Source organism: Chelonoidis abingdonii, chromosome 21 (assembly GCF_003597395.2).
Source record: "Chelonoidis abingdonii isolate Lonesome George chromosome 21, CheloAbing_2.0, whole genome shotgun sequence".
NCBI lineage: Eukaryota > Metazoa > Chordata > Testudines > Testudinidae > Chelonoidis > Chelonoidis abingdonii.
In genome coordinates this window covers 4,367,380-4,437,990 of record NC_133789.1, presented here as the reverse complement: position 1 = coordinate 4,437,990, position 70,611 = coordinate 4,367,380, and the positions used below count along the sequence as shown (strand labels likewise).

Here is a 70,611-nt window from a genome sequence, read left to right as displayed (position 1 = left end):
TCAACGCAGATCAAAACAAATCTTGCTTTTTCTTATTTACAAATCGAATCCCCCCCTCCCCCGGGTGCCAGCCGTACGAACCCAAACGGCAGCGGCTTTCTGAGACCGCATCTCTGTTATCTTGACCCAATTTGCGGAATAATTCCATGCCTCAGTTTCCCCTCTCAGCCTACTTCCCCGTCTCAAAGGAAGCGCTGTGAGGCTTAGCCAATTAATCCTTACCAGGAGCTTTGAGGATGAAAAGTGTCATATTAGTGTTGAGAATGAGTAGGTATTTTTTAAAATATTTATTCATTTTTCTGTTCTGAGCTCCAGTTTGCAGAGGGTCACAACAAGTAATTCTGGATTTAGTAGAAGTCTACAACCCAGAACCACAATTTTTTTTTTGTACACAGTATGGAGAAAACTAGTAGAGTATCTGACAGGTTTCAGACTGGTTTGCTCCCTCTTTCACAACGGAATTTGGTGGCCCATTACATCGTAATTTGCCATTGATTTTATTTAAAGGGCTGTAGCCTGCAGGACAGAGTCCAGAGTCCTATTTTTTCAAGTTCTCATCACCCACCGTTGAGGGGTCAGATTTTCAAAGCAGCTCAACTCTTACTTAGGGCCTGATTCTCAACAGCCTTCAGGCCGCAATGAACTGAGCTCTTCAAAAACGGGTGCTTAAACAACAACTGAGCTCTTCTGAAAATCAGGTCCCATGGAATTAGCTCTTTTTACTTACAAAACATCAGTGAGCTCTGTTTCAAGGACGCTTCTCTCCTGAAGCGCCTGCTTTGATGTGCTCACTAATATTTTAACACCGAGGACAAGCCAAGATCCCAAATCATCCTGCCTCAAGCTTCTTTGGAGAACATCTACCTAGAGCTTTTATAAAAGGGTTAGTGCACGCCCCTTTCCTCCTGCAACGCTGGACTATTTGTAAAGCAACCTAATTACAATCGATTGATTGATTTTAACCCAGAAGGCAATCGTAAAGGCATTGGTTGGCTGCCTGCTTCCTCAGTTTGCCCATACTCCTGTGCTCTACTGTATGCAACAGCCTGCGGGTTTGGACTGGACCGGAGAAAGCTGGGTAGGATATTGTAGGGGCCCATCCTGTGTTAAACGATCTTATCGACTGTCTCCACATGGGTTTTTATCAAGCCCCCTCTTTTTAAGCAGAGCTCCTTCTCTGACTTCAGTGGGGAGTTCTTTCCTGTTAATCAGTGACACGACACAGTGGCGTGATTCTGGGCTTTGCTAATGCCTGCCGAGGTAACACAGACAAACTGCAATCGAGGGTTCTGTCCGAAACCAACATTGTCACTCAGCTCGAGTCGTGAAAGGGCAGAATCCCAGCCAAAGGCTGAGCTCTCTTCCAGGAAAGTGACGAGAGAGATTTCTGGGGTATCAATGAGAGGGTGTTTAGCAAGACCTTTCGGAGATGCCCAGGCCAGCAGCATATGCCACTGAAACGCTGCCTCAATCTCGGTAGGAATCTGTCTCGTAAAACATCTACCCTGTGTTTTGTTTCTTTCCCCCTGGAACAGTGCAGCCATGGAAGGGGCGACAGCACCCTGACAATGACCATGTGACGGGAAGGGTGACAGCTGCACCCATGAAAACTGCCGAATACTTCTGCTAAAAATCTCTCCTCCCCCTGCCAATCTTTCAGGGCGGAGAATGACACCCCTGCTGGAAATGTGCAGGGGGACACACAGCACACCCACGCCCTGTCGGGGACAGGAGCCTTGCTCCCAACACACGTTTCTCGAGATTCAGGAGAATCTTCCCTACCCTCGGCTGCTAAATCCTAGTCTCCCTTGCGTCTAAGGAGCAGAAGGAAACTGGCTTATTAGATGCCTAGGCAAGGTCACAAGGGGCAAGCCACCTGGGGCGCTGCACATTCCTGCTCGCCCCTTCTCCCGGGCTGCACCGTCTGCGCATCGGGAGTCCAGCTGATCAAGGCTATTTCCCGACCCCCCCGGTTCTGCTTGGTTTTGCTCGCCCGCCTTCTTTGCTTAGCTTTGCAAGCAGCTGGTGTCCCTCGCGCACCTCTCCTGGCTCCCTCCTGCCCCCAGTGGCCAGCGGCAGAGTTGTTATGACTTGACTCTACTGGCCGCCAAACTCGCTGCCGTCCCGGTCTCTGTGGCGCAATCGGTTAGCGCGTTCGGCTGTTAACCGAAAGGTTGGTGGTTCGAGCCCACCCAGGGACGCGGGGAGGAAGTTGCTATTTTACAGTCTTAGCTCCCATTTGGGGGTTGATTTTATTTGCGTTGCATTGAAAGGACGCGGAGTAAGGACCCGCGTTTGCGAACCGGACTTGTCCTGCAATCAGATACACAGCCAGAGAGAGTAGGGAGTGTGGGGAGGTGAGTGAGTTCAAGGTATCCCTTGTGTAATAGGTTGGGGACAGAATGTCCCAGTCATTCAGATCCGGATTCTCCAAGGCATTTGGGCGGAAATCAATGGGAAGGTAGGGGGCTAGAGATCTGAGCCCCAAAAGCTCTAAGGAGGAGAATGAATGCAAGCCTCAGAGGAAGCTGGTGTGTGCAGAGAGTTTCTCCATGGCATTGGGTGGCCACAGCTGGTTTTCTTTTAGCTGCCCCCCATACTCCTAGGAAAAGAGGGGAGCTGGAGAGTTCTGGCCAGCAATTAGCCCCAGGTGACTCTGGTTGGTATTAATAGCGCTTCCTGTGAGTATCAATGCCTCACATGGGTGCTCCTTTCTTAAGAGAGAAGGGAAGGAAAGGCTGCCACAGAGATTAGCCTTGCTCTTCAGGTTCCTTTTACCCCATCCAACCATCCTGAATTTATGATTCCCCCCTCCCCCACCAGGAAATAACAAAATTGGGGGTGGGGACTTCACCAAAAAATCTGACTGCAATTGCTTTCAGGCCTGCCTAGGAGGGAAGGGTAGGACCAGCTAGGAGAGAGGGGTTAGGGCTCAGATCCACAAAGCTATTTAGGCTCTTAACTTTGAAATCAGTGGAAGAGAGGTGCCTAAAGACTTTTTTGAATCTGGGCCTAAATTTGCCAAAATCCAGTCAGGGGCAGATGTTCTAATGAGCTCAGCTCCCATTTAGAGCCAATCCCACCAGCTTTTACACCTGTGCTTTGCTATAATGTCAGCAGGTCTGCGGCTGGGATTAAAGCGGAGCGTGTGCACCACATTGGGCCTGGGGAAGGCCCACAGCAGTGAATAGGATTGTGCAGGTGGGTAGTGTTACACACATCCTGAAGTGTTTGCAGCACTGAGAGCTGAGCTCTTTGGAAAATCTGACCCTGGTTGCAGGCATTGAGTGCTTGGAAATCTGGCCTCTGGAGACCATTTAGCATGTAATACAAACATGTGGTTCCCTCAAAATAAGCATCTCCATCTGCAAAGAAGAAAATATGAGTGGCAGGATATTAAAAAAAATGATCAGAGACCTGAAAGCAAAAACTATTTTTAATAAAAGAACAAGGAGCAGAGGGTACAGAACTTCCAACCTTCAGTGTCCTATTTTGAAAACATCTTTTTTCCCCCCTAAAGCCTGCTTAAAACAAACCAACCTCTGCTTCACCTGATTTGTTTTTTTACTATTGAAACTAATAGGGCAAGATTTGTGTTTTAATTAAGGCCCTGACATACAGCAATGTCCTTTCAGGGGGAATCTCTGTTGTTTTGGAAGAAGGAAGAGAGAAATCTATTCAAAATCCAAAACTAATATTTCAAAGTAAGAAGGCATAATTCATTCTATTGTCAGAATTAGTGAGTGAAATTCTGTGTTACTCAAGATGTCAGACTAGATTATCAGAATGGTCCCTTCTGACTTCAGGTTCTATGAAATATTGTTCACAAAGCAAAGAGAAAAGCAACTCCCCAGGAAGAGAATCACAATTTCTGTTTATTTCTTCAGTTTACAGCATGGAATATTTCCCTACAGAGAGGCCCAGTAATATGCAAAAGGAAGGAACAATGGGCCTGCTTAAATCTGGCTTTACAAAATATTTCCATCTAGCTGCTTCTGTGTTTAATGCTTTTCCTCTTCTCAGTGAACTGCATTAAGGTATGGGATTTCCTCCCAGTCCCAGATACACTGTGGCCTTTAGATTATAGTCTGGGAGCTACACTTTAAAGTGGGAAACACTTTATATACCTGCTTTGAAAAGAAAAGAAAAGAAAAGAAAAGATGTGGGGGGGCCTGTCCCTTTAAGAGAGTTGTCCCTTTCAGCAGTGTGAACATAAACAGGCCTGAAGTTTTCATTTAAATCAAGCTGCCTAATCTGTTGTGCATTTTGAGGTAGTTTTATACATATGGATCCTTTTCCGTTTGGCACAACATCACTCCTCTATATTAAACATTTAATCCTGTCCCCTACAGAACACTGGAGAACTGGGGGGAGGGGGGAGGATAAAGAAACCCAATACCCTTTAGAGAAGCAAATTTCTCTTTAACTTGTGCATTAAAAGAAATCCCGCAGCATCATTTACAAGGATTTTTTTTATCCCCTCTGTGGGCTGTGGCTCATTGTTTTAAAATGCTTATTATTGTGCATTTGTTTTCCAAGCAGTTTTTTCTTTTATTTTTTTTTAAGATAACTGTTTTCCCATGGCAGAGGCCTTCAGGCTTTCACATGGAAGGGGATTTTAACGCTTGGTTTTGAATGTGAGGGTTCCCATCCTGCAAATACTTGTCTGCCAGGATTACCCATGAAAGCTTATACCCAAATAAATCTGTTAGTCTTTAAGATGCCACCGGACTCCTTGTCGTTTTTGTGGATTCAGACTAACACGGCTGCCCCCTGACACTTGCCAGGATTCAGGAGCTTCCTTGTAGTAAATTTCAAAGCACATGCAGGGTTGTTTGCAGGATGGGGACCTAAGGTGACATTTGGAGTAATCACATACAAACAGAGAGAAGTCAAGGAAAGACAGAGAGAGAAAAGGAAAGAAATGGAAAAGAAAAGAGGAAGAAAATATGTAGAAAGGAAAGAAACAGAGGGGAGCAAGAGAAAAAAGAAAGGTGGATGTCCTGGAGAAGATCTTCATAGCCCCTAGGGACACAGTAATACACACATTCTGCCCATAGGTGATCTTGGTATAATCCCCAGCCCCCTGCATACCCTATGGGATAGATACCTTGTTGGCTCTATAGGGCTCTGTTGGAACAGAGATCATCTGAATTTCCGCTTTGTCCTCCCTGTTCTTGACCATCTCTCCCCCTGCCCCCCCCCCCCCACTGTTTCCATCATCCTTCCAGCCTCCTGTCTGCCCCTCAAGTCTCCCTTTCCCCTATCTACAGCTACTCAGCCTGCCAGTCCTTGCTCAGGCAAAACTCCCATTGAAATCCCCGGTGAGGGCAGGCGGCAGGATCGGGCCCTTAGACTTAGCTGCTATTTCTTAGGCTGTCCTTCTCATTGTCCACTCTGCGGCCTTCCCTGCCCCCACCCCACTTCGTCCGTGTAGGGATCCGTGTGTGTCTGGCGCAAGTCACACCCTTATGCAAACACACACAGACATGGCATATATAGGGGCATCCAGTTGGCCCGATCTGGAGCTCTCCCAATGAGAGTCGTGTCCAGGTTCTGGACCATTTTGAACCGGTTTCCCTGCTCGGGGCTAGATCAGTCCTGTTTTTACAGGGTGGGTTTATCAATGTAGAATTAAATAATCTGGGATTTCTTCCCCCGGGGACTTTACTTTTTTCTGTTATCCAGCTTCCTTTGATCTGTCCTCCCCTCCCTCCTATAGATACGTTTCTTTGTTTGCGCTCTCTCTACCTCTGCCAATTTGTTACTAAGGGCTTAATCTCAAAGTCATTGAAGTCGAGGGGAATCTTGCCACTGATTTCACTAGGCTTCGGATCAGGCCCCATGAGTGGTCTGGCTGTACCTACCCATCCATCTCTTCATTTGTCTCCGAGTCTCTTTCAGGTTTCTAGATTTCTCTTGCTGGGTTTCCTTTCTTTCGCTGTGCATTTGCTGTTTCCCAATCCTTTAACTCTGTCTCTCCCCATCCACCTCATCTATCTATCCCCATACACTTCCCAGTAGCTAGCTGGCTAGCTATGTCCCTTTGAGTCACAGTACATTTCTGATATAATGACACTGACATTATCCAGTTCTCCTCCTTTAAAATGAAGACTATTTTTAGCTTGACACTCTTTTTTCCCCCCTCCTGGAAATGTGTTTTCTGCCTTCCTCTCTCAGCCGAACTTTCTGGGGGCTTTGAGCGCAAACTCCCCTTTTCTCAGCTGCTTTGTAAACCCCAAAACAAACAAACAAACAAAACCACTGTTGGTTCATTTAATTCAATGCCCCCCCCCGGAAAGGACAGGATAGAATTAAATGTATCAAATTATAGATTATATCATTGCATTTCCGCCCCCTCTCGCCTCAGGCCCCCTCCCAAGCAGAAGGAGCTCAGAGGACATTTGCGATCATTATTTTTACCGTCTGGCGAGAATCAGAACCTGGAACTGGGGTTGTTCATTATGATTATTTTAAGGAAAGGACGCGGCCCGGATACTCGGTATGGTCCCGCTCCTACGCGCCTGCGTGAAGTTTGCTTGCTGCACAATCCCAGTCAAACCTTGAACCTGAGCTCCAGCCAGTCCTGCCGCTCCGCTTTCAGCCTCATTCCCGGCCTTCGCACCCCGCTGCCAGCGAAGGCACAAAAGATCAGAGACGCGAGTTCTCCTCTTGGGTTCAAGCCACGCAGCTCCGGGCCCAGGGGATAATTACAAACCACATTTCTTCCCTGCCAGCTGGAGCACCCTTGAGAACCTAAACCACCGATTGACACAATCGAGAGATGCAAAGGAAGTGGAGTGAAATCAATGATGAAACCGTCTCAGCGAGCCCCGTCCCTGGGAATCTGGATTCAGTGCTAAGAATCACATCCCCTAAAACCATTACAGGAATTTCTCCTGTCCATCGATAAATCCTAGATCAAGCCCCAAAATCTACCCCAGTGCCGACTGCAGCATCCGTCCTGGTTTTAGCCTAGATATTTAGCGAGGTCAATATTGACTGCATAACTATCGGCACGGAAAATAATATTATGCTAATTTCACAACCCATTGGGGCGAGGGAAAGCCCTGGAGATCAAAAATGTACGACCTAGGTACATTGTCGAGCGATTTGATCAAATAGTTTAACAAAACGGACTTCTCATATACCTAGCCCGATTCTCCCCCAAAATATTGACCCAAAAAGTCAGATCTCGTAAAACAAGAGGCTCTTTAACTAGATAGATAGATAGGTAGAGTGTGTTTGGGAAAAGATAGATATATTAGATGAGTGAGTGGGGATAGATAGATTAGATGAATGTGTGGGGATAGATAGATACTGAGGTGTATATGTAGATAGATTAGATATTGGGTTGTGTATGGGGATATAGATAGATATGGGGTATGTATGAGGATAGATAGATAGATATTGGGGTGTGTATGTAGATAGATTAGATATTGGATTGTGTATGGGGATATAGATAGATAGATAGATATGGGGTGTGTATGAGGATAGATAGATACTGGGGTGTGTATGGGGATAGATAGATATTGGGCTGTGTACGTAGATAGATTAGATATTGGGTTGTGTATGGGGATATAGATAGATATGGGGTGTGTATGAGGATAGATAGATAGATATTGGGGTGTGTATGTAGATAGATTAGATGTTGAATTGTGTATGGGGATATGGATAGATAGATACTGGGGTGTGTATGGGGATAGATAGATATTGGGCTGTGTATGTAGATAGATTAGATATTGGGATGCGTATGGAGATATAAATAGATTAGATGAATGTGTGAGGATAGATAGATTAGATAGTGTGTGTATGCGGATCGATAAATAGATTAGATTAATGATTTTATACAAAATCGCTGGACAATGGTCCCAGATCTTACATCCATCGTTTCTGGTATATAAAGAAAAGTTAGATTTATCCCATGATTGTAGTTTTGCACTTTTCAAACAAAAGTCTTCGTTTAGGGGAAAAATTGCTGTCGTTTTTGTCTCATTGAGACGTTAGCGTAGTTGAGTAGGAAACTTCTTCCCCAAGACGGTGCATACATTTATTTGTTCAGGCTTTAAACGAAACACAAACACTTGTACACTTCAGTGCCTACCTCGGGTAATATTAAGTAGCAGCCTGAAAGAGACCAAACGCAGCGGTTGTGCAGGATCTTGCAGAGGCGGCAATGTGTTTACACGTAAGGATGAAAAAGGAATAATGATCCCTGAGGGGGGAGCTGCGTTAAATCGAGGTGAAAGACAGATCCGTGGGGACTGGGAAAGGACCCTCCCGCTTTTCAGCTCAGCCAGGTCTCTCCATCCTCAAGAGAGCTCTGCGCTCTGGCCCCAGTCCAGCAAAACTTGCCTGCGAGATGAGCCTAAAATTAAGCTTGTGCTTCGCTGGAGGGGGGGTGAAGTGCTCAGAGCCTTGCAGGAGCCAGCCCCTCTCCGGTATCATTTCACAGCAGAGCAGGTATTTTCTATTATGCAAAGGAAAGTGAAGGTCCCTTTCCCCTCCCCTGGTGGCATGTTTGTTTTGCAAGGTTGCCTGCTCCCTTTACTGCTCCAGCCCACGCCTTGGTTAACCTCCAGCCTTTATTACCGCCTCGTGTCTGCGAGCTGATCAATACATCTCGCCTTTGGCGTGGGGTGGGGGGCAGTCAGAGTGAACATATGTCATCTGGACAAGAAGAGTCTTGATACAAACAAAACCCTGTTCCATCATCCGATAGGCAAAACGCCATGGCAACAGCCAACCCCTAAGCCCCCAGCAGTGTCGCTTGAGCTTGGGAGAAAGGGCTGCTGCTGCTGCCTCCCGGTGGTGGAAAGACGAATATTCAACGTACATAACCAAGAGCTCAGGGCTAAGGTTCAGAAGGAGGGAGCCCCCAAGAATCCTTCACCTAAGCCCATGGGTGTAGCTACATAAAGCATCCCATGCCTTATAGGGTCAGTCTGGCGCAGGATCCCATGATGGGGAGGGTGGGTGAGTGGGTCTTTTGGGGCCTCTGGATATTGCTCTTTGAAAAATCAAATAACCTTCCAGGAGCTAGTTATCGCCCCCTCTGGAAAAAATCTTGGATTTTGAAGAGTTTTTACAAAGGATAAGTTGGCTCCTGCATCAGTATTTTGCTGTCAAGTATCAGAGGGGTGTAGCCATGTTAGTCTGGCTTTGTACAAAGCGACAAAGAGTCCCGAGGCACCTTATAGACTAACAGATGTATTGGAGCATGAGTTTTCGTGGGTGAATACCCGCTTCGTCAGAGGCATGCATCACAGTGTTTTGCTGTGAGTTATCATTTATATAAAGGATGACGCCTCGCCAATCTGCTGCTATTTCACTGCATAATATTGAGTAACTTTGTACATACTTTGGCCTTTCTGACAATAATTTGTAGGTCCTTGAAGATTGGTTGGAGGGGCCAAGTGTTCTGTTTGCCCCCCACGTCCCATAGCACTGGGCTGTCATGGCATGTTAGAATCCAAATCAATACAGTCTTGACGACTCTTCAGACACAACTGGAAGCAGTAGGGTGTACAGAGATTATCCTGGGCATTAAACCTCAATAATGAGCATCACTGGTTGTGGGCTGAGGAAGGATCCTGAAGGAATGTTCATATTTAGCAACTTTCCAGCTTTACTGTGGTTGATTAACACTCACAACTCCATGTGAGATGGGTTGTTATGATTATCCCTGTTTTACAGATCCTTCCACAAAGTCTGCACCTTGACATGGTGGGAAGGTTTGTTTGGTCCAATGTCCCCAAGAGTGATGCCAATGGATTTTTTAACTGCTGAGAGGGCTATCAAAGCTGGACAGAAGCAGACAAAAAACAGTGCATTATTAGCCCTCCAAGTTGGGGGTTGTGCGACAGATCAATAACCTGGCCTCCTAAACCAGTTACATTATAGGGACACAACAAGGTAGCCATTCTGGCAAGAAGCATGATGGACAGGCATGGCAAAGCCTAGTTTGTGCCCTTAACTTACATCTGATGTGCAGGGAAGATTTGGGTTTCACACATGGGAGAAGCGAGAAGGACCAAGGGACGGCTTTTTGCACATGTGCGGATCCTGTTCAGGCACCTAGATGAAACAGCTGCATATGCACTCATGTTCAGCACGTGGTACCTCTCCCTGTTCTCACTGGGAGCTGCAGAGCACTGAGCATTTGTGCAAATCCAGCCACTTTAGTTAGGTGCCTAAATAGGACCTGAGCACTTATGAAAATCTGACCATTTATCTGGGTGTCTAAAGCTACATCTACCTCTGAGCTGTGAGGTGCAGTGCCCAGCTCACAGAGATGTACTCACAGTAGCTCAAGCAGAGCTGCTGCCTAAAAATAGCAGAGTGGTCACAGCGGCACAGGTGACCACTCGGGCAAGCTGCCCCCAGTACAATCTTGCCCAACGCCTTGGGTACGTACTTGGAGCAGCTAGGCCGAACTGCCACCCATACTGCAATGGGTACCAGGGCCAGCTCCAGCTTTTTGCTGTCCCAAGCAGCGAAGGAAAAAAAGAAAAGAAAAACCCAGTTGAGCTGCTGCCAAAGTGCCACAGAAGAGGAAGAGATGGAGCGAAGGGCTTGCTGTCGAATTGCTGCCGAAGACTAAAGCGGGGCACTTAAGCTGCTGCCGAAGTGCTGCCGAAGACCTGGACATGCCGCCCCAATAACACTGGTGTCTGGAGCCAGCCCTGATGGGTACAATGCTATTTTTAGGTGCTAGCTGGAGCAGAACTAGTGCAGGTACATCTATATGAGCTGGAAATCACACCTCCCAGCTCAAATGGAGACATATCCTTCAGGGGAGCTAAGTGTGCCCCCGAGTTCTTTGTGGAAAGCCACAGAGAGTTAGTGTTGGAATAGCAGGAATTCAACCCAATAGCTCTGCTGCTTGCAACATTGAAAGGAAATGCCAGAGGCAAGAGAGAGAGGGGGGAAATTCTACATGAGAAATGTCTTAAAACCCACACATTTTGCCTGCAGTTTAATAGATGCTGACATGAAAAGGAAAACAATGCAGTCATAGGATGAGAAATAGTATTTTCTGTTTAGTCTCCAACAAAGCAGCTCTCTGTATCTCCATGCCACACTTCAATATTAACAAGATTCTTTTTTTTTTTTAAACAAAAGCTCCAACCCAAATGTTTCCAAGTGTTCGCACAGCAGCAGGCTCACAAGATGATGTGAAGCAGCATAGGTACATGAAATACGAGGTGCAGGAGCAGCTGGAGAAGTTATCACTAATAAGTTTTCAAAGATTTTGTGAAGTTGTGGTTTAGGGCCCTCATGAGAAAATCCGGATCTGAGAGCAGTATGAAAGCTCTGGCTCAATGTTACCCCATTTAATTCACTGTATTTCAAGGTCACTAAATAAACTGTATTCCAAACCACTTCTGAATCCAAACAGCCTTTGAAGTAAATGATACACAGATTGAGGTTAAAGGCCCAGATCCTCAAAGCAATTTGGGTGCTTAATGCTCATCATGTTGAAGGCAATAGGAGTTAGGCACTGCCCTAAATATCTTGAGGATCTGGGCCAATATCTTTTTAGGAGGATCTTAGGGACTCCTTCTCTGGAATCCGCTTTCTTTCTTTCTTTCTTACTTTGTTTCTTTCTTTCTTTTAAAAAAATACTTACTGTTTAAAATAATCTGGTGCATTCCAAAGGCAGCTACTTTGCTTGTCAGAAGAAGGAAGAGGGAAAAGACACATTGGAAAGGGTAAATTTAGCGGAATCCAAAAATGTGGAGACAGGGCTGCCCGGAGGTGGGGCAAGTGGGTTTGCCCCAGGCCCCACAGGGGCCCCCAAGAGAATATAGTATTCTATAGTATTGCAACTTTTTTTATGGAAGGGTCCCCCGAAATTGCTTTGCCCCAGGCCCCCTGAATCCCCTGGGCAGCCCTGTGTGGAGAAGGGTATAAACTGCATCAGAGACAGAGAAGCCTTCCCTATCGCCCCTTCAGTTTGAATGCTGTTAACAAAATCACATAGTTGAAAGATAAGAATGTACCATCAAGGGTTGAATATATGCCCAGTCTTCAAGGGGAATATTGACTGAGAAAGGTCTCCAGGATCAAGTCCAAGTGAAGAAACATATGCTTATGTGTCATGTAAATAATAAATAGCCCTAGAAAGGTACCTGTATTTAATCCAAAGACTTATTTTCTCTTGCTTCTGCATTTATATTAAATGTTTATTTTAGTAGCTAATTGAATTTGTTTGTATAACCCAATGGAACCCATATAACTGTGGCTATCTGGCTGTAAAGGTTTGGGTGTTGTTTATCTGTCTCACTTCTTACAGTTATCACAATGTAATGCTTTGGGTCCTGGCCTTTCATTTCAGCAGACTATGTGAAATGTCTCTCAGATATTTCTGGATTCTTTATGCAACCTCCAGAAATAAGAGTACCTGACCTCTATCCTGCCAATCATACAGTAATATATGAAGCAGTCATCAACAAACAATGTGCATAGCCAGCTGCATAGCCAGCTATACTACATCATAGAGGTAGTGAGGCATAACTGCAGTGTTTGTAACTTGCTCAATGGTGTGAGTAGTGGCCTCCTAAACCCAGGGTTGTAAGCTCAATCCTTGAGGGGGCCAGTTAGGGGTCTGGGGCTTGATCCTGCTTTGAGCAGGGGGTTAGACTAGATACCTCCTGAGGTCCCTGATATTCTATGATTTTATTAAAAAAACGAAGAGGACTTGTAGCATCTTACAGACTAACAATTTTATTTGATCATAAGCTTTTGTGGGCTAAAACCCTCTTCATCAGATGCATGGAGTGGAAAATACAGTAGAAATATATATATATACACAGAGAACATGAAAAATGGGTGTTGCTGCTACAGGCTTACACGGCTACCACTCTGAAGCATGATTTTATTGTGAGTCTCATTATTTTTAGCATTTTTCTTCAAACGCCAGCTCCTGGAGTTGAGTGGGTTATGTGAGAATCTCAGCTTTTATTTGAAAGCAAAGTAAATATCTAGCCCTTACAGTTGCAGAGAAAAGTTTGAAAATGTGAAGCAAACACACCTCAAAAGTGGAGACCCCTGAAGGCAAAGGAAAGGAGACCTGCACATCATGTTAAAATCTCATGATTTATAAGTCCATCTTTTTGGGGGGAGAGGAAGGAATGCGGCTGCCTCGTGATTTTTGAGCATTTGCAGTTGGCCAGCCGGTGACTGATGCGTAAGCACCAGCGCATGTAGCCAGCCAGATCTGGAGAGTGCAACGCAGTCATGCACCCTTCAATGCATGCAGCCAGCTGCGCGCGCACCCGCCCTTTCAGGCTCAGCCAAGTCCGCCACAATCCCATCGTGCCCCAGCGGGCGCCGCTCGCTATGACTCTTCATTTTTTCTCGCTTTCATACCGCCCCTTTCTCCTCTCAACCAACCTTAACCTTAACGCGAGGCCTGGCCCCGCCCTGCCCCGTGACTGACGGCACAGATTCGCCTATTCCAACAGGCAGCGGTCCCGGGGCTGGGGCTGCTCCCCAATGAGAAGAGCGGGAGGCGTGTCTCGGAGGGGTAGCGAGTTTGAGTGCGCGGAGCGGCTGCCGGGAAGGCGCGGAGCCGGCTGCCGGGAAAGGAGCCGGTGAGGGGGGAATGCGTTCGCCGTTTGTGCGTGTTCTCGTCAGCCGGCGCCCATGGTGAGGCCTGGGGACCCGGGGCTTGAGTCCTACGGGGACCAGAGGGGGGGGCTGGGCGAACCCGAGTCATGGGGGACCCCTGGGGTAGGGGGACCGGCGCATGAGGTCTGGGGGGGCCCGAGCGGGGAGATCCTGCAGGGGCGCTGGGGGGACCCGGAGCGGAGAGTCTGCGTGGGACACCTGAGGGGCGCGGGGGGAACCCGGGCTGGAGTCTGGGCGGATTGCCGTGGAGGGGCGCGGCTGGGGGAACCCAGGGGTCCTTGGTAGCCTCGAGAGAAACACCCGTGGGGAGTTGGAAGGACCCGAGTTGATCGGGGGAGCCCCGGGCTCGGGGGGATTCTGGGGAGGGTTGGGGGGACCCGGGGCTGGAAGTCTGGGGGGATCCTGTTAGGGGCGCGGGGGGGAACACCCGGCGGCATGGAAAGTATGGGGGATCCTGGAGGGCGCGGGGGACCCGGGACTGGAGTCTGGGGGAATACCTGGAGGGGCGCGGGGGGGAGGGGCTGAAGTCTGGGGGGGATCCTGGAGGGGCGGCGGGGGGGACCCGTCACTGGAGTCCCTGGGGGGATCCTGGAGGGCGCGGGAGAAAACCCGGGGCCTGGAGTCTGGGGGGAATCCTGGAGGGCGAAAACGGGGGGGAACCCTGGGACGTGCAAGACCTGGGTGGGATGCGCGAGGAGGGAGCGATCGGGAGGGAGCCTCTGTGGGGGCCATGGAAGTCTGGGGGGAGCGCCTGAAGGAGGCGCGGCAGGGGAGAACCCAGGGCTGGATCTGGGCGGACTGGAGAGCGGGGGTACTCGGGAAGAGTTCTGGTGGGAACCCGCGGTGGGCGGGTTTGTGTGAAAGGAACCCAGTAAGTTCGTAAGGGTGCGAATATAACCCGAAGGCTGGAAGTGAGGCTGGAGTCTGGGGGGACCCTGGAGTGGGTGGGGGGACCCAAGGCCTGCGTGGACACTTAGGATTGGAAGCTGGGGAGGGGCCTGGTTGCTGGTCCTTTCTGGTCATCTGCTGCTGCTGGGAGAGAGGCTGGGGGGCTTTGGGGACAGGGGTGGCCTGGCGAGGTGGGGTGAAGATCTAGGTGGTGGTCCTGTCTGGGTGTGGGGGAGGACGAGACTCTAATGGCTGCTTGGGGATAGTGGCCACCCTGGAGCGTTTAGTGGCCCAGTGATATGATCTGTGATCCGGGAGTCCTGGGTTCTTTTTCTGTTTTGGCTCTTGGGCAAGTCGCTTTACTCCTTTTTAGGTGGAGATGATGCTTCCCTGGTCAGTGCTTAGCAAGTGACCATGGAGCCTGCTGTTTGTAAATTGCACTGAGATTCTTGGCTAGATGGTGCTACAGCAAAACTAGTGTGTAGAACCCTGCAACACTTGTTATTTTCTGCTACAATACGGCTGTATTTGCCTATAAGGAGGACTGTGAGGACAGGTCTTTGGGGGCAGGGGACTGCCTCTTACTCTGTGTTCACAGAGCGCGTAGCACAGTCAAGATCCGTGCGCTGTGTTTTGTTACACACTAATAACTGTCTCCTGTCTTCCTACTGCATGTCCTCAGTTAGGATACTTACTTAAATTTTTTCATTGATGCTGTTTCAATTGTGATGGTTGCCCCCAAAACACCAGAGAGTTTTACGCTTTGTTACATTCGATCAGTGGTTCTCAAACATCATTGCATCCTGACCCCCTTCTGAAACAAAAAAATTACTACACAACCCCAGGATGGGGGACCAAAGACTGAGCCTGCCTGACAGAGCTGAAGCCAAAGGGTTTCTGCCCTAGGTGGGAGGACTTGGACTTCAGACTTGCTGGAGCCCAAGGCCCACACCAGCCTTGGTGACCCTATTTAAATAGGATCCTGACCCACTGTTTGAGAACCCCTGCATTAGATGGATTGCTTAAAATACTGCTTTAATAAGCCAATATTAAGTCTGCTGGGGAAGTTTTTTGTTGAAAATGGAAATAATGATACTTACCACCTTTGTAAAGAGTTTTTTGATGAAACATGATATAGAAAAGATGTTGCTGGTATTTATTTATTTATTGATTACTGCTACTACTCAATTCATGGAGGGAGCTTTACGAACAGAATTTAAGTATGAAATTAATTGTAAACCAGAGAAGTTCTGGGTTTAGCTATACTGGAAATAACGTGTCTTAATTGTGGACTTTATACATTTGGTCAGCTTCTCTGTTAATCAGATGGACAGCAGTCTAGGTGCACAGCAATAGCAGGATACAAACATTCTGCAATGTCATCAAGGAGAACTAGGCCTCGCATGCAACAGAATATTTTAGAGGGGGAGCAGGAGAGAAGGACTTAGCCCTCTGAGTTTATTTGGTATTCTGCATAGTGCGGAGAGCTTATCTGTGGTCCTGGACATGAAGCTTCCTTTAGAGCCACAGATTCAGTCTCGGGAAGATCCTGTTGATACATAGACAGTGCATACAGCATGTGCAAGAGGTGATCAGGTAATTAAGTTGGTACTGCAGTAAACCTTATTGCAGTAGAAAATAAGAATGAAAAATTGGAGAACCTAATACTATTTTTAAGATGACTATGCCAACGAGAAAATGACTTCAAACGAGGAATTAATTATTTATGGTCAGTATAGCTGGCATTTGTTAAAGGAAATGAGATATTTGATACTTTTCTGTAGCAGTGAGGCCAGCTAGATAATGGCTTACTTGCCCTGGGAGGACCTGCAGGTATTTCTAGAACAGGGGTCAGCAACCTCTGGCACGCAGCTCGCCAGGGTAAGCACCCTGGCGGGATGGGCCAGTTTGTTTACCTGCCGCATCGGCAGGTTCGGCCGATCATGGCTCCCTCTGGCCGCGGTTCGCCATCCCAGGACCAGCCGAACCTTCCAATGTGGCAGGTAAGCAAACTGGCCCGTCCCGCAGGGGTGCTTACCTTGGTGAGCCGCATGCCAGAGGTTGCCGACCCCTGTTCTAGAAGGTGCTTGACCAAATGATCTAAAAATCTAGCGCAGACTGTACAAGACAGACCTAAGCAAATGTAGTGTAATAGAGTGTAACCGATTCAGGGGGTTTTATCTGACTTGTCTTGGCTAAGCTGCATGGCTCTAGTTGATACTGGTTCTTGTAGTATAATTAATGTACTATAAATGTTCACTGCACCCTAAAATTATCTTTTTTTTTCTCTTTTATAGTCTATTATGTCCTATAATGGAGGGGCTGTAATGGCCATGAAGGGGAAAAACTGTGTGGCCATTGCATCGGACAGACGGTTTGGAATTCAGGCTCAGATGGTGACCACAGACTTTCAGAAGATTTTCCCCATGGGAGACAGACTATATATTGGACTGTCTGGGCTTGCCACAGATGTGCAGACAGTGTAAGTGGAATCTTTTCTTATGAACACGCAAGCTGATTTTCAGTGGCACTCACACTGCTCAGGTCCTGGCCACCGGTCCGAGGGGCTCTGCATTTTAATTTAATTTTAAATGAAGCTTCTTAAACATTTTTAAAACCTTATTTACTTTACATACAACAATAGTTTAGTTATATATTACGGACTATAGAAAGAGACCTTCTAAAAACGTTAATGTATTACTGGCACCCGAAACCTTAAATTAGAGTGAATAAATGAAGACTCAGCACAGCACTTCTGAAAGGTTGCTGACCCCTGTGTTAATCTCTACTAGCAAGTATTAACCATTGGGATGGATGGAAGAGGTCCTGATACATGTGATTTTAATATGGATTTTGATCTCATCTGCAGGGCCCAGCGGCTGAAGTTCAGGCTGAATCTCTATGAGCTGAAGGAAGGCAGACAGATCAAGCCCCAGACTCTCATGAGTATGGTGGCCAACCTACTCTATGAGAAACGGTAAATATCAAACAGCTGAGCCATTCCACAGATAGCACTGAAATCAGGTCATGGTTAATGGAGTTAAATTACGACTCCAGAGGAGTCAAGGGGCATGTTCATTTTCCTAGTGTCGGCAAAGACGATTTACCTACGTTGACTGTGGTAGCTGAACTGGAGATGAAGAGGGCTGAACTCCATGTATAGATGGACTCAAACAGTGAATAAATCATGCTTTGAGCACAGTTCCGCCAGTTTCTGAAATGGTGCTGAGCATGGCTTAGTCCTGTCTACACATGTAGTAAAACTATATTCAGCAGCACCAATTATCAGTAATGGGAAAACCTTAATGGAGACATAACTATTGCATGGGTGTCGTACACCAAAGACTTAAGAGCTAGGTCACTGAAGCATTCACTAGAGAGATGGATCGTTAACAGCATAGAGGGGAAGTGTTTTTGGAATGAAATTGTGTCCCTGGAATTGGTTTCAATTTGGGTCCGATGTTTAAGGAAAGCTCGGTTGTTTCTAGATTCTTACTATCACAAAGAAGAGTTGCACGCTGAGTGACAATGACCCGGAAGCTGCTATCTTGAATCAAGCATAGACTATTATCAGGGAATTAAGTTAAGTAAACTGATTCGTAGATCAGGCATTCTGAGTTAGGCAAATTAATGTGCTGAAATGACCTGGAATTCTTTTCTAGATCAACCCCCAACAGAACAAATGTAAGATACTTTTAAATAACACTCAATTCCAATTGTACCACATTTCTATTGCTGAAGGCTGTTTGGAGGTAGGCCAGTGGGATCTAAAGATTCTCCCCTACCACTTAAAACACCAAAACATGATGACTATGTGCTCTTGGATGCAGAGGACACCTGTTTCTGAAATATAAGGTCCACTTACTTTTTCCTGAACCCAGATCAAAAATGTTTGTTCCCTACAAGTAATGATTTGCCTAAATACAAGAATCTGGAAATCGTAAACAGCTTTTGAAACTGACTTCAATGGGGAAGCAGATTATTTCAGTGTGTCTTTTTGTCACTGAAATATTGCTGAAATAAAAGTCCATTCACAGCTAGGAGGTACTAAAAGAGTAACTGGGTAATTCCAAATTAATTTGAAAGGCTCCTACTAACACCCAAGATAAGCACTTTCCTTAAATTCCTACCGAGTTAGAATTCTGCTGTTACTTCACATTTATGCATCCTTAGGTTGCTCTAACTTATGCCTTGCTGTTTGCAGGTTTGGACCCTATTACACAGAGCCAGTTATTGCTGGCCTGGACCCCATAACTTATGAACCTTTCATCTGCTCTCTGGACCTGATTGGTTGTCCCATGATAACAGATGACTTCGTTGTCAGTGGCACCTGCTCAGAGCAGATGTATGGCATGTGTGAGTCCCTCTGGGAGCCTGACATGGTGAGTGAGGAGGTGGCAAGATCTGTTGTTTTGGATTTTTTTAAATTCTTCGCTGTTAAATTGGACACAGGGAATTCAGGGTACTCCTGTTATTAATAATGCCTCTACCTTGTGAAGTGCTTTGAGACTACTGATGAAAACCCCTGTATAATCTTTAATGTAATGTTTACAAACACCCCGGGAGGTAAAGAAGCATTATTTTAACATATAGGGAACTAAGGCACAGGGAGGCAAAGTGACTTGTCCACAGTTACACAAGCAGTCTAGAGTAGAGTGAGGAATAGAAACTGGGTCTCCCATGTGCTGGTCCAGTGCCCTAACACCCTCTCCCCAGGCATGGAAAGGGTCAGGTTGTTACAGTTTGGTGAACTGCCCCAACCCCTAGTAGCTCAGCTATTGAAGCCAACTAAAAGTTTCCCTTCCTCCTTTTTCAGGAGCCAGACCACCTCTTTGAAACGATCTCACAGGCTATGCTGAATGCAGTGGACAGAGATGCTGTGTCTGGCATGGGTGTGGTAGTGCATATAATGTAAGTACACCTCACACAGTCTCTTTCCCATGGAGAGAAAGGGCAGAGTTAAACACAGAGCCTTAAGTCAGTCAAGGAATGGCTACCAGCTGTTCTTTAGTAAGGTCCTGTCTACCCTAATCTTTAAATTTCCCATGAGTGCTAACCTACCTTGCTGCAGCAGCACCAGTGATATTAAATTAAGAGTTTAGTATAGCTGCTGTTAGTAGCATTCCCTGCCTTCAGTCATGATTATTTGCACCCAGGAAGTGCTACTACTTCACACTGAGCTGCCACTGTGGAATTCAAGATTTCCACACAGAACTAAAAGCTGCCTTGTTGCTGGATTGGCCGACCCTTATGTTCAGTAGCATCTCCCTAATGAGTCCTCAGCAGTGTCCCAGCCATTGTGTTAGGAAATAAAACTAGTTTTTTATTCAGTGAATGAAGGGAGGGACTTGTTCAGAGCTCCATCTGAAACTGCAGTGGGAGATGGGGCTAGGGCTCACCCCTGCAGGAGAACAAAGTGTCAATGACCTATTTCAACCCTGTCTCTCTACACAGGTGTTAGTGCTAGGATGTGTGGTGGGATGCTAGATGGCCATGAATAAATGGCTCCCTACCTACATTGTCTCCAATCAGTAGGGAGACCTCTAAAACTGGGGCATTGCCCCCATGCTCAGGGTCCAACTGACCACCATCTTTGGGGTCAGGATGGAATTTTCCCCCAGGTAGGGTTGGCAGACACCCTTGGGTTTTGCCTTCCTCCACAGCATAGGGCTTGCAGGTTTAAACTACTGCAAATGGTAATCTCTGTAATGTGAAGTCTTTCAGTCATGATTTGAGGACTTCAGTAACTCAGGGGGCTGAGGCCTGCAATGTGCAGGCAGTCAGATTAGATGATCACAATGGTGCCTTTTGACCTTAAAATCTGTCATAGCAGCTGTAGGCCAAGCTCACAGCATTCAGCAGGGGCTTCTTGTCTCCCTCAAAGCTCCCTGGGTGCCAGCTTCCCATTATCCTCTTATTTCAGGGACTCCCTGTGACTACCCTTCCCCACCATTCTTATCCCTCAAACCAGAGTCAGGGTGTCAACATGTTAAACGCTCTTTAGGAGTATGAGCAGAGATGAGGTATTATGCTGAAAGGCAATAATTGGTGCTATCAACCAGTAGTTTGTTCTATAGACAACTGCAGAGCTGCTTGAAGCTTAGGCTGTGTGAAAACAGCTGGCAAGGGCTCCATTTTTCTCCAGCTCAATAGGGTTTTCACCAGAACACTTCCTGACATTTAGAATTGATCAGAGGGGGTGTTGATGAGTTACTGCATTACATAGAAACATTCCACCTCATTTTTTGTAAGGCAACATCCACTTGGAAGGATGAGGTCATAGTTTGTCTCTCCTTTCTTTGCAGTGAAAAAGACAAGATCACCACCAGGACACTGAAGGCACGCATGGACTAGCTGTGGAAGCTTGTGCTTGTTTCACATACCAGGTTATTTTTTAAATAAACTCTCTCCATTATTGTATGGGGCTTGCTTGCTCTTGAGTCAATATGCTATAGGGAGAGAATGTAGGCCTGATGTAACAAATACACTTATTACAAAATAAGTGCATAACAGGAGAATCTGGCTGTATTCACTCTGCAGTACCCCTCACCACAATGAGGTGGCTTGGTTTTCAGCTATATAGTTAGAACTGAGTTCACTATCATCCAACCTGGGGAATACTAAGAGTAGTGGTAAACTGCTGAAGCTGTGGCTTTTCCAGGGTAGGGCAGTAGTGCACACATTCAAAGTGAGATTCTTACAAAACAGCTAGTAGGGGCCTGTTCAGAAGCAAACAGTATTTATTTTTTCAACTTGGATTATAGCTGTAAAACTGTACTTGGAATTGCAGCAGTAGCAGAGGCTAGGAATCTGATTTTGCATGGCTTGGCTACAGTAAAAACAGGCACACCAGGAAGATAAGAACTTTAGACAATGATGTACACAAACTTTTAATTTTATTTTTTTTCTGGCTGACACTCATCTTGTAACATGCATGCATTTCAAAACAGTAAGTTTCTCAAATTGCTCCTAGCAAACAGACAAGCACAGAGGACTTGATTCCTATTTAAAAAAAACAAACTGCAGTGAAAATCTAGAATGCTCCATTTTTTGAGTTTGATTTATTCACATTTTTTCAGTTGCACTGATTAGCCCCACCCCTGACCTGTGTGTAATAAGCTCATTTAACACAGCTCAATCCAATTGCATTTAGTATCATACATCTTAAAGAACAGCACAAGATCAGAGTGGTAAACTTAATCCCCTCTAATCATAGATGATTGAAAGCTGGGTTTCCCCTACTTTTACTACACAATTCATTACACATGTCAAGAAAAGTCAGTCATGGCTAATATCATGGATGCTGGAAAATAAGCTCTCTAAGGAGGACAGGAGCTGGTAGGCAAGTTGGAATTGGTGCATTGAAAGGAGGAGAGGAGGGTTTTGCAATTTGTTTTCAAATTGTTACAACAACGTTTTGAATCATTAGTTATAGGACGGTGTAACCAGAATTTCAGCACACACACCTCGAGCTTTGAAATGTTTGTTTATACCACAAGTTTTAAACACACTCCAACCTTTCCACAGCAACCAGTGGGGCACCTCTGCACAGTAAGTACAGGATAGGGAGTCCTTCATATGTTTAGGCCAGAATATAAATCACCGAGCAAAAGACTTTCTCCATAATTAGTCACACTATTTTATGCCTCTACCTGGGGTTAGAACACTTGAAGGCAGTTCTGATAGCCACTGGCAGGAAAAGCAGTCATTCTTTGCCCAGATGGGCAAAGAGCAAGCACCCCTCATTATTAAAAACACTTAATTTTGACTGACAGTAAAAATTAAATCAAGTTAGATTTCCTGGAAGTGGAAGAGCAGGCCCTTCATCATGCTATAAAGTCTGTATCCACCTCAAAAGTGCATTGTCTTACATAAAGAAAATTGCATGCCATCCCATATTTAAACAAACAGCAACATCTTGAATATTTTCATAACGTCCTTGGTCCTATCCAGTATTTTCAGCTGAAAATTCCAAGGCCATTTGACCCCTCTGGGATTAAGTCAAACACCAGTTGACCTTTTTTAAGTACACTCCCACTCCCCTAGAGCTTCATAATTAGCTACAGCAACTACAATCAAAACTAGGGTGTCAGTAGAGGCACTGTATTAAGTGATAAGTAGAAAAAATTATTTAATATGAGGAAGGAAACAATCATACACAGGGCTTCTTTGAGAAGTGAATTCCATAACCTCCCCTGCTGCCACTCTTGTAGGTGTATGACAAGGACAGACAGTCTGTACGCAAAAGAAACCAGAAACTGGTCAGGTAGGATTAGGCCCAGTGCAACAAGCAAGAGAGAGATGCTCCTGCCCTGATTAATTTTTCCTAGTTAAGGAATATTTTCCCTTCCAGCCCATACCTCACTATCTTCCAGCTCCACCCTAGCTTTTTTCCTTTTTGCTCAGCATTCTCTAGAAAAAAAAATATAGCATGTTAGAAAAGAGACTTCCTGCCATTTGGCTGGAGGGCACATGCTATGGGTAGAAGTATATCAACATTCAGCAACCTGGAACACAAAGTCAGACTGAAACTATAAGTTATTACAGGCAGTTTAAAAAAAAAAATCAGGATTAATGGAGGGGCAGGAGAGAAGGGAAGTTAAATACTTGAACTCAAGAGAATAAAGGTATTCTAGATCAAGATTAAAAACAAAAGCAAAAGTCCCTTTTAAAAACAAATCAAATATTTGCAGCTTCACCTCTTATAGTAACAAAAAAATACTGTCTAGAAACAAAATTAGCATTTTTAACATGCTACCTCAAAATGTAAACAATATACAAACTGCTTATGTTAAACAAAGTTATACCTGGGTAATACATCTTTAAATGATAAAATTGCATTTAGTTATTTTATATATATATATATATATATATACACACACACACACACAGTATGGCAACAAAAATGGCAAAATGGGGTAAGTGCTAAAGTGGATAGATATTTTAGGGCTTTTATACCACTCAAGGCATTGAGACAACCAAATAGGGTTTAACAGAGGATTCTTTGCTCCCTATCTAGAGTTAGAAAAGAAATGACAAGGTCTTAAATCCTTAGTGTTGTGTGTTTTGGCTGCAGGAACGACTTGTTTTGATTTCAGCTGTTTACCAAGTTCCAGTGAATCAGTGTTTTGCCCCAAGTTACAGAAACGTCTTCTTTTGACCGTCCTTGGGTTGCCCACTGAAAAATACCCCACTGCAGAATGGCTGCAGCTTACTTCCCTATTTATCACAATTAAAAAAAAAAATGTATATTTAAGTCTAGCACACTAAAGTTTCATCTAATTTCTCACAAAGAGAGTGGCAAACTTACTAGGCCAAAAATGTAGATTCAGGACTTTTTAAACTGTCAAGAGTAAAATGCGATCGATATTTAATTCCTATTTCACAGCAGACATAAGTGCATTTTTTGTTTAGAGTAAAACAACCAATATCTCTGTTTTATCTGCACTTGATTTGTGGTATTGTGAGCCAGACACCCTAAGATGTGCTAGAATCTTACCAGGGTGTCAGACAATAGCATGTTAATTTCCCAAATTTACACAAAGACAAGACAATTGATTACAGTGGCATAAAAAATTTGTCCCCCATCAAAGGGAATGACCCATGAATGAACAAAAAGTTTCCTGTCCCATTAACACCAATGATTTGTTTTAGACATTTTTTGATCAATATTTACAATGTACTCTAAGCCTATTTTTCAGTCTTGACAAATCCCCTGTCATTCCCCTGTGCTGAGAGCTGTGGAATCACATCAGGAACATGGATTAAAAAAAAAAAGTCATCCCGCATTCAGAATCCAATCACAGCTAGCATTAGTCTAGTTAGTTACCAGGACACGATGAGTACCACTTCTCTCTCAAACAGGACCAAATTGACAGAGCAAACTAGCACAGATTATAGCACAGGACACAAACATTCTAACAGTGTATTCCTGAAACAAAGGCATTTGTGAAAACAGTTTCAAGGCAGATAAGCAACTTATGTCAACTGCAAGGTATCTCTTCAAAACAGCTAAGTCCTGCTTAAAAAAACCCAACAGACATAACTGTTGTGCAGCAGAACTAATTAAACTTACAGCAAGTTCGACAAGCGTGGCTGTGAAAAGTATTACAAGTGGTCTGGAGACAAATAGGAGATAATTCAATCTCGCAAATCAGTTCAAATTCCTTAGGGGGAAAATATCTGGAGGAAGCATTCAGTCATTTATGCCCACTGACTCAATCTACCAGCTAGAGTTATGGACTTGGAGCAGAGCGCAGACAATTACAGCTCAAATTTGGAGTCCTCTTGAGCAGTGGAACTGGGGACACAGTCACAACTACCAACACTCCAAACTGACAGCAATTTACATTTTTCAAGATGCACGTCATGTTGACTTGGTTGGTTGGTTTTTTAAACCTCTCTCAGGCAACAGTTCAAGTACTTGTAACAGGAGTGGACGAGTTAGGAAGACTGAACATTAGCTAGATTAACACTGGCAGAACTGTCATGCGTCAGCTCTATTTTAGAGGCAGGGAGATTTAACAATTGTTTTTTCTAGACAGCCAAATGTAACCCGGACCTGCAGAATAAGTTAACATGATTTTCTTCTTCAAGGGAATCTTCCCAGGCTGCCTATCACAAGCATGATGGTTCTGTGGCTCTCCAGTATTTTTCATACTACTTTAGCTTCTATGAGTTATGCCTTACGTGACCAGCTTTGGTAGATGTTCATTTCCCGTGTCTTTCTTGTGAAGGTAATTTCTTATGTAAAACAAATTTGACACCTCCCCCCCCCAAAAGTTCCCAGCTTGAATTTACCTAGTTAAGGTTCAGCAGCTCCTTAACATATTTTCATCCTTGAAATGGCAGAATACTCCCCGCCCCCTGACTCCTACCAGGAGGGAAATAAAGGGTTTGTACGGCTTTCTGTTAAAAAAAACAAACAAGCTGTCCATTAAAAAGAACAGCAGTTTGTGGAATTAGGCATTGCTTCTCCTCTTATTTAACACAAGCTACAGGTTAGAGCTCCCACTTTTAAACAGCCGTTCGTGGTATCCTTACTGGTGTCTCGTGATCAGAGAAGAGAAAATGTCATTATGAACAGCATTGCTGCAGCAATTAGATTCTCTTTTTAAAAAAAGCCTCAAATCTCTATTTGGGCATTTCTGTAACAAAAGGAAAAAAGCCACTTTTCCACCTGGGTCAAGTGGAATATTTGAGAATGCACCTAGATTAGTTTCCTGTAAATCATACAGTGCCACACGCTCACACTCACTCATACCCCACCGTGCTGCTACAGTGTCTGTTTTAGTGTCACAGGCCGTGTTCTCTGCTTGGAAGTAGCCCCTCTTCTCTTCCTTTCTGGCTCAAGATAGAAGGTGACTATGTCAGGATATTGGACATAAATTCATTGAAGCGTTTAGAGTACTGCTCCGGATTCACTGTGGAGATCTCCGCCCCGGCCTGCAATGCACGAAGAACAGATTACAAGGCAGCACTGTGGCAGGAGACTGTTCATAACTGCAGGCTAAGCTCCGGGGAGTGAGGAGACAGCAGGAGGTTACTTCACCAGCACAGCTAAGCAACAAAAATTACACAAACAAGAATCCACAAGTCACATGGGTTCCAAGCTCCATGACTGCTGGACTCCTGACCTGAAGAAATTTACTTTGTCTAAGTCTGGGGCTCTACTCAGGAGATGACTGCATGGAAAGGCGCCAGCTCCTTTAAAGCCCTGTTTGGTAGTGACCTAAAGTTATTGCCTCATAGCTGTTTGGTGACCTAGGCAAAGCAAGTTGCTGGGTGTCAGTCCACTTTCTAGTGATTCAGGGTCACCAGGCACCACTGCACATGTTGGTAGTCTGAGCAATGGGCCAAAGAGCTTGATCTCTCCTCTCCTCCTAGAGGCGGTTCTATCCAGGTCAATGCTGAGGCATGGTGGCTGTTCTGTAACTGTTCTGGGGATGGAAGACTGCAGTCCTCAGGGCCGGCAAGCTGGCACCTTGCCCAGCACTAGTCACTTGCGGAAAAGAGCAGGAGATCTGGCTCATGAAAGTTTCCCTCAGTGGTCTGGCCCAGTAGCTTAGTGTCTGTTGTTTGTATTGCTAACAGGGAGAGACCTGAGTCCTTGCTTCCTGAGTCAGTGACAACAGGACAGGAGGCTCAGCCCTGGTGAACAGATTAATGAGGGATACCACCAGGTTACAGATCAGATTTGTTGCAGATGGAAGGATCTCATGGGCAGTGGGGAAATTTCCATGCCCCTGAAAAACTGGTTTTAGCAATTATTCAAAAGTCAGCACCACAAACAAAACGAGAGACACCCAGACTTGTCAGAGGAGAGACCTGCTTACCCCATGTTTCACTGTTTTGGCAGCATGTGCAGCTTTCTTCTTTGCATCGTACGGCGTAAGAATGTCTATAATGGCCATGAAATACACCTCCTTCTTAGGGGCACCTGAGAAGACACAAAAGTCTCTTTAACATACCCCCAAGCTACATCAGCAGCACTTGAAAAGTCACCTCTATTAATAGAGTATATAAATCTGCTTTAATGTAATTAACAGGCAGGGGGGAGAAGCAGATTGTAAATGGTTCGAGATTGTAAGAGACAGAACAGAGGAACTACTGGGAACATCAGAGCAGAGACCCACATACCCTCTAGAAACATCTACATCCCACACTGAAAACCTTGTTTCCATGGAGTTTAAACATTTACCATTTACAACAAGGGAATTGAACATCCAAGTGGACTGGTTCCCAGGAGAGGGTCTGGGTTACTTCTTGCTGGACATACCCCACCTGAAACAGGACACGCTCTCCTACCCCTCCACATAACAAGACCCCATCTCACTCACTGTCATGGCTTTTCATGGCATATACGTCAACTGAAGGGTCAAACTCCCCAGGCCCGAAGAACCGCGGGAAGTTGAGGAGGTTGCCGGGGCTGTCAGGTGGGGTCCCGTAAGAGCCAATAGGGTTCCCGCCAATGCCATCATTCTCAGACTCCTCGTCCTCGGCCCGATCCTCCACATCCATCTCTTCCTGCTCTGCCCGGTCAACATCATGAATGCCCACCAGCAGGCTGTAGTCCATGATCTTCAGCTGAGCTAAAAACTGGGAGGATGGAGCAACAAAAACATAGGGACATTTCAATTGGCGAAGGCACATCTCATGAGCCAAAGCTACCTAAACCTCAGCAAGTGCTGCCTCCAGCGAGCTTGGTCTTGTGATTAGAGCAGAGAGGGGAGAGTCTGGTTCTATATCTGGCTTTGGGATGATGTGAGACTTGCTCCAAGGACGTATATCTGCTGGCGGTAGGGCTGGGAACAGAACCCAGGAATCTTGACCCTCAGTACCCTGCTCTGACCATTTCTAGTTCTAATCGTTTCATTGGTTTGAGGGCCTTGCCTGGAAAGGGGTTATAGAGGAGCTACTGCAGCTGGAGAAGGGTGTTAGCAGTGTGTCTATATAAACATGATCCCATCAAGATTCCCAACCGCGATAAAACCAACTGGCTGCATCATCAACATGGAGAGGAGAAAACACCTCTGCATTTTGAGCGGAGACAGCCAGTGATCATCACAGTGAGTTTGATCAAACGAGTGCAGCACCGGGAATGGCCTGCTGTTTCTGTTCAGGGCCATCTGAAAGACAGAGATCAAGTACAGTGAGTCTCTCATCTCTCAGACACTCAGGGGATAGATGCTGCACTTGCTTCCATCTGGCAGGAAATCAGTCCAAATGTTTGCAATGTGTGATACAGGTGCTTGGTTACCAAAGTGAGCCAGAGGGACTGAGAGGTGTTGCCACTTTAGAAAGGAAGGAAGGAAGAAAACATCAGGATGGGGAGAGGATCATGACAGAAAAGATAACGGCGAGTAGAGCTGAGCCAGCTAACCAACGTGGAATCAGCCAGTGGAGCCTTCTAAGATGGATCTCCAGGGAGACTGCTGAAACATTTGCGTCCAGTAGGCCGCCAGCGTTTGATACACAAACGCACACAGAGTTGGGGCAATATTGTATGAGCCAAGAGGCCCACCTAGTGTTGGGACACCGTGAGAGATAGGATAACAAAATAGTTGAACTACAGGCTTTGGCCTACTGGGTCAGACGAGTATTCCGATAGCACCCTATGTATTCACTAAGGTGTTTTCTGATGCATTCCAACTGGGAGGAGACAAGAGATTCTGCCTGCCCTGTTCTTCCTCGTCATTTCCCAGTCTCCTCCATAGCAATTGCAATAGAGGATGGATACTTCAAAAATAATGCAGCTACTGTACCATTTGGCCGAGGGGGTTCAGGGGACGAGGGGAGACGGATGGGACTGCAGGGTCACAAAGCCCAGCTGTTGGAGACCTGTTCATGGCAACAATCTGAGCCCCATTTCAATTCTACCTCCACGTCCCGCTTTAGCTTTTCGAGGAAGTGCTTTTTACTCTCTTCTCCAACGTGGAGCTTCTGGCCTTTGTTCAAGAAGTCGTTGTCTTTCAACGTTGGCAAATCCTTGGCCTATGAGAGAGAGGACTGTGTTAGGTGTCCTGAGCCTAATGCCAACAGCCACAGCTATTGGTGGTTTCATTCTTTTGCAAAATATCAACTGGATCAACATGGCAAATGGAAAACTGAGGATGCTGCATTGACTCAGTCTTCTAAAGCAAAGAGATTTGCTCATTCCCATATGCCTGCAAATGGCATGGAGCAAAGCACCTGGATTTATCAGCAAGTCCATTTGCTTGGCTCCAGCTGAGGGAGGAGGCGGCAACAGAGATACCGACAGCAGCTCAGTTTCAAAGGCTGCCAAGAATAGTTGCTTTGGGCTGAAAGCTCAATAAACAGTCTCAGCCAAGGATGGGCTAGCCAACCCCACAAAGAGAAGAAAAATCCATGTGGTTGTTTTCAGATTAGAAAATCTTGAGACAAGCGCTCCCCTCCCCCAGTCTTTACATGAAAATCAATCCACTGCATTTTGAGGACTTTGTAGTGGGGACCAAGAGTTTCTGCAATGTAAGTGCTTCTCATGGATATTAAAGAAATTAAGTTTCACAAACGCTTTGCATGTACAGCTGGGAATTACATGTTTTCATCCTTAGAGTGGCATGGCAATCCATGGCAATTTATTTAAATATTATGTGGTGCCAGACAAAGCCATGTAAGGCAAGAAATCATAGTTAGGGAGTAACCCCACATAACCAGGCACAACAGGGCAATTGTAAGGTGAGGTTAAATTATGCCCAGGTATTGGAGATTTAATTATGAAAAGGGAATTCTCTATGGTTTGCGTGAGAGATCTGTAACTTTGGGAGGCTAGTGTGTAGCAAGGAGAGGAAGCCTTCCAGGATCCCTCCAATTTCTCCACTCAAAGACCCTGTGAGCAACCAATCCAGCCTTCCAGTCCAGCCTTCCTGCGTGAGTGAAGTGCTGCTCCTTAGATCATCATGACAGCTCCAAAAAATTGAAACAAAAAAAGTGTGGCCTTAACAAGGTGTGCTCAGCTCTATTAAGTGGCTTTGCTGTTTGGTATGTCCAATCCCCCTGGACTATACCTACTGCAAACCCTTATGCATGTGCTTCAGTTTACTACCATGAGTAGGTCTGTTGATTTCAATAGTACTATTTATGGCAGTAACGTTAAGCATGGGCATAGCGGGTTTGCAGGACTGGAGCCTTAGGCTGGAAACTCTTTAGAGAAGGGTATCTGGACCAGATTTACAAAGGGATTTAGGCACCTAAAGATGTAGGTAAATGCTTAGTGCGATGTACCAAAGTGCCTGTCCCAGTTAGGTGTTTAACTCTCAATCTGGCCCTTTGGCTTCAGATTGATCTGCGAGATACCTGGCATGCTGTGGGCATTAATGGGCAATGTTCCTGGGAGAGCCTACGTCGCACTGACTTTCAGTGGGACGTAGACACTTCTGAAAATGTACAAGTTATTACTAGGTACCTCCTCTGGCAGTGCCAGTAGCCTGGCAAACAAAGGGACCAGCTTGTACCACACCGAGACCGTCAGGTGAGCCCTTTGCTTTTTTGTTAAGACTTTTTGTACAACAACAAGACAGTCCCCAAAAGGCAATGGCTTCACACACAGGGGCTATAATGGGGAATTCGGCCCAGACAAAGGGAGCGTTCTACTGAACCAGCAGTTTAGGCCATCACCAGGTTTCACTGTTCATTAACCCTTTGGTACAAAGACACAATTAGCTGGCTAGACTCATTGTAAGCATCACAGGGAATGAAATGTTGTTCCTGGACAGGCAAAGCAGCAGTATCATTCATACCTTTTCTTTGTCACTTGCTTCCCTGGAGACTGTTGAGCCCTGATAAGAACAAAAGAAGTGGGACACAATTCACCATGAGCAGCCATCAGCAGAATTTAAATTGACTGTCACAAGTGGTAAATGTACAAGACTTAGTTAATTTTTTAAATGCCTCTTTGCTCCTGATGAAGAGGTAGCCTCCCAAAAATATATTTTAAAAACACAATATAAAAGGCGCCAGACAATGGTCTGAGCTGGTTGGAGAATGCATCCCCTTTTCCCTCGTTTGCGGTCTCTCTCTACTATATCCAATAATTTGAGCAATGCAATGAGTTGCCCCGATTTAAAAAATACACTTGATCAAGAGGAGAGAGACCTGCACCTTCCTCTGAATCGTCTGATCCTGAGTATTATAGGAGACAGGAATCTGGGCTAAACGGCCCAACACCTGAATCCCTACATGAACCCTTCTCTCACTACAACCCATGCTTTGAACAGTGAAGATGAAATCCTGCCTCAACTTTCTCACATCCATGACAACAGACCACATGGTTTCTCTGCATTAGCACCTCCAGGAACTACACAGCTGCAAAAAGCTTCTGACCTTTGCTTTATGAAATGCAGTTCACACGCTAGGCTATGAAGAAGTGGGTTTTATCTCAATAATATGCATCTCTCCTAGCGCAGACAAGGCAGGATGAAAAGAAACACAATGAACCCAAGTGACATGCTAACAAAAGGAAAGTGAATACTTTCGTTCAGTGTTGATTGGCTCGTAAGGTAATCCTGTCTTGACCACAAACTGTAGGAGATAAAACACATTGTTCCTAGAACTCCCTAGCCTCAGCAGCTACAGAAATCGACCATCAGGCTCTTTCAAAGTGAACTGCAAAGCAAGAATACCTTGTGTCTGCCCTTTTCTACTCTTATTTATTTTATACAGGGAACCTCAATATTAGAAGTACCAGGTCCCAACTGCACTGCTGGAGCTGAAGGACTGTCAAGCTTTAGCGGAATAGGAAGGTCCTGGATCTGAGTTATGGGACTTATCCAGTATCTCTTCCCTCTTCAACTAGGGGCTGGCACAGGTGCCACTCGTTTCAACCTCAAGATATGTCCCCATCCAGGTCCACCAAAGCTTGACAAAGTCCTTCAGGAAAAAGGGAAGTCAGCACCTTGTTGATCTAGTGTGAAAAGAACACTCCATAAAGAAACAGGAAGGGTCTCCTATCCAGGGAGAGGTACTGGCCGCTTTCAAAGCCTTACCTTCAAATCATACTTCCGATGCACAGTCAGCCTGTGACTAAATACGTTCCTGGTGACTACCATGTATGTTTCCACTCCATCCACGGTGAGTCTGTACATGCCTAGGAACTGGGGGAGAAGGGTGTTCCCATGGCATTCCACTATAAACTGAAAGGGCGAGGAGGGAAAGAGAGGAAGTCACGCTACAGGTCTCCAGTAGTGCACTATGTCAAAGAGAAACTAAGTGTCTAGTTCCAACTGAGAATGGGGCTTTTTAATGGTCATCCTATACCTCTGCTCAAAGGAGGCAAAAGGACATATTAACACACAGCGGAGCAGCCGAATGGAGCACCCATTTCTATGCACAGCAGCTGACCCGGATTACATTTTCCCCCACTCTGCAAAATAGCATTTTCCCCTCCTTATCCATCTGGAAAGCTTTTCTAATCCAACGTGGAACCTTAGGAAGAGGTCTCGGTTTATAGCTTTCGAGCACTGGCAAGCGTGCAGAGCAGGGATATTTTCACTGTTAGGAGGGCCAGGCCTCTGGGGGAGAGGTGAAGTTAAAAATCCCATTGTGCTCCCAAAAGAACAGAAGACAACCTGGGGCCGCTGGCAACATCCAGTTTCTAACCATACAACCTCCCCCGCGCAAAAGTTGCCACGCGCTGTAGCTGAAGCTATGGCCGTTCCACTTGAATCCAGAGACTAGTCTCAATTCATCAGGCTCCCACCGCAATACATCAGATGTGCCCCTAAGGCGTTATCCACCACCCTCTCCTCAGGGCTCTAGACTCACCGTACCTGATGGTACTTCTTGAGTATGTTGTGCATCTCTGCTACGTCTTCGCTCGACACTGCCTTAATGACAAACCTCCTGTCGTAGGTGGTCAGGAAACGGGCCCCGCATCGACCTTGGCTGTCGCTGTTCACTGGGGCACTTCGTGTTACGGAGTTCTGAAGGGGGAGAGAAGAGGTGGGATCTTATCAGAGGAAATGGTAATGAGCTGCAGGCCCCCCCACCCCCTTTAAAGCCAAGGCATCAGGTCAACAGGTCCAGCTGTTCCCTAGCTTCCCAACAGGATAAACAGATTTCAGTGTGTTTGTACAGCCCCTCGGCACTTAGTACTTAATATTCTGGTCTGTGACTGGACCACCTAGACTCTACGGTAATACGAATACACCTCTACCTCGATATAACACAACCCAATATAACACAGATTCAGATATAACGCGGTAAAGCAGCGCTCCCGCTGGATCAAAGCAAGTTCAGTATAACGCAGTTTCACCTATAACGCGGTAAGATTTTTTGGCTCCCAAGGACAGCGTTGTATCGGGGTAGAGGTGTAATGGGAGCTGTTAGATGCTCAACGCTTTTGAAGGCAAAGCCACTTTAGGTGCCCAGATCTGGGAACCAACACCTTGATTTTTGGCCTCCATCTTTAAAAGCTTGCCCATCAATTTGTTAACACATACTCAATGCCTGTGATTCACACACATTTTGGAGCAAGGAAGTCTTTGCTAAAGATTCATCATCTCTCACCCCTTCAGTGGTGGTGCAAGGGCTCACAATACACATGGTCAGAGACTCCTTCAAGTTCCTCCAGCAAAACCAAGGCCAGCCAGATTGGACATTCCTGATACATCCAGGGTATTAAAAAAAAAAAAAAGGAGGAATAAAGGATTTTTTTAAAAAGGTGACTCTTTCTTGATCCATCGTAATGCAGCAAAAACTGGCACAAACCTAACTGCTTAGAAAGCCTCTGCAGGTCACCTTTGAACCAAAAGCCACTCTCTGCTATTCTTGTTCTTGGGAGTTTGACCAAAGGGCCTAGAGAACAGAAATATTGATTGTTCTTCCAACATGCTAGAGGAGCTCTCCTTTATATTCCTGTCCCCACCCTTAGGAACAAGATGCAGCATCTTCTCTCAATCTTCACTGCAAGACTGGAAAATCCAAACTGAACTGCTGAGTAGAGTAATCCATGGCAATAATGTTCTACAACAAGGCTACAATTAAGTTGTTTCATCCTTTGACCACACCACTTAATGAACAGCCTGAAGTCCTGATGAAACACAATACAATGGAGTGCTAGAAATGTGGCAACTGCAATTTACGTAGTAGCCACAGAAGGCATATCCATTCTATGCTTTTTCCCTGCCCCTTAAGGATTCCCATTATTGCGATCTCAGTCCAGTTTTGCTGGTGATAGCTGAGGTAGGGGACAGCTCTGGAACAGCCAGTGTTCTGGCGGCTGCTGGAGTTTTAATCATCATGTCATCTATACATGGGTTATATGATGTGATGGTCAAAATGCCAACGGATGGTCTACGTTAGCACTTTCACCACTACTACACCAGTGGGACATTTTTAGAAGTCTAGTGTAGTCAAACCTTTAGAAAAAGCTTCTTTGGTGTCTTTATCATCATGATTTAATATCATGGTAGCACCTTAAAGGCCCAAGCCCCATCCTGCGAGGCACTGAATCAACACAAAAAGATACAGTCCCTGCCCCCAAAACTTGCAGTCTAAGCAACTTTGGCAGGTAACTGATTGTAAGCTTCTGTTCTGATCTTTCCCAATCTCCTCTTTGCTGCACACCTGTAGCTGAGCTTTTGGTCTAAGCTGTCATACTGACATCCTCCTCAATCCATAACGAATTAACATAACGAGTGTTTGTCACTTTGCCCTTACCCATTACTGCAGTCTCCCCTTGCTGCAACTGCTGTGCAAGAACAGCTTGTTTGCACCTTTCCTTCTTCTGTCATCATCCCGTGTGTACGTGCTGGACGCTGCACATACACACGGGAAGAGACTGCACACGACCCACAGAACTTGCTACTTAGAGAGTGGGGGGAGGGATTGTCCTCCCCATTTCACAAGCTGGGCAGTTCAGGCACAGAGAGATGAAGTAACTTGCCCGAAGTCCAACAGAGATTCTGTGGCAAAACTAGGAACTGAATTCTGATCTCTTGCCTAGCTACAAGGCCATCCTTCCTCTTTTTAAGATCAACTCTTTTCCTTCCCCCTCGCAGCCCTGGACATTGTTTTATGTATTGGAGCAAAATCATCGTTTTACTAGACTCTGAAGTATTCCATTTTATTTTGCTATTTCCTTATATCTACCCACACAAGCTAATCCTTACACCTGTACGTGTGCTTCGAAATGCACATCAGGATGAAGGATGCTATGTCACAAATGTACGTGTGCTTTTCTGGATCCCGGTTACACACAACACCACATATCTTAACGCCAGTGATTACTACTGCTGTCTCTTCTTCTCTCATGGAGCTTTTTGAAAGCATACCAGCAGAGGGAGCCTGCTTTTCTGCTCCTGTGACGCATGGGACATGAGGGAAACAGAGCCTGCTGTAAACTAGGGGGGTTTCCAGTTGCAAACTAAAAAATAAGCTGAGGAGAGAGTTTTCATTTTAGAAGGAAGCATTTAAATGCACCTCGTTTTAATGCAGAAGGGGAAAAACTCACTTCCTGCCAATGGCCTAGAAACCATCAGGGAAAGCGGGGGTGGGGGGAGGGAGAGGGACATGGGGGAATTGCTTTTTGCTGACATTTGCAGCTTAGTAGGTGCTGTGTGGACTAACGCATCACCTCAAAAACCGAGCAGTTGCCACCGTCAAGCCAATTTCCCTTCTTTTAGAGGGGACAGGAAGCAGAAATCTTGACCATTTGTGGTCATTTAGAGATCCTGTCGTGACGCTCCGCTTTACTTTATTCTCTCTCCCCCACAGAGTAGGGATGATTAAAATATAGCTTCTTGGCCCAATTCCCACTCAAATAATTACGTTCTACCTGCCTGAAACCACACTGAAATTTCAGCTGAATGCAGCATTCTTTACTTCCTGTCCTACACAGCCTCAATCCAGTGGAGTGCTGTTAAACAGCTGACACTGTCTCACCCCAGAGATGGGAGACATGGTTCTTGCAGAGTGACAGGTACTACATAAATGACAGATTAGGCAAGAGAGGAAAGTGACGCAATAATGGTGTTCCCAGATAGGAAGTGATTCTGAGTAATACAGCGTAACCTAAGAAAAGAGCATCTAGGCTACGTAAAAATATGCTACGGCAGATTAGCCAGAGGACAAAAACAACAGCAGAGAGAAAGCAGCTAACAACTTTCACATAAATAGATGTAAGAGGCATGTTGAATTGTGTGAAACCAACACCCACACAGTTATTTCTTGCAGTCAACCCACGACACATCAGCTAGTTAGGATAGCTTTGTCCAACCTTCCGCTTCAAGATCTGGATAATGCCTGGCACGAAATCATGCCAACAGGCTGGGCGACAGCGGCACTTCCTCTGCCAGTACAAGGCAATCACTGTACAGAGAATGTCTGACGCCAGGAGGGGGAAAAAATAAAGGCTGGCATAGTCCATACCAGTGAAAGCAGGGACTAGTCATCTCTAGTGACTGGCTTATGTGGGTTCTCTCCAGATGTCACCGAGATGCCAAAGATGATACTGTAACAGATCAATGGCCTCCTATTGACACGCATCACTAGGCTGCACATCACAGCCATTCAGACCTTCACAGCGATTTCAGGGAGAGAACTCCGATCCTCCTGCTCCAAGTACACAGCCCCCAAATATTTCAGCTGATGTGGATCCATTAGCAGTACTATGACATGCAGTTGTGTCTAGTATTAGCGCGCAGACACGCACTAGGGCATTTCCATCTTTAATATTTAAAAAGCAACCTCAACGACCTTAGCACCATTTTTTCCACTTGGTTTTGTAATACCAGTAGCCAAGGATTCCTGGACACTTTACACATATTCTGATTTTCACCAGCTGATCTCAAAATTCCTTACCAGCATTAAGGGATTTCATTGGGTGGTTTGAGAATATCCACATTTTTATCAACGGGGAAACTAAGATGTACGTAAGAATTCCTGTTCACACAGTGAAAGTGTGGCAGAGCTGAGATTTGAGTGCAGGAGACCTGCCTTTTGCTCCTGACCTCATTGCTTCTCATACCAATGTGCAGGCAAGAGATTAAGTGCGAGCAGAGTGGGGGCACAGGGTGTGGGAAAAGGTTTCTGTTGCAAGCCTTTTTAGAGCTTATCATAGTAAATAAAAAGTTATGAAAAATACCCAACAGCACCTTGTTAGAGAAATTCCTAATTTGTGATGGGACCCAGTGTAACCGATACAGCAGGTGTTCATTAGTAGCAACACGTCAATGCCTTTTGCCATGTCACTCCTAAACAGCTGTTGCTGTTATGGGGAACGTCAACAATTCGCAGGAGGGAAAATGTTCCCAGGGGAAATGGTGCTCGTAAGCGGCGATTGCTCTTCCCAGGTGCTGCTGCAAACAAGCATCTACTGTAGAGCACTCTTCATCTGTGAATCTCAAAGCTCCAAACTTTGGGTGTCCCTAAAACCTCCAACTGCCAGACGCAGGGACTGGGTGACGGAGGATGGATCATGGAATCATTAAGCTGTTCCGCTCATTGCCTCTGAAGCATCTGGCACCAGCCACTGTCGAAAGAGAGGATACTGGGCTAGATGGACCATTGATCTGACCCAGTGTGGCCACTCTGATGTTCTTAAAGTGCTTTAGCAAAGGAGGGTAGTATCATTATCTTTGTTTTAAAGATGGGGAAACTAAGGCACGGGGCAGTGAAGTGACTTGCCCAAGGTCACCCAGCAGGCCAATGGCAGAACCAGAAATAGAACGCCGATCTCCTAAGTCCCAGTCTACTCTCCCAAGGGCCAAAACTCAAGAAAGCATGTGCACCGGAAAAAACACAACGTACAGGAGATAAGATGAAAGGAATTTTCCATCACAAGCAGCAGAGCTAATCATTCAGCTGTAGCTGTGAAGTATCCAGTGTGCTCCTTGTACATATGCATGCACACACACACACACCCCTCTCATCCTCCAACAGAATCACTCTTTATAGTTTCTTCTGCTCCATCTCCAAAGCAGCAGATGGGCTGTCACAAGAGCTAGCAGGGTGAAATGTGACCATGGAACTGCAGCCACTGTTTATTTCTCACTGTGATGAACAGTCTATTGCAGAAGAGAAGCAAAGAAAACTGTTGCTTCTGCCATAGGAAATCTGTTCTGCTCTGTGAAAACATCCTGTGTGTGTCCATTCTGACTGGGTGTGCAATGAGGCAGCAGACTAGAAGGGAGTCTAACGAGTGGGGGGAAGGGTATCGGGAAAGAAGCTTCTACTGAAATATAGTTACAGAAAAAACACAACCTCAAAATAAAGTTCATCAAGAGCTTACACAGCCTTTTCCATCCAGAGATCTCAATGTGCTCCACAGACCTAATTCTGCAGGTGAAGAAATTAAGGCAGGGGGGTTAAGTGACAAGCCCAGGGTCACACAGCAAGACAGTAGCAGAGTGACACAAAGAACGCAGGCTCCCTTGGCTCAGTCTCATTCTGTAACCATTCTGTCTCTCTTCTCAACATGCTCCTAATAACGCTTACAGGACATGAAGCTACCTTGCTGCAGAAACCAAGATCTGACTCTTACAACAGAAAAATAACTGGGAAAAACCTTTAAAACAAATTAACCAATGTCAGGCTAAGGAAAGGTGCCGGATTGACAGCTCTGAAGACTGAAGGACTACGGACAGCTACAATACAAGCTGCTCAGACCTCCATCGTGATGCCCACGGGCAATATCTCAACTCAAATCTGGACAGATCCATTCTACAGGGGTATTCCATGGCCCGTTCGATGTGTCATCTCTTGGTGATGCTGCAACAATGCGTCAAAGCAGTACCAAGTGTGTGTTTTACTGACATATGCTCTCCTCCAGGCTCCTGAACTAGGAGACTAGAAACTGGACTGAGTAGCTGGCAATCCCTCTCCTGATGAGCCCTGCGCTGTCATCCGAAGGAATAATAATAGCAATTGCACCTTTGTTTCCAGTGCTGTCTGGGGTGAGAAAACAAATCTCATTACACTAGCCGGAGGAGGGTGGGTGATAACTGAGACATAATTAGGGAGAATTGTGATGATCTTTCTGAGAAATATTGCCAGGATGCCAGAAAACATTAAGTGGGTGACGTGTTGGGGGAGAGAGCATTTTTACAAGATTATATACACGAAAACACACTCAAATATCAGCCTTAATCAATACATTGGCCCAACGCTGCAGGTTTCAAAGAATATAGATACACATCAGCAGACCATTGCTGGCACGAGGCCAACAGTTATCCACTGCTGCACAGCTGCAAAGATAAGATGTTTTAATTACCTGACACTCATACTGCTAAAGGTCAGGCTGCTATCAAAGCCTCTCTTTTTTTAATCTGTTTTATCTAATTTAAGTGGCCTCTTATCTCCCTGCCTGTTAAGTATCTGCTACCTCTTTAGAGCTAAAAACCACAAATGAGAAGGGAGGCTCTGTTACATCCCAGAGAGTTGCAACCACTCTGACAACCGGATTTAAACCAAACTGCAGGACACAATGGGCCGTTCCCCTCCCTGCCCCCACATCTGAGACAGGTCTGAATGGTCACAGCTGTGCTGTTAGGAAAGGTCCTAAACACAGAGCATCTTGATAAAACCCTAGTACAAAAATAATCACTCAGCGCATTCACTTTGTTGAAGAGGCCCCCAAACCTGCAAATGTGACACACCACCTTTCCACTACGGCTCTTTTAGAAACCTGCAAAACCAAACGCTGCAAATATCTAAACTCTCGCGATCTGCACGAGTGGTTTCCCCCCCCGTACCTGATAATCTTGATCGTCAATCCCAAATCTTTCGCGGAGGTTTCGGAACACCATTGGGCAGTACTCCTTAAATTTAAAACGGCTTGGCAAGTTTTCCCTAGGACAGACAGCAAGACGTTATTCAGGCACAGCAAAACTCCGTAGTACAATTTTCAAAGCTATTTTCCGGCTCTGAGCTCCTACTACTTCACCACTAGCCCTGGAAATGTTTCAATTACCCATTTCTCCGCCATTCTCAGCTTTGCGTTTTCCTGAATTATTGTTCTGCGTGTTCCCTAATAGCCTCATTCTGCAAACACTTACCTGTACTATGCAACTGGTCATATTCAATTCTGTAGGTTTTAGGCACTATGATAATACCTATAACAAATAATAACTCATGAAAAGTTACTAATGTAGGTAAGTGTTTTCAGGATCTGGTCCTTAGTTTGCAAACTCTTTAGGAGAGGGTGTATGTCTTACATGGTTGCGAAGGACTGTGTAAATTCACAGTGATGTGTGCTTTTATCAATCATTATTATCCGCTCTACTCCACGCTGACTAGGCCTCAACTGGAGTAGTGTGTCCAGTTCTGGGTGCCACATTTCAGAAAAGATGTGGACAAACTGGAGAAAGTCCAGAGAAGAGCAACAAAAACGATTAAAGGTCTAGAAAACATGACCTAAGAGGGAAGACTGAAAAAATTGGGTTTCTTTAGTCTAGAGAAGAGAAGACTGAGAGGGGACATGGTAACAGTTTTCAAGTACATAAAAGGAGGAGGGAGAAGAACTGTTCTTCTTAACCTCTGAGGACAGGACAAGAAGCAATGGGCTTAAACTGCAGCAAGGGAGGTTTAGGTTGGACATTAAGAAAAACTTCTTAACTGTCAGGGTGGTTAAGCACTGGAATAAATTGCCTAGGAAGGTTGTGGAATCTCTATCATTGGGGATTTTTAAGAGCAGGTTAGACAAACACCTGTCAAGGATGGTCTAGATAATACTTAGTCCTGCCTGGAGTGCAGGAGACTGGACTAGATGACCTCTCAAGGTCCCTTCCAGTTCTATGATTCTGAAAGCCTAATCCAAAAAACATACTAGGATTCTATTCAAAGGCAAAAAAAAAAAAAAGGTCTCTCACAAGCTCAGAGTCCACATTCCCAACTGTATTGTGGCAGTTCCAATAAACAGCACAATGCACTTCTGTTCTCAATGCTTTAGAAGCTGCGTCCATCATTTTCATCATTTTGCAGGTAAGGGATTTGAAGCATGGAGCTGTGGAATGACTTGTTCAAGGGCACAGTGGGAGTAAGTGATCCAGGTCTCGTACTTCTGTTTCCGTGCCCTAACCATTACCCAACACAGCTTCCTTAATCCAGAACAAGGTTTTCAAGCAATGGAACATACAGTCCAAGATGGTCTAGAGAAACCAGTTGGTCCCTGGAGGCTAATTTGGGCAGATGTACCCTGTAATGCATCATGACTGTTTAAGATGAAAAGCTGGGGAAACCAGTCCTCTAGTTTCAGAACAGACCTTCGGGACTTATAAAGTAAGGTAAAGAGGAGGTCAGTTACTGGCAAGTGGTTAACCGTCAGGAGACAAAGGAGAGTGGACGAATCTGCTCCAGTCTTGCTCCTCTTAATACATAATGTAAGATTCCCTTGCACAGTCCTCTTCCTCAGTTGAGGCATCACGGGAGGCTCAGAGCCAGGTAACATATTGCGACTCCCGATATCAATTACATCTACTGGTTTGGAGCACTTCCAAACACAGGATCTTTGGTGGTCTCCGTCCAGTTCCCAGGGACAAGAGTCCACATCACAAAGCCCCCCAGAGCAACTGGCTCCCTTGTCAGCAACCTCAGCAGAGAGGCAAAGAACCATAGGGATCATGCAGAATGAATCCCCCCCACACACACACACTCTCCTAGAGGTGGTTTTTCTGGGGCAGGTTTGAGGAAGACAAGTCAGGAAGGGTGGGAGGAGGAGAGAGAACTTCAGCCTTAGGGTGTTGGCTTAACTGCCCTCCATGAACACTAAAACAAATTCAGCCCAATCCAGCAACTACACCTCTGTGATTACAGCAATAGCTTTTCTTTATCGCAGCATTGACTGCACCTCTGCATCACCAAGTGAGTGACGAAGGCCAAACCACAAGACAGCCTGGCAGGTACTGTCAGAATACCCACTTCCCTGCTTCACAGGTTTGGCATATTTCAAATCATGCCACATTCTCTCTTTACAACAGCGCATGGAAACATCTGAACTGGTCACGGCCAATCCTCAGAAAGAGCAGAAGCTCTTTACGGACAGAATGAGCAGCAAGGGGAGAGGGAGGCGAAACCACACCTACTTACTTGTTGAAAAGATGATTGTCCACCTTAATCTTACTGTAGGCTTTAAAGTCATCCGGCATTAACATGACAGGGACAGGAACATTGCTTAGCTCATTGATCTGTAAGAGAAGGGAAAACCAACAAGACTCAGACTTGAATCATGATCCCGTGTCATCATCAGTGGGTTTACTGGTGACCCCAGAAAACTATGGATGTCGTTGAATACTTGCTAGAAACGGATTTGGAAGGGATACAATTCATTCAACTTTTAGAGCATATTTCTGTGCTGAACAGATCTGGGAAAGTGCTGTGGTTTCAAGTTTAAAAGGGCATTATACATACTTGCCAGTGATGTGGCAAGTACGTTTCCAGCTAATCTCTGCTCTGCATTATTCTAAGGCAGCTACAATTTATTAACCTTCTATTGATCACCCATGATAGGATTTGAGAACGAAGATTTAAGCATGTCCTGCAGGGCATCACTCAGATTTTCTGTTTTTTACACTCCTCTCTCTTTAGGTCAAAAGCTGCACTGGCAACAAACTCCATAACTAGTTCTCACTGGTATAAATAATGGGTTGGACAGTGACAGAGGTTCTGGACTGCTTCTCTTTAGCCAATACAGCTGTCTCAGCGATACCAGCTCCTTCCTTGGCTGTCTCTTGTAGTTCTTATCCCACACTCCCTCAAAGGATGAATCACTCCACTGGCTCTCTGTTATTCTCTGTTCATGTGCGGCAACTGCAGCAATACATGGAAACAGGCGATTGGGTATTCGGTTGCCACACTGCAGAACAGAGACTTTTGAGAAAGCCGTGTATGAACATTCAGTCTGTTGCACCATGGACTGAAACAGCCTGTAGTAAAACAACGGGAGGGCTACATGTGGCTATAATATGCTAAATGAACCAACGTGATAAGAAATATCAAAGCGTGACTGTCCACAGTGACACATTGAAGCATTCTTTGCAAGCGTGGCTTGCTAAGCAATGCCCTCCACTTCAGCTTTACCTAAACCCCAATGTTTGCTCAGACTACGACAAGTCCAATCGTTATTCGTTAATTTGGAAGTCAGAGTGGCCACATCAGTCCCAACTCACTGATCTGGCATTAACACAATGGATTTACAAAGTAATTTCACCGCAATTCAATTACCATTGTTATTTTAAAGTGTGCCTGCAACAATCCCATAATACGTGAAGAGAAGCAGCCTGCCCTTGTAGTTAAAGCAGTGGGCTGAGAGTCAGAAGACCTGGGCTCTGATCCGGACTCTTTCAGAGTCCTTGGATAAGTCACTTAACTTCAGGGTGCCTCAGTTTCCCCATGTGTAAAATAGGGGTGATATCTCTCTACCTCTTGGAGAGACTGCAAGGTTTAATTCATTGTTTGCAAAGAACATGGAGATCTAAGGGATAGCTCAGTGGTTTGAGCATTGGCCTGCTGAACCCAGGGTTGTGAGCTCAATCCTTGAGGGGGCCGTTGAGGGAACTGGGGTAAAGATCTGTCTGGGGATTGGTCCTGCTTTGAGTTGGTGGTTGGACTAGATGACCTCCTGAGGTCCCTTCCAACCCTGATATTCTATGGATTCTATGCTGATGGAAGGCACTAGATAGATGGCCAGGGGATTATCTAAACCGTTCTAATATCTTAGCACACAATCACTGAACAGAGAAGTATTTTTCACATCTCTTTTCCCATTGTTGCCCATGAAAGAAATGCACATAAACTGGGAAATCAAACACGACTGCATTTTCACTGCAAAATCAGGTGCATTACCAAGTGAAAAGAGAACGATTAAAGAGAAAAATCCTGGGAATCAGCAATGAGGGAAGAAAGTAAAAAGGCTATTGTCTGGTTAAAATTTGAAAGCAGAAGTTCTTTAAAGCACTGCCCAGTATTTACTCTGTAGCAGCATCAGGGGATGGTACCCACTTACATAAAGTGCTTTGTTGTACCGAACAGACGAATGAATAAATAATGTTACACGCTGCTGATCATTTGTAAATTGCAATGGAGCGAAGAGACTGATACTCTCACTGCATTTGCTGAATGCCTGATCCTGGACAAGGCAGGCACTGAGGGCTGGGTGTAGAAGTGCAAAGTGAAAGGAGATGACCCAGGTGGGAGGTGCGGCAGACTCTCAATTCTGCATTAATAAGAGGTTCTGCTCCCGGCTTCCAAGTTAGCCTGCCTAGTAGGAGGGAACTACTAAATCGCCTCTCCTGAGACATGGCCATTTTCAACCCTTTTTTATCCTGCGCCATGGTGAGAGCTGGCAAGCCACAATCTGCTTGTTCTAGACCAGATCTCGGACAGAGTGCCAACGGCAACATTACAATGCTCTTCAAAGCCACAGAGGTATCCAAAGCCAGTGGCTGCGAGGAAAAGGGTATTTGGAGATGGCTAACATTTACGTATGAACTGCTCCCTGATGGGAGGCAAAAAGATTTCAGCCTGACCTTTGTCTCTCCTGGTTACTGCCACAGTGGCTTTCCATGGTACAGCCCTTTCCACTGACACGTGCAATTTGCAGTGGGGCTACTCCAGTGCTCATTCAAAGCATGCCCCGCCCCACAGAACACAGCGTCAACATCCAAGGGGAAAATCCTTTGCTGGCAGCCTCCTCCCCGAGCCAGCTGAATTCACTGGACCCCGTTACCAGCTTTTGGATACTGAGTTGAGGGTCAGCGGAGAACAGCCACTAGACGTTAACAGGGTGTGATTTTATTCTGGATGGCACTGGAGCACAGCTCAACCATTCATGAGCGCCAGGCGGACACACCATGAGTAGCATGGCGCCACCTCTAAAGCCATCGGAATGATGTGGTAAGACATTTAGGCACCTGTATTTCATGCTGCCCTCTAGATAGAGATGTGAACTCCTGCCATCCAGTATCAAGAGGGTAGGTGCTGTACTGGGGTGTTGCATTATTATAAGCATTGCTCTTTGGATTGGATGTTTAAACCCAAGCACCTTTCCCAATTTACACTGATCTGCGTTAAAGATCCTAAGACCCTCCTGGTGCCTCACTAACACTCCCCTTCCACTCATTTTTTTATAGCTCCCTCTAGGGATCTCAAAGCTCGAGTTACTTATGCTTCATAGCTCCCTTGAAAGGAGTGTATTACAATCCTATACTGAACATGGGAAGTGACTTGCCCTGAGATAAGAGGGCCATCAGAGGATCATTACCTTACAAAGTGATCAACAGAATAAAGAGCTGACCAGGTGTTTCTAATCCCTGCTGTTCCCTTGCCTCTGAAATTATGTCAGGTCTCCACTTGGCACCAGTACAGGATTGAACATAGCAAATCCCAGACCTTCCACTAGTGTAACCCACATACCTTGTTACTATAACAGACAGCTGCCATATTTTACATCCTTTTTCAGGATTTGAAGGACAGAAAATAAACCTATTGCCCTCACATTGCCTTTCAAAGTTCAAGTCAGAACCATTACTACTTGTTTTCAGTGCATCCATCTTTTCCCACCAAGTCATAAGAACATAAGAGCAGACCTGCTGGGTCAGATCAAGGTCCATCTTGCCCAAGATCCTGTCTCTGGTAGCAGCCTGCACCGAAGCTTCAGAGGGAGTGTATAGAACAGGGCCACTGTAGAGCGATCCACCCAGTCTTCCACTCCCAGCTTCCGGCATTCAGAGGTTTAGGGTCACCTTGAGCACACACTTGCACCCCAACCATCCTGGCTAATAGCCACTGAACTCTAAAAGTCCTCCCCAAAAAAGACCAACCAACCATATGTCTTCCAAAGGGCCTATTAAGCATAGTCCTTTCAGAGGAGTGAGGCACTAGATGTTAAATCTTGACCAAATAAAGGTGGAACTACAAAGGCATGCTACAATACATACTGCTCTCATCACCATAGTATCCGACTGCCTTCCAACAGCGCATTAAGCAAGGTGACTAACATCTGTCGTGTCTGTTCTTTCATCTGCTCCCCAAGGAGACGAGTGTGTGCAGACGCACGTTACTGAGAAAGCAAAATCAAAGAACTGTGCGCTTGGCACAGAAGGTGACGAAGTTTGTGATGGTCCCTGGCTCCTGGGGCAGTTCATTCTAGTGTGTTGGGCCAACCCTTGAGAAAGTTGTTTCCTGCACAGACGAGCGCTACTCTTATTGCAGAAGCTCCCTTTGTGCCAGAGGAGTGACATCAGCCACACTATCTTTTAGACACCCTGGGCCCAGGCCATGGAGACGAGAACCAAAACTTTGAACCTGACTCAATATTCTGTGGGAAGCCAGTGGAGGGAGAAGGGGACAGATTTCATGTGTTGGCCGTAACATGGTGTCCCTAGCATATTTGCCAGAAGCTGGGAATGGGTGACAGGTGATGGATCATTTGATGATTCCCTGTTCTGACAGTGGCCAATGCCAGGTGCCCCAGAGGAAATGAACAGAAGACAGGACACTGGGCTAGATGGACCTCAGGTCTGACCCCATATGGCCGCTCTTATGTTCGCTAAAGAGACCCTGAGATTCACCTTTCAGTCCGTGCATTTGCTGACTAATCTAATCTCATCGATACATTATCTACCGTCCTAGACCATAAGCACTCAGGGCAGGGATGTAAAATGCCTGGCACACTGTTGGCCCTCTACAAGTTGTTTCCAACCATTCTCCTCCTACCAAAAAGACCTTTTAGATTAAATCAGTTCTTGGGCGGTCTTGAAAAATAAACTGTCACTTTACAGGGCCCCATTATGCCTTTTTAAAATTGCCACTGGACTTTCTATTCTCATTCCAGGCAAGACCACAGCAAAGCAAAGACTCAAATGGGACACTCAATCCCCCAGCCCTGGTCAGTAAAGGAGTGCGGGTAAGAAGGGCATACGCTGCTGCTGCTGCCCATTCTGTACCTGGTCAGTTGCATTTTTGCCAGGGTTTGGTCAATCTGGCATCGAACCCTTTCCCCAGAATTCTGATTTAAATAGGATGACATGCCAGTCATCATCATGATCAATTTAAAACAAAACTCCCCAGAATCATGAGAATAGGGAGGGCAGATTACAGAATTTAGCAGCAGGTCACACTTTAGATGGAACTATCTGACGATATCTCAAACAGAAAAGTCACTGCAACAAGGAGTAAACGCTTCTGGTTTCACCTGAGTGCAAGCACAATACCACTAACCAGGACATGCAATTTCCTCCTTTGTACAAGATAAAATAAAAATGGCTCATATTGCTCTGTAAATACACAGGTGGGGCAAGCTGTGGTGTTCTTTAGTGCCTTGAATTCTTAGGCAGCAGTAATCAATAGGATTCTAGGTTTATTTGCAATGGGTAACATCCTTATTAGCAAGGGTGATTTCGTATTCAATAAGACATCAATATTCTGTGCCATTCAGGGCCAGCTGTTCTCAGGGTAAACAGGAAAAGCATAATTTCATTTCAAAACCTGACTCTAGCCTCAAAGTGGCAATTACCATTAGTAAATTGATGGGACAACACAATGTGTTTACAAACAAGATCTAAATGACAGCATATCCAAGTCTGTTCTCCAGGATTGTTTAGAGCAGGAATTTCCTCAGAAAATAAAAACACTTTGTTCCCTTCTAGTGCCTTTCAGCCAGGGAACACAAACTGCTTTGCAAGCATTAATCAAGCTCCATGACATCCTCATGAGGTAGGTAAAGGATATAGGTAGGGATCACCATCTGGAGCAGAATACAACTGCTCAACTGCAGACCGCAATCCAGCGCAATGGTTTAGGGCAGAAAGTGAAGAAGAATAGTGTACACAATTAAAACCCTACGTGTGGGTTGGTTTGAGAAAATATAGTTTTCCTGAGCTCAAGTGTGATTAATTAGACAGATTATGCCATGGAACTCTTTGTAGCCATTAGCAGTAAGTTTTGGTTCTACAGCTCATCCCAGAGATGGAAACTCCTGCAGGAAAACGGCCCCTAGTACCACCCTTAGATATTGTTTGATTAAGGGACGAGCATCTCCTAGTGACACTGAACACACCCCTTCCTGAAGCACCTCAGAGATCTCCACTGACCTGGCGTAATCTTGAATAGCTAGTGAGCTGTGGTGGAATTGCAGCCCAATACGCTAGGGTTGCAGGCCATGAGATCATCCAGTTGAGTTTTTCTGATGTATCTTAGGTACTTATATGGCCCTGATCACAGTAACTGTCTCAATCTTCAACGTATTTATCCTCTCAAGCCCCCTATGAAACAGATAAGTGCTATTATTCCCATTTTCACAGACTGAGAACTGAAGCACAGAAAGACTAAGTGACTTACCAAAGGTCACAAAGTCAATCTATGGCAGAGCAAGGAGCAGAACCGTGGTCAGTATCCAGCCCACTGGACTATTTCTCCCCTCATTATCTCAAGAGAAGGTTCCAAAATACATTCTGTTGCAACATGAGGTCACGGTATGGCAAAGGTCGTTGACGCTGGTTATCAATCCTGTTGCCATACACCGCACTCCCTAACGGTCAATTACAGCCCCGAAAGAAACAATCAACATTAGGGATGTGATGAATATTGGCATATGGTAGACTGAGTGCATCAGTTTAGTGGATTTCAAAACAGTATATAGCAGATGCATCTCTATGGCCAGAGTTTATATGGCATGCCAAAAACAATGGTATGCTGCAAATCACAGTTTTACTATTTGGACTGAATACCAAAGAGCTGCCTTCTCATAGACTCATAGGTCAGAAGGGACCAATATAATCATCTAGTCTGACCTCCTGCACAAGACAGGCCACAGAACCCTACCCATCCACTTTTATAACAACCCCTAACCCATGACTGAGTTATTGAAGTCCTCAAAATTGTGGTTTGAAGACCTCAAGCTGCAGAGAATCCACCAGCAAGCGACCCATGCCCCACGCTGCAGAGGAAGGCGAAAAACCTCCAGGGCCTCCTTTTGTACTGGCTGAGCACAAAATCCCAGTAATCCTGTGAGATTGGGTGGTGCTTCATTCAATAAATGGAGATTCAAGAAGAGAGAATGTTGCCATTAGCAAGATCCACAGAGACAGCATCACGAATATATGGATTTGAATGGAGGGGCACCTGCTCACACCAGATCAGAAGCCAGCCCTTTGTTCCCATCAAAGGCCACAGATCTACAGCTACCATCTCACTGAACAAAGGCTAACTTGATCTGCACAGACATGGCCGTTCAACATGTAGAAACAGGGAGAGACACTCACCACCACTGGCAAACACAAGAATCCTGTCATCTAGTACAGCCAATCCCTTACAACGAGAATTATGGTCTCACCACTTGCACAGAACACTGTTGATTCATGAAGTGTAGTTATCCCTTCCAAGAATCTCATCACAATTTAACATTTTCACCTCCGGTCTTGGTGTTCCTCTCTTCCACTCCTTACACAAACACTTTCAATCAGGCTATGAAGTGATGTACAGGAGGGACACTAAATGTACAGCCAGCAACGAGAAGCCTGAATCTTCTGTTGTCCCCCAAAAGCCATGACAACAGCATCTGTGGCGAGCCACCAAAGGATGCCATCTTTAACATGGTTTAATTCTTCAATGCAACTCACAAGCCATTCACAAATGGGACTTGGAATCTTCCCAGCTCTATTTCTCTGATTTGCACAACTTCTCACACTTCTTTTGGGGGGAGGGGGGGAGAGGGAGGAAGGGAGGCAAAAACAAGCTTCTACCCCCCACTGCAGCTTTCAGGTTCAAAGATTCAGCTGCCAACCATCATTACTGTTGGTCCTGTCTACACAGGGCCACGAAGTATCAAAGTACAATCAAAAACCAGTTCAGACCCACTCAGCTTAAATGTGGTTTAGCACAGCCAGTATAGATGATGTCAGACAGTGTCAGACAGAATTATAGCTTGAACTGGCGTAAAAAATAATTCCCAGTCTCCATGTACTAACATCTCCAGACACATCATCTACTTTTGCCCACCATGCACTGTATTTGCATCAGCTGCCAGCAAGCCTGTTTAAACCCAAGGGAGGCCTAGCTGTTACCAGAATAAGTTAATGGACCCCAGGGTGTATCTTTACAAAACAAGCAGACGGATCGCATAAAATGGTTGTTTGTCTTCTTTGTCCATGGAACAGTTTGGCCCAACTGTAACTATTTTTGACACAACCATCACAATCATGATGGTACAAATACATTCGGGCACTCCCAAAGGGTTTATCCAATAGGGCCGTGCATTCTATGGCCATCGAGTTCACACTTTGCAGAAAAATGAGCTCCAGAATGTAAGCTTCTAAAAAAAAAGTCTCTAGCCCTTATAGTTGCAAAGATAACATTGAAAATATACTTAAACTTTATAGAGCACACAGCCTGAATAGGAGTGGTGAGATGTGACCCACCTCATTCATCACAAGAAGCAGTTAACTCTGAAGCCTACAGATGGCAGTGACATTGACAACACCGTTAACACTCCCACTGCTGATCACTGAAGCAAACCTCCAGCTATTTTTTTTATTCCACAGTTGCAAAATAAATGCCATGGGGCTACTGGAACAATATTATTCATTTTTATATTTCATAAAAATCTCAAACCAAAAACATCTGGAGTTGTTGCAGAATTTCCTCTACGGTGCCTCAGAGACCATGGAGCAGAATTTAGATTCCGCTTGCCATGTTACGGGGCCTTGTCTATGAGCAGGAGCTTCAGATACATTTTCAGGTGAGAGACAATGCATCATAGCATGGAATTAAGAAGACTGGCTGCAAAAGTACAGCTGCAATGCTTGTGGCTTCCTGTTCACACTGGATTGATTCAGCAGAAGCTGAGATATACCAGCCAGTACAACCAGTGCCCAGTAAGGCATCCTGGACGACTGCTGTGCTTGGATGCAAGCCTAGTCTATTCAAACACTAAGTCTATTTCAATACCTTTGGATAGGAAGACAGGACTCCACGCGTGATCTATAACTTCCTGGGGACAAACCCTTCAGATTTCTCACCAAGCCTTTGGAACACCCAAAGGAGAGACTGGATTGCAGAGAATCCTTCCTACATATTATACCATGCTCAGTTTAGGCTGGGACAGGGCTTTGGAACTTGAGGTAGAACTGTGGCATAAATACACAGGCAACAGACGTGATCAATAAAACTCATAACTATATGCCTCACTATCTAGTTTCAGGAGCTCTCAGTAAGCACATGTACCAATTGGGCTAGTCCATGCGCTGGGCAGTGACAAGACTGTCTCAAAGCATTACCCTCACTGCAGCTTCTGTTATTTGTCATCTTAAGAGCTGGGCAGGTTTCTTCTCTAATTGTAAAGTTAAAAAGGTGCTTTCCTGTCAATATTTGTTCAGGGCCGGCCAACTGTAAAACAGGTTCAACTCTTCTTTTCCATTTGCAGTGGGCCTTGTTTACAGACAGTTGCTGCATAATAAGAATTGGCCTAATTCATTGTTTGTAGCACATAAGCGATTCCACCTTATATAGAAATAACTCTGTGATGCCCTATTCTGAGGACTCCTCAAACACAGGCTTGCATGAGCAACTGCTCATTAGTAAAGCAAATACAAATAATTTAAACTCTGTTCTGCTTTACACGATGGTGAAACTGGGCTCCAACTATTTTAGCCTCACCTAAATGCCTTCTCAGCAACAAAGTCAGTGGCAACAAAGTAAAATCAAAATTAATTGACAACAATTCATTAGGAAATCACAGATGTGACACTCACTCCCCTCCCTCCTGACAAACAACTGATATTTTCTAAACCCTTTTCTGAATCCACAGGATGTAGCTTTGCAGTTTCTGGCAGCAGTTTCATTATAATATATATTTGAGATAATCATGTTACTAACTTGGTGTTCGCACCAAACTTTCGCCTTGCCTCCCTCTCTCTGAGTAAATATTTCACAGCCAAGTGTTCTGAGAGTTAATAGATTCTATTGCAATGTAACAATTCAAGCTCTAAAAATGTTTCCAAATTCATACCAGCCAAGGGCCAATAAAAAAGGGACCAGGGCCACCAAGAAGTTCCAAGTGGCAACTGCTCCAGTAACTATGAGGCACCAAGTGAAACTGCTAAGAATCTTGTTGATTTCACAGCTTCTAATGGAGGCAGTGAAGCTGACAGAAGTCTTGTTAATTTCATTACACTGCTTCTTGGCAAAGTTCTGAGCAGCAGCAGAAACACCTGAGCATCTTTTGACTCAGGAAGACAACATGCATCCTGTTATATTTGGGAGGTTTTCTTCACCACCATATGAGTTAGAAAGCTTTATAAATAATAATCAGCAAACTGAATTCTGCAGGAATGGATAGCTTAGGCTCTTTCACTCCATGAGAAGGAATAATGTTTTCCCAGCCCTGAAAAGGAGTACATTAAATTTGAAGTGAGGACGGGAGGAGAGAAAGGTTTCTGGAATTCCATGATCAGAAGAATATTCTACTAGGATGATGGATTTCAGATCTTTAACTGCTGCCACGGCAGTTTATCTGCCACAGCCATGAGGCAGTCATTTCCAATCCATCCCATCTGGGTATATGAGGAGAACAGTGCAAGAGTTTGGGTGCAATCACAGCAGTTGGGGGAAGAAGTTTACTGAGCTGTCAGAAGCAGGATCCAAAGGAGACTGCAACAGGTGAGGAGCTCAGAGCGCTTCACAGATATTCATGTCAACCCCCACAGCTTCGACCTGAGGTAGGTGTCACTCTATCCTCATGGGAAATCTATGGGCCCCAATGCCCTGGGATCTCACCTGGGACATGGCACCCAGATTGTCAACATTCAGCACGGGCTCCAAGGTTTGGGGTAAGGGTTTCCATGGGAAGAATGAATGGGAACAGAATCCTGGCATCTCCTCATTGTGCATCTGACCTACTATGAGGATGCTAAGGCTGGTTTTGTGGTTTCCTAGCATTAGGGGAATGTCCAATGTGTGTGTGATTGGACGGGAGGGGCCAACGGTCCTTCCTGGCTAACCACTTGAGGGTAGATTCCCACATAAGGATGTGGAGGAGCAGGAGGATCTTTGGGAACGGGAAGGCCAGAGACACAGGGTCTCCCAGGATCTCACTGTACAGTTGGCCTCTCACAGAGAGCATGGGGATCCCAGGGGACCCTCTAGGTTTTTCCACCATATTGTTACCTCCCACCCCCAAGCAGGACCTGCTGGTTCCAGAGTGATGGGGGGCCCTGTCCTTGGGCTGAGAGGTGTCAGAGCCCTGAGGGGATGAGAAAAACAACGGGATGAGCTCCAAGACCTGAGCGATAGATGCCCAAGGAAAAAGGGCCGTTCCTGGGGTGCAGCTTTCCCCAAGGGACGGGGTGGGAGTGTCCAGAGTGGGGGCCCTGATCCCAGGGGATGGAAAACATCCCTGAGACAGAGAGGTGCATGGGATCCCCTCAGCATGGAGTTACCCCCCCAGCATAAGGAACGGTGAGAGCCCAGGATGGGGGTGTCCTGGGGAGGGGGGGGTACCCTCAGAGGGATGGGGAAACACCCCCAACAGTAGGGTCTCCTCAGGATACAGTTGCCCCCACATGGGGGCACTACTGGAAGAGCCCAGGCCATTGGGGGGGTCCCAAGGAGGGGAGCTATCCCCAGCCCAGGCCATTGGGGGGGCTCCTCACTGGGGGGACCCCAAGGGGATGGGGGGCCCAATCCATGTGGTTGAGCCCCCTCCCGAGGGCGGACTCGGAGGCCCCGATCCCGGGCTCGCCTCACCGTGTGGTTGGGCCCCCCCCCGAGGGCGGGCTCGGGGGCCCAGGTCCCGGGTGGGGAGCGGGGTCCCGGGGCGGGGGGGCGGGGGGAAGGGCCCCGATCCCGGGCTCGCCTCACCGTGTGGTTGGCCCCCCACATGAGGACGCTGAGCAGCGGCTCCGAGGCCCGGAACAGCTTCACCTTCTGACACACGAAGTGTTTCTTCTTGGTCTTGGTCTTGCTGGCGCTGAGCGCGGCCCCCAGCGCCGCCCCGGCGCCCCCCGCCGACGAGCCCCCCGCGCAGTTCGAGGCCATGGCGGATCCGCCCCCCCGCCTACCCTAGCAGCACCTCCGCATGGTTCCGCCCCGGCCCGTTACACCCCCCTTCCCCCCAAAACAGTGGTTCCGCCCGAACCCCTACACCCTCCGCCCGATGGAGCAGTCCGCCCCGGCCCGTTCGCTTCTCCCTCTCCCCACAATGGTTCCGTCCGCCCCGCTAGCAGCTCCTCCGTGCAGTGGTTCGCTCCAGCGCTAAGGAGGAGCCGCTGTAGCCGGCCGAGCCCGCTCCGGCTCTTGCACTGAGGAGGCGCCAAGATGGCGGAGGCCTGAGGAGGAGGAGAGTGGGATGTACCATTCCCCACATTGGCAAGAGGTACTGAGAGCAGGAGTGTAGGAGGGGGAGCTACTGCCTGGTCCAGGTTTAGTCCCAGACGAGTTCCCCTAGGAAACCCTAAGGACACGTCCGACATTCTGGGCTGATGGGGGAACCACGAGAAGGGGCGAGATAGAGAAAGGGGGCGGAAAAAATGCCTCCCTCCTTCTCTCGCCAGTGGTGGTCTCGCCCAATTTGAGTGATGTATTACGTCTGGCCCCACCCCTCCTGGCTGTAGCCAATGATCAGCGAGGCGCCTGGAATTATGAATGGTCTGCTATCTATGTAACCACACTCTTAAAGGGCGAGCGAAAGGGGCACAGCTGCACATGGGGGGTAGCGCTTGGCAGCTTCCTCCCTCCTCATCTTCCACGTGCCGCGCCAGGGGTCCCCCTAGCTCCCCCTCCAAGATCCCCGTGTTGGAAGAGGGAGACCTAGGACCTGCAGCTCTCCTCCCACTCCAGCCTACACTGAGGGGAACATGTCACTTTCTTCCCCGCCCACCCCCAAACGACACAGGCCAAGGGGCAAAATACTGTGGCTTTTCCAGTGAGCGAGCCCAGGCTTCCTCGTAGCAACTACGTGGAGGGACACATCTGTAGTTTGTTAGCCAGCTCTGATTCTTTAATAAGGGCAGCTGGCTGGTTTATTACCTTACCTGCCTATAAGGATTTAAGGTTGCTGGCTAGTCATTTAGTGTAAGTCTCATTTATGCTTGAGGAGACCTAGAATGGTTTGGTCTGGCCTTCTTCAGTCACTCTGTGCAATTCTAGTTCTCTCTCTCGAAGCAGAGCTTTTTCTACTAGTGCCTCCTGTTGTTTCTGTGACAAGTGGTTACGAGCCATGAGACTGAATACACAGCTGTAAAACAGGCCACACCACATTTAATAGAACCCATTGCTGTAACAGCAAGGATGAAGGAGTCACAGCGGTAATACACAAAGGCAGGTATGAGAAATACTGTGTCTTTAAGCAACTTTTAAAAATTATACCTAAAAGTAAGTGGGTTCATTTCTGACTCCTATTTGCACTAATTTTAGAATAACCCAGCAGTAAGCTACTATAGAGCAATAATCATCTGCCAAAGGAAAACATCTTATACAGCATGGTTAATTCAAAGAGTACTTAAATCAGCTTTGCAAAACTGTCATGAAAATTTGTTCTCTGAGCTACAAAGTGTATTTGTCTGACCCCTCATAAAATGGAGAAATCCCTAATTCTCACATTCCTACCCTCAGCCTCCAAATAATGACCCCTCCCCCATCTACACATCAGCAAACAGAATTTTGTTACTCAGCACTGCACATTTTTTTGTCTGCTTATCAACACAACAGTTTTATTTTTGTATGCAATACTCATTTTCATCAATGTGGAGAGGGGACATTTTTATGACAGTTTTCCAAGGCCCTAAATGATGAATTGACAGTGCTCTCTGCAATTAGAATCTAACCCTCTTTTCTGGAAACGAGTCAGAGATTTTTTTAAAAGTACTTTTAAAAAAAAGCCTAGTCAGATACACCCCTGTACTTATGCCCGTTACTCCATGTATATGTACAAAATCCCAGAGAAATATTTTATTCTATTACCTGCATCTTGTTTGAGTTTTGTTTATTATTCCTTTCACTCAAGTCTCTGCCTTGCTAACACACATCATTCAAACCTGCCAGCAACTTGGCATATTTCTATAGATATTTCTCAGGTCAGATATGTCTGAAACTAACTCCATACACCCTCCTTGCCTATTCCCAAACTGCTGACACTGAATACTAATCAAGCTAAGTCTGTCTCTGGTGTCTCTTCACAGAAGTTAGCAGAGTTACTCCACAGGTGAATTTGTTCCCATGGCCGATTCTAGAGTATTGATAAAATAGATCCTTTCTCAAGCATCGAAAGAGGTCAACTTGCCCAATGAGTCTGGTAATTAGTTACCAGAAATTTGTGTCTGAGAACAGTATTAAAAATGGATGCTGGTTTAGGTGGGCAACAGGAAGCAAGATCTGGTAAAGTGTTAAAAATAGAATATAAGGGTGGAGGGTAGCTCCACCAAACAGCTTGTTGCAATTTAATACTCCAGGTATAAATGCCTTCACAAAGCTAGAAGGCCAAGGAACTCTGTGCTGATATAGAGAAGTCCAGCTCCCTTTCACAGAGTAAATATCATTGCAGAAATCTGTGCAGGTTGTTGGAGGATCCCTCTGTGCATGGGGCAGCTGCCCTCTGAGAAGAAGTGTCCTGTGAACTGTTCTGAAAAAGCCCCCGTGAGCCAGCACATCAGCAGGAGGGGAGCAAGTTTCATCTCTGCATAAAGTTTTTTTCCAGGGCAGCTGGTGTTCTCTGGATGGAGTGGATGTTGCGTTTGACCCGATCCTCTACAGAGGAAGTGGACGCACTCTCCAGTCTTATGTGGCTGCAGAAGAATTGAATGAGAAAGAAAGTCATATCATCCGTCTAAATTTTACCGGCTTTCCAGTCAAGCTTCATTGTTCCTGGACTCTCATGCATCAGCTAGAATAGGAAACAGGCTGCTGCTTCCTAATGCAGTCTGCATTGGAACAGTTGAATGACTATGGTTTAGCCTGTGACAGACTAAATATCACATATGCAGGGTCAGTTTTTCTCTGTATAGATTTTAAGAGGTTCCCAATTACTCCTCAACCTTCCAAACAGAACTGTTAATTACCAATGTATCTGTCACAGGAGATTCTGCTGCTTTCTGAGAAGCATACAAGAGGGAAAAGCAATCTGTCCCCAAATCAGGGCAGTGCTCCTCTGGGAACCCAACAGGTACAGCTCATGCTGTAAATTGCGATGTTAGCTACAGCCAAGAAGGGATAATTGTGATCCCTGATGTATCATCTTTAAGACTCAAGCCACATTATTAAACAATATCCTATGCCCCTCCCACGCCCTCAAGTAACGCACAAAATGCCAAATTTGTCAACTTGTCTGCTCTGAGAGGGGGGGAGAACTTTGGATTCTGCCCAAGAGGGTTGTCTATGGTGATTTTAAGCTACTTTGCACTTTCCCAATTCTGGGCTTCTCCAGGGGCTAGAACAGCCTCCAACATAATTCAGACAGTTCATAGGGGCTCCCTGGGCTAAAGCACTGTATACACCACTCCTGCCACACCCCCTATCCCCAGGTCTATGAGCCGGTCCTCAGAAAACACCTACACAGCTGTCTTCCTCAGGTTCCATGCTGGGAGAATCCTCTCCCAGCCCGATAAGAGGCTTTCAAGCCACTTTACAATGCTCCAACTCTTACCCAGCATGAACAGCCTGGACCAGTGGGGAGGATCTCACCCCTTGTGTTCACAAATGCCTCTCTCTCATAACACCTCTTACCCCGCATGGTCTGTTATTTCTTGATCTAGTTAGAGCCCAATCACACAAGCCATCTGCACATAGACTCCCATGGGAGGTCTAAGTACAGGGAATTTATGGGATCAGGCCTTGATATTGCCTGTTCTGAGAACAGGGATTTTTTCTTTACCTGCTTGTAAAACACCACGTGATTCTATAGTGCTCCACAAATCACTCGCACTGAATGACTAGGCAGTCATGAAAGTCTTGATCACTCTTTTTTAGAGAGTTAGGTTAAAAACAAACAAACAAACAAAAACATTTAAACCTCCTTAGTTCTGCTGTACAATGTGGAATCAGTCAGTAGAGATGGAGAAGCTCCATCAGGTTCTATACCTCATCCCATCCTGCAGCCAGTGCAGGATTATTCTCTACAGTGTCTTTGTCGAGTCTAATTTTAAATGTCTCCCCCATTCCCTTGGGAGACTATTCTCTGCATTTAACTCATCTAGAGGAGTGGGCTAGCAAGACACTCACTGCAGGAATTTTCCATCTCGGGAGCTGAGTTTCTCCAGTTCTCGTTCCCGCTCTTCCTCCTTTTGGTGTCTCCTAACATTGTTTGCTCTCTCCTCTTCCCGCCACTTAGCGTTTTCCAACATTTCCTGACGCTTACGCTCTAGCTCCTCTGCGGAGAGCTTTCTGTTGGGAGGCAGAAACAGCGCTGTTAATTATGATAGCTTCCCCCAACCCCTTGCCTCTCCCATCCCTAAACTCTAATGCAGAAGTTATTCATAGCAAGGACACAATCCACTACATTATTGAACACAGCAAATCCCAGAGGAGAACTTCCTTGTTTGCTGAAGCTCTGAAGTATGAACATTCTCAAGACATAAGACAGAAACGGGCAACATAGCCACCCATCTCCGGGATGTTTTCCATAATAGCTATTTGATCGTCAAGTTCTTGGCATTTCTGACACAGCTTTCTTCGGGCCTTGATTCAACTAAGTGCTTAAGCACACACTTAAGTGGAATGTCTTTTGGGTTTTGATCTTCACTATTCTCACTGGGCCACAGAGGGAAGGAGCCTTTTTGTTTTTTAAACTGATTGGTAAGAGGACATCAACAGGGGCATCACATTATCCTGATGGCCTTGATATAGAATGCTTCTAGCTACCAGCCTGTGGGATAAAACGATGACTTGATGTTCACCCCCGCAGGCTGGTACATGGCAGGTGAACAACCAGGAAGAGAACATGCATCGCAACGGGAAGCAGTAAGAGATGGTAAAATACAACACCCTCAGAAATATCAAACACTGTTCGGACTGTTCACCTGTCCTGCTGTGGTTCATTCCATTCACCTTTGGTCCATTCTAGTTAATATAATTATGTTTTTGCATTACTCACTGCCTATTATTTTAGGATCAGCCTGGACAGCTTCCTTATGAAGGTGCCACATGTGCAACATTTTGCCTACCTAGTATACCCTGAAGCATGCTGTCGTCGGTATCCTTTTTTAGGGGAAGGGCTCCTAGCTCTTTCCTTTTCTTTCCTGTCCACCTTGGTGCTGTACCTGTAATCCAGGAAAGAATTTTTAACACCACATGCACATAATATCAACATACCTATGGCCTCTTCCTGTATCAACCAGATATCTAACAGATCACAAGGACAATCACTGGCATTTTGAAATAAGAGCTCTCCTATAGTTCCTGTGCATTACCTGTCACTTTCAGCAGAATGGATGTTATTTTTAAAAATTAATTTTTATACTTGATTTATTTTCATGGTTTTTTTAATTGTTTTATTTTTACTCAACTTAAGTTTTTGCACTGGCAGGGAATAACTAGTATCCAAGGTTTATCAACACTTAATGACTGTGGAAGTAAAGATTCATAACAATAATTGCTTCATATACCATTTTTCAGAGCATCTCGAAGTACCAAATATTTTGTTAAAGCCAGTGACATGTTAACCGTCAAACAATATTTTAAAGGGACACTATCAACTTTAAAAAAAACAAAAACACAAAAAAAAACACACACTGCCTGAATTTTTTTTAAAACAAAAAGCCCCTAAAATGACTATAATAGAAAGAGATTCAAGAGGAAAAAAAAATTCTCCAGTTGTTTATTTTGTGCATTTGGCTGCACTTTGAGTAAACTTGCTTCCACTGATTTCCCAAATAGTTCTTTTGCTTGTCTGTATGGGTCATTTTTATTTGCAGCAATAGGAGGGGAAAAAAAAGTTTTAAAGAATACAAAAGTGTGAGTAGCAAGGATACCAGGGGCTGCAACTATTTTGTAAAAAACTGACCAGATTCCAAATTGTCAATGTCCCTCTAACAATCTATTTTAGGGTTTTACACTATCACCCATCATCTTTGTATCTGAGCTCCTTCCATGTAAAACTGATAGCAAGAGCAAAGTCCTTGGTGGATTTCATAGAGTCTCTGGTAGTTTTTCCTCTATAGGGTCACAACTCTGCTTGGGGTCGGAATTTTGATTAAGATTTTATTAAACTTCCTTTTGGGGAGGAAGGGTTGATAGGGGTTTAGAAGAAGGGAGTGTCAGTGACGTGAGAATATTTGGAAAAACTTTCCACCATAAGAATGATTAAATTTAAACAACTTCTCTCTGTAAATTGTAATGCATGGTGTGTCTCATGTAGGGTGACCAAATGTCCCAATTCTATAGGGACAGTCCTGATTTTATAGGGACACTCCTGATATTGGGGCTTCTTTTTATATGGGCTCCTATTACCCCCCACCCCCATCCCGATTTTTCAGACTTGCTATTCACCCTACCCTGTCTCTCCTTGTTCATTTCTGGGATAAAGGGATAATTCACAGATTACAATTTATTTACTGAATAAAACCAAATGCTTCCCAAGCCCTGTTTGTGGTTTGGGAGATCTCTACAACAGCTACAAAGGCAGCCCCTTGCACTTGATGCAAAGCCAGGCATCGGTAGTTCCACCAGCTTTAATTTCAAGTCATTGGGATAAAGTGATGTGAGAAATTAACGCCGCAGAAACATTGGGAAAGAGTTACAAGTAGGCTGATGGGATAATAGGAGGAATTTTGCTGCTAAGCATTCAACTGACTTCTGCAAATTCCTCCCCTTAGAGGAGCCACGCATGCCCTTTATTTTAATCTGTTTCAAAGTGAAGATTTCACACTCACTGTTCACCATGCCGAGGAGGCGATCTTGACCTCCTGCGCTCAGACTCTTCCTCCTCTGTACTCTTCTTGCCATTGTCTCTCTTAGGAGACCCGGACCGGCTCCTTGACCTAGCGCGGTCTCGGTGTTTGTGAGCGGCTTTCTCCTGGCCAGCAGCTGGAGAGCGCCGAGGCCGGTGACTGTGGTCAAGGTCTCTACTCTGGAATTAGGAAGAGAACATCGTTCAACAGAGAGCAATTAAATGCACAAATCGTGGGAGCCCCGGCGCAGTGCTGATGAGGCAGAAAGAGCTAGGCTAGGCAAATGCACATGTATGGGACAGAGGCTAAAGGCATCATCTACAACTCCATCCATTCCCAAGATTTCTCTGTTCATAGTGGTTTTAGCCACATTGAACATATATTTATAGGGCCTTGCATCCCCAAGCACTTGCTACTACTACACAGAGCTCCGAAAATCCAGCCACTTCTGGTGTGGCGTGCAGCAGCTAACCACAACAGTAAGGGGACAGGAAAGTCTGGCCAAGAAAACTGAGGCAAATCTTTGCTCTTGTGAAAAGCCCCACTAGATCTTGGCACACAAGAACTTGGTTGTTAAGAGCTTTTCTGCAAGACGAGGGGTGAAATCCTGGATCCAGTGAAGTCAATGGGAGTTTTATCTTTGCCTTCAATAGAGCCACTATGTCACCCCAGGGGCTTAAATAACATGATATAAAGTCAGACAAACATATGACCCTGGCACAGTGAATGGAACGGAACTTGACTTATCCACCTGGGAAGGGAGGGGTCCTGGAACAACTTGTATAGTGTGGGGGCTAAGAGCCATTGAACCAAAACTGTAAACCCTGTATGTGATGGAAATCACTTCAAGCCAGGAGGTGCGACAGCACCCCCAGTTCCAGCACCTATGTTGGAAGGACAAAATCCTTGATGGGACTTGAATCTCTGGTCCCAATGGGAGCTTACCCACAAAACCACCTCCTTTCTCAGTCCTCTTCCAGAGCCTAAAACCACTGCATAAGCTCTAGAGCCATGCTTTCCTAACAGTTACATGGGCATACTCTACAGACAGTAAGTTGTGAGAAGCACATGTGCCTACCTGTAAGCCGTACCCTGGGACTTTGGGATGAACAGGTTCCCAAGAACTATCCATCTTCTTGGATCTAAACGCAAAAATTAAAGTACGGTCTTTGGAGTGGAAAAACCTAAGAATACAATCTCTCTTTCTATCCACTGTAGCCATTAAACCTTTCAGAGTTTATCCAACAGTCTAACATGACAGGTATGTATCTGGAGTGCGTTTTCCCAATTTGTTTTTCCCCTACAGAAAATATAAAAAATAATAAAATGTAGTCCCCTCAATGATACTGAAGGTTCGTGTATCATCCCCCCACAAATCACCATGTTATAACTATAGATAACACAGCACCACAACATGATCTGAGTGGTTTACAAAGGCAGAATAAGACATTCTTAAATGATAAGGTCTTTGGGACAGGGAAAGAGAAGGTAAATGAAAAGCACAAGAAATGAGACAGCAGGCCAGGGATGGGAGGGTCAGTTGTGCAGAGACTGATGAAAAATATCAGATTCATAAAAATGGGGTTTATAAAGGAATTTGAAGGGGGGGGGGACTGACAGATGAGAAGGAAATCATTCCAAGTAGAGGGGCAGCATGAGAGGAACAAGAGAGATGAATGGAGTAATAAAACAAGAGGACTGTTTAGGTATAAGTGAAAGTATAGGTAGTGAAAGCAGAGATGTAGGCAGTGGCAAAACTGTGCAGTGCCAGGGTAAGGCGCTTGAATGGGCTTGCAGTAAGGTGGGGATATTGCAGAGCAGGGATTCAAAGGACTGGGGTGATGGGATGAGAATGCAGGGTGAAGAAGAGGATTTCAGCAGTAACATTTTGGTTAGCAATTTTCATCTTGTGCTAACAGAGATCTTTATCGTTAACGGCACCTGGGGCTGGCATAGCAAAAAGGGAAGCAAACTACAATATACCAACTACTCCTGTTAAAACAAGACCTGGAGGAATCAGGATTAGGTTGCGGTTTACGTTCAGCTCTGCTCAAACGCACATGATTGTGCAGTCAACTGGAGCACAGCAAGCTGCCTTAGGGACCTTACGAGTCACAGAGTGAACTCTCATCCCTCCTATATTATATGCAAACCCAATGGGCTGGGTAGAGATTTTTAACCCCCAAACGTACCTCACTCTGCTTTGCTCGTCGTCACTGCTGGTGCTTTCTCTGCTAGAACTTCGATGTCTGCGTTTCTTGTGCTTCTTTTTCTTCTCCTTCTTCTTCTTTTTTTCCTTTCTTTCCAAGGTGCTTTGCAACTATAATGCAAAAAAAACCAAATTCGGGGCTGATCATTGCTGCTCACACACTCGTTAGACAGTCACCATCATGAGAGGCTGTACAAAGATTAGATTCTGTATGGACAGAGTCTCAGGACAACGCACACTTTGCAAAATCTCTTATGAGGAGGCAAGGGACTTTTACTATGGAGCCCAACTGAGTCCTCCTCACTGTCTCTGTGACTTGACATAGCTGATCTGTGACAAGAGAATTGAGAATGAAAATAATTGGTTACAATAATGTAACAAGTAAGTGAAAGGGGAAAGATAACATGGCCCATGGGCTGGGTTTTTAAAAAAAAAAACAGTTGCTGAGAGACTTTCTGTATGAAAGAGCTTATTTTGTTCTTATCCAAAAGGATCCAGGGAACAGAAAAATTCCTCTCTCTAAAGCAGTGGTTCTCAGTCAGGGGAACATTTACCCCTGGGGGGACACAGAGGTCTTCCATGGGGTACATCATCTCAGCTAGATAGTTGCCTAGTTTTATAACAGGCTACATAAAAAACACTAGCAACGTCAGTACAAACTACAATTTCATGCAGTAACTTGTTTATACTGCTCTATATACTGTACACTGAAATGTAAGTACAATATTTATATTCCAATTGATTTATTTTATAATTACATGGTAAAAATGAGAAAGTCAGCAACTTTTCAGTACAAGTAGGTTGTGACACTTTTGTATTTGTATGTCTGATTTTGTGAGCCAGTAGTTTTTAAGTGAGGTGAAACTTGGGGGGACACAAGATAGATCAGACTCCTGAAAGGGGTTCAGTAGTCTGGAAAGGTCGAGAGCCACTACTCTAAAGGGCGTTTCTTCTGGACCCCAATTCTGCTCTCACTCAATTCAGTGCAAATTCTGCTTCTGATTTCTGTTAAAGAATACATACCAGTTCTTTGATTTTCTTCATTTTTACAGGATTATTCAAAACTTCCCTTTTTTTCTCTTCCTCTCTTTTCCTAACAAAAATAAGCAACATCGGGGTTTTCAAAGAACATTCATAACATCAAAGATGAAATATTAATTCAAAGCACGAATCAAGGCCTGATTCTGCAAACATGTATGCACGGAGTTGACTTTAGTACCAGGAGATGTCTCACTGAAATCAATGGGGCTATTTAAGGCAGTAAAGTTAAGCATGCGTGTGTTGGCTGCACTAGGGCTTAAGGCAGACTTTGTAAGTGCGTCCACAGATCCAACCGCAGGATCGGGGCCTTTGGGGTTTTTTTAATGCTGAATAGCAAAGTCAATCAAGAAACTGTTTTATATCCCTGTGCAGGCTGGCTCCGCGGTTCCATCAAGTCCTGTCTAAGGAACTTACTTGTCCCGATGCCCTCCATCCTGGCTGAGACACTGGTGAATGTCTGATACCTCAGACAATTGCAAAGCCTTGCCCATGGGAAGTAAAATTCCTTCTAGAGTCACAGAGCAATTGTTTACACCCTGCAGCATGAGATACAGCACTCCTTTGCACGCGTAACTATGATTATTGGTCTCTTTCAAATAGACCATTATTGGTCTCTTTCAAAATCCAGCTACAGAATTTAATTCTATGCAACTGCGATACAATCATTTACACCAGAGCTAGATGTAAAACTACAGCCTTGCAGAGAATGCAGCCTCTTTTTCCTACTGAAGGATTTAGAATTCACAACTTCTTATTGGAGGGCATCAACTGCTTAAAATCCCACACACATCGAGCTACAGCATGGGCAGCAGGATGCATCTTGGGCCCCCATCCTGCAAACACCTAAGCACACGAGTAATTGTCTGGATGCGGGTGGTCTCATAGACCTCAGTGGGACCATTCAGACATGCAAAGTTACTCACGTAAGTGTTTGCAGGATCTGGCTCTTATCCTGAAAGGAAATGAGTGCTTGGTATTTACAAGTTTGAAATAAACAAAACAAAACAAAACAAAAACACAAAGAGAAGCTTGGAAATGGGACACACATACCAGGGGGAGGGGGCGGGGGGGTAGAGGAAGAGAGAGAGAGAGAGAGAGTCTAGATTATTAATAGTGTAACATCTAGGAAACAAGGAACCAAAAGGATCTCTAGACAATCTTCGGTTTTTGGAAAAACCTTAAGTCAAACTCTACCTTGCTCAAATTCTTTTGCTTAACAGAATACAGCAAGAAAAAGAAAAAAGACTCCAAATCACAGCATGCAACATCTCTGAGAGTCAGCAGAGAAATCTAAACAGTTGCGGGCCAATCAGACCAAATATTAGTATTGCAGAAGTACTTAACGGTCTCAACCAGATCCCCCTTGTGCCATACAAATATATAGTAAATGACAGTCTCTGCCCCAAATAGCTTCTAGTCTGAAAGACAAGACACAACAGGTTGATAAAGGAAACAAGTGGACAGGGGACATGCGAGGTGACAAACAGAATAGGAGTCTTAAAACAGACGAGCTCTGTGCAGTTTTTGGCCAATCATCAAGCAGTGATCACAACTCACTGCCTGCCTAGGTTAACTGTCCTCGTCAATATCCCATTTAGTACCTTATCATGAAAAGTGGATCTTCCCGGATTTTGCTTGCCATGTCTAGGACAGAATTGACACCTGTGGGGGCAAAAATTGAGCCTGGGAGAAGTCCTGTTTCACTGGAACAACCTGCCTCTTTGTCTTCCATCTTCTCAAAGACGTATTTGTCCACAGGGCGGCCCATCAGATACTCTTCTCTGTTCACCATACCCCCAGGACCCTGGTACATCCAGTCCAACTTCTCTTCTTTTTTCCTGTTTCAAGCAAAAACGCCATGTTACTTTGTTTTCCTTCCAAGCAGCTCTAAAGTTTCACTTTTCTCTGCAAAGACAAACAGAAATGCTTGAGAGTAAGCCGACCTTAAACTCCCATCTTTGGCGCTGATCCTGCAAAAATCTACACAGGGGCTGAACTCTACATGCGGCGAATAATCCTGCTGATGTCACCATTCACAGGGTGGAAAAGTAAATGCCTATGTAAATTTTTTTACAGGATTAAGGCTTAGAAAATAGATGGAAGGGACCTATTAGGACTAAGTCTTATCTATCTCTCTGTCACAGCAGGATTATTCTCTACACTCCAGCCCTTGTCCATTCTTAAATGACAACTGGAGGCAATTCCACAGGGTAATTGATTTCATTGCTAGGAAATTTCTCCCAGTATGGAATTATCTCTCAGCCCTAAGATAAATGGAAAGCTCTATTCTAATCAACCAGAAGTAGTAATTGATGGCCCATTATAACAAGCATCTTCATTTTTTCATGGCACCCACAGTTTATAATGTGACAGCCAGGAAAGTTAGTTATTTGGTAGCTGCGATTCAAGTCCTAAAATAAATGTGTGACTAGAACATCCCCATTCAGAAATTCCTCCTGGTGACACAAAGTACTTCGAGTACAAATGATGCACACAGGACTTTCAAGGGACAGGGCACACACACAGAGTCTAGCATAAAACTCTGCCTAACTCTTACTTGACTGCTCCCACATCCTCTGCATAGCGCTGCATCTCCTCCCGGGCTCGCTCCTCCCGCAGCTCCCGCTGCAGCTCCTCAATCTTCTTCCGCTCGGCTTCATGTTTCTGCTCTGCCTTCCACACCTTCTCCACATTGCGCAGAGTCTGGGGATGCCAGCTCTTCTTCAGATTCTATGGAGAAGAGGAACCAGTACAAGCAGATTTTAGAAAGCTAATATCCCAGACCCACAAAGCCTCTCTGCGAAACGGGAACACAAGCTTCTCACAAGGGGCGCCAGGAGGATGAATCAAAGGGGCACAGAAGCCATATTTTAACAAATATTTCCTCATCTACTTTCTGAATGTTTTCGATTATTAATACTGAAGGCAGGTTAGTGAGCAAATTTAAGGACTGCTCCTGTGTTCCACACAGACTCTCAACTCCCTCTGACTTCAGTGGGAGCTGTAATCATGCAAGCAAAGCAGGCTTAGGTCTTTACCTTGGGGGAGGGGGGGTGATTTAAATCAGATTGGCCAGTAAAAACAGACAAAACAGTTTCACTTTCACCTAAACCAGCCCTTGAAGTGCCTGAGCAGCAAACAAGACACAGATTTTAAATCAGCCGAAAAAAATCCCCAAGGTTTAAACATCAAAGTGCGGGTGTAACTTTGCATTGTACCTTTGGGGTTTTGTAAAACTACTGTGTTCTTCGGGGGTCCCTTTTCCCCAAGACACTGGTATTTGTTTACCACCTCAATTTAACAAGGGAGGGTTGGTTTGTGTTTTAGGCAGAGGGTTAGGGAATCATTAGTTATTATCTGAATTGTGGTAGCACCTCAGGGTCCCAGCTGCGGACCAGGGCCTCCCAAACACACAGCAAAGAGACAGTCCCTGCCCCAAAGAGATTACAAAGCGTCCCAAGCCCTTTTCCTCTCGCTTTTGCCCCACAAACCCAAATTTGGGCCCCGATCCTGCAAACGCGTCCGCGTGTGGTTACGGTTAAATTCAAGCCCCCTGCGCCGGGGCAACTCGCTTGCTTCAAGTTACCCCCCTGCGCGAACCCCCCCATCTCAGACAACGCCCCCACCCCCCAATTTAGCCCCCCAGCCCCCAATCCGCCCGGGCAAACTCCAGGGGGTCCAGGCTCCAAAACCACGCGGGGGCTCCCGGGGGCCACGCCCCGGATCCCCGGCCCGGCCCAGGCCCCTCACCAGGTCTCCTCCCCCCATAGCGGCGGAGACTCGAGCTCGCCCCGCTACCGGGCCCGGCCGCGCGTCAGCGCCCGGCGCCGAGTCCTTCACCGCAGGGCCCCGGCTGATGGCGCCACTTCCTGCGCCCGCCCGGGGCGAGGCCCGGCGCCGCGCACGGGGGTCTGGGAGGGAACTAATGGGGGGGTTTGGGGAGGAGACCACAGTGTGGGGCAGGTTTTGGGATGGGCCGGTGGGGGGCTGTCTATGGGTCTGGCATGTGGGGGGGTAGTTTTGAGAGGGGCCAGAGGGAGCAGGGTGTGGGAGGGGACCCGGGGGTGGGGTTATGGCTGTCTGGAAGTTGGAGGCTTTTGGGGAGGGGACCATGTGGCTATGGGGCCTAGTGAAGGGGGGCAAGTTTGGGCTGCCTGGTGGGGGCTGTCTAGGATGGGTCTGGAAGTGGGGGTGATTTTGAGAGGGGCCCAGAGGGAGCAGGGTTTGGGAGGGGACCCGGGGGGTGGAGGGTTGGGAAGTTGGGAGGCATTTGGTGTGAGAGGACCCAGGTGTCGGCTATGCGGCCTAGGAAGTGGGGGGGGCAAGTTGGGGATGGCCTGGTGGGGGCTGTGCTTATGGGTCTGGGAAGTGGGGGGGGTAGGTTTTGAGAGGGGCCAGAAGGGGAGCAGGTTTGGGGAGGGGACCCGGGGGGGGGTTATGGGTCTGCGGAAGTGTGGGGAGGCATTTTTGGGGAGACCAGTGGGTGGCTATGGGCCTAGAAGTGGGGGGGCAAGTTTGGGATGGGCCTGGTGGGGGCTGTCTATGGGTGGAAGTGGGGGGGGGTAGGTTTTGAGAGGGGCCCAGAGGGGAGCAGGGTTTGGGGAGGGGATCCGGGGCGGGGTTATGGGTCTGGGAAGTGTGGGAGGCATTTTTGGGGAGGGGACCCAGTGGTGGGCTATGGGCCTAGGAAGTGGGGGGGGCAAGTTTGGGGATGGGCCTGGTGGGGGGCTGTCTATGGGTCTGGGAAATGTGGGGGGCATGGCTTTGGGAGAAAATCAAGCTGGGGAACAGGTGTGGCTCTGCTGGCTCATCGGCCTGGTAACAATACCGTGAACCATCAGTGAAAGACGGGAGTCGGGTTAAGGTTTAACCCTCAAGTTATATTTCGAACTCATAGTGTAGTGAAGACAAAGCCTTGGATTACGGCTAGCCCTACTGTTCTGCTCTGGACTTACAAACTGATGTTTTGCTGCAGATGTGGTCTCTATCTTTGTCCCAGAGATTACAGTGCAAGTCTGTTATCTGTCTAGGACTAAAATTTAGTAGAACTGAAACCATCATTCACTGAAGGGGACAGTAAGAAAAAATGTCAAAAGGAGCTACTACGAATGGTCTTTGTTCATTTTAATAAACAGTACAATAATTAGATGTGAGTTAAAGAAATAGAAAGAAGTATTTCTTCACACAATTCACAGCCAACCTGTGGAACTCATTGCAAGGGGATGTTGTGAAGGTGAAAAGTATAACTGGATTCCAGAAACGAATTAGCTACCTTTGTATGGAATAGATCCATCAATGGCTGTTAGCTGAGATGGTCAGGGATGTAATTCCATGCTCTGGGTGACCTTAAACCTCTGACAGCTAGAACCTGACATTGGATGACAGGATGGATCACTCGATAAATTGCCCTGTTCTGTTCATTCCCTCTCAAACATCTGGTATTGGGCACTATTGGAAGACAGGATGCTGGCCTAGATGGACTATTGATCTGACCCAATATGGCCAGTCTTATGTTCAGTGTTGGAGAATCCAGCACAACCCTATGCAAGTTGTTCCAATTGTTAATCACTCTCACTATTAAAAATTCGTGCCTTATGTCTAGGTACTACAAATTGTCTCCATTGATTTGAATAAAAGATACATTAGTCAGATGCTGGTTTTCAAAACAAATCTAATAAATGTAACATATTTAAGAAGGAGCTTTTAATAACTTCCAGTTGGTTGTTCCAGGGACTCATCAGACTGTAGCATCACAATCTTAAAGAGGCACAGCCCAGAGTTACAAAGGTGTCTTGTATCTTTACGTTAATTTTTAAGCATAGCCATTTTGAGCAACTCCTGAACACACTGGAATGGTCAGAAATATAGCACTGTATTTGAACCGAGACCTAATAAATTCACCTTTCTTTGTATCTGAAACTTCTGCAGAAGATCGGGAAAAGCTGTCTTTGTTCGGGGAGCACCTATGCATTTGAATGAGTGACCTCTTACTCTGAAATTAAATGCCTCATGACTGAACTATACCCCACTTTGCCAGTGGTAGATAGGAATCAGTGTTCTTGTTTATGGTGATCATCCCTGAATCATTTTAATTTTTATTATTAAATGTATTTATTTGTGCTAACACCCACTTTATGCTGGTTGCTTTCCAAACAGCTTTTGCTCCAAGAGCTTCCAGTCTAACAACAGATGTCAGGGTAGAGGAATAACAACCTGCAACTCATACAAATCAATCAGATCCAGTATAGGCAGCATGGTAACGGTAGGACTTTAAAAGGGGATTTACATGTGGCCAGGACAGCAGATGAGGTCAGAATGGTCTTCCCCTGTATAGAGGGTTGCATGAAATATGACGTGCTTTGGTTTATTTTAATGCAAGGTGACTTAAGAAGATACAGGTTTTTACTAAATATAGCGGATGCTATCCTGACTCCATTGAAGTCAACTGGAGATTTGTTATTGACTTCAGTGGAGCCAGGATTACACCCAATATATTTAAGGAGCTATTGT

General features: G+C 45.7%; 3 protein-coding genes and 1 non-coding gene across 6 annotated transcripts; 2 read left to right on the top strand and 2 right to left on the bottom strand.

Moving 5' to 3' along the window:
* Positions 1 to 2,127: 2,127 nt before the first annotated feature.
* TRNAN-GUU (transfer RNA asparagine (anticodon GUU)) lies at positions 2,128 to 2,201 on the top strand. Its single transcript has one exon. It is a non-coding gene; the product is annotated as a tRNA-Asn (tRNA).
* Positions 2,202 to 13,567: 11,366 nt separating this feature from the next.
* PSMB3 (proteasome 20S subunit beta 3) lies at positions 13,568 to 20,943 on the top strand. The gene is made up of 6 exons (XM_075059713.1): positions 13,568 to 13,653; positions 16,821 to 17,005; positions 17,393 to 17,500; positions 18,728 to 18,905; positions 19,340 to 19,434; positions 20,829 to 20,943. Exons 1-6 carry the CDS (start codon positions 13,651 to 13,653, stop codon positions 20,875 to 20,877), a joined length of 618 nt encoding a protein of 205 aa, XP_074915814.1. The 5' UTR covers positions 13,568 to 13,650; the 3' UTR covers positions 20,878 to 20,943.
* A 438-nt stretch (positions 20,944 to 21,381) lies between these two features.
* On the bottom strand, positions 21,382 to 54,024 carry PIP4K2B (phosphatidylinositol-5-phosphate 4-kinase type 2 beta). Of its 2 annotated transcripts, XM_032791351.2 has the most exons (11): positions 53,833 to 53,922; positions 42,067 to 42,164; positions 39,735 to 39,831; positions 33,550 to 33,643; positions 32,811 to 32,963; positions 32,028 to 32,174; positions 30,783 to 30,821; positions 28,903 to 29,016; positions 27,363 to 27,621; positions 26,859 to 26,962; positions 21,382 to 25,968 (listed from the first exon to the last, which is right to left on the bottom strand). In XM_032791351.2, the coding sequence occupies exons 2-11, from the start codon at positions 42,116 to 42,118 to the stop codon at positions 25,888 to 25,890; spliced, it is 1,140 nt and encodes a 379-aa protein (XP_032647242.1). In that variant the 5' UTR covers positions 42,119 to 42,164; positions 53,833 to 53,922; the 3' UTR covers positions 21,382 to 25,887. The 2 variants fall into 2 exon arrangements, with proteins under 2 accessions (XP_032647242.1, XP_032647241.1); XM_032791350.2 differs by lacking the exon at positions 33,550 to 33,643 and having other exon boundaries at positions 53,833 to 54,024.
* Positions 54,025 to 55,210: 1,186 nt separating this feature from the next.
* Positions 55,211 to 67,948, bottom strand: CWC25 (CWC25 spliceosome associated protein). Of its 2 annotated transcripts, none has more exons than XM_032791352.1 (10): positions 67,852 to 67,948; positions 66,659 to 66,831; positions 65,703 to 65,939; positions 64,084 to 64,153; positions 63,044 to 63,171; positions 61,930 to 61,993; positions 60,834 to 61,030; positions 59,127 to 59,222; positions 58,186 to 58,347; positions 55,211 to 56,753 (listed from the first exon to the last, which is right to left on the bottom strand). In XM_032791352.1, exons 1-10 carry the CDS (start codon positions 67,867 to 67,869, stop codon positions 56,639 to 56,641), a joined length of 1,260 nt encoding a protein of 419 aa, XP_032647243.1. In that variant the 5' UTR covers positions 67,870 to 67,948; the 3' UTR covers positions 55,211 to 56,638. The 2 variants fall into 2 exon arrangements, with proteins under 2 accessions (XP_032647243.1, XP_074915740.1); XM_075059639.1 differs by lacking the exon at positions 67,852 to 67,948 and adding an exon at positions 67,320 to 67,495.
* Between the last annotated feature and the right edge of the window lie 2,663 nt (positions 67,949 to 70,611).

Excerpts from the sequence above, each read along its gene's own strand:
- PIP4K2B (XM_032791350.2), bottom strand. The coding sequence starts at position 54,009 with ATGGCCTCGAACTGCGCGGGGGGCTCGTCGGCGGGGGGCGCCGGGGCG. Across the intron at positions 32,964-39,734 it reads TTGACGATCAAGATTATCAG|AACTCCGTAACACGAAGTGC; the intron begins GTACGGGGGGGG and ends CTCCCCCTTCAG. Across the intron at positions 29,017-30,782 it reads AAGCAAGTGACAAAGAAAAG|GCCAAGGATTTGCCAACGTT; the intron begins GTATGAATGATA and ends TCTCTCTCATAG.
- CWC25 (XM_032791352.1), bottom strand. Across the intron at positions 65,940-66,658 it reads GAGGATGTGGGAGCAGTCAA|GAAAAAAGAAGAGAAGTTGG; the intron begins GTAAGAGTTAGG and ends TGCTTGAAACAG. Across the intron at positions 61,994-63,043 it reads GACGAGCAAAGCAGAGTGAG|ATCCAAGAAGATGGATAGTT; the intron begins GTACGTTTGGGG and ends TTTTGCGTTTAG.
- PSMB3 (XM_075059713.1), top strand. Across the intron at positions 17,501-18,727 it reads AACCTACTCTATGAGAAACG|GTTTGGACCCTATTACACAG; the intron begins GTAAATATCAAA and ends TGCTGTTTGCAG. Across the intron at positions 19,435-20,828 it reads GGTGTGGTAGTGCATATAAT|TGAAAAAGACAAGATCACCA; the intron begins GTAAGTACACCT and ends CTTTCTTTGCAG.